Source organism: Coffea eugenioides, unplaced genomic scaffold (genome assembly GCF_003713205.1).
Source record: "Coffea eugenioides isolate CCC68of unplaced genomic scaffold, Ceug_1.0 ScVebR1_899;HRSCAF=1655, whole genome shotgun sequence".
Taxonomy (NCBI): Eukaryota; Viridiplantae; Streptophyta; class Magnoliopsida; order Gentianales; family Rubiaceae; genus Coffea; species Coffea eugenioides.
Genome location: NW_020864777.1, coordinates 1 through 51,991, shown reverse-complemented (window position 1 = coordinate 51,991; position 51,991 = coordinate 1). Strand labels below are relative to the sequence as shown.

General features: G+C 35.9%; 2 protein-coding genes and 1 long non-coding RNA gene across 4 annotated transcripts; 2 read left to right on the top strand and 1 right to left on the bottom strand.

The window, feature by feature from the left end:
- Positions 1-10,564: 10,564 nt before the first annotated feature.
- LOC113759075 lies at positions 10,565-15,111 on the bottom strand. Of its 2 annotated transcripts, none has more exons than XR_003466968.1 (6): positions 14,982-15,111; positions 14,579-14,617; positions 14,281-14,350; positions 12,518-12,667; positions 12,121-12,168; positions 10,565-10,802 (listed from the first exon to the last, which is right to left on the bottom strand). It is a non-coding gene; the product is annotated as an uncharacterized LOC113759075 (long non-coding RNA). The 2 variants fall into 2 exon arrangements; XR_003466969.1 differs by lacking the exon at positions 14,982-15,111 and adding an exon at positions 14,787-14,932.
- Positions 15,112-23,983: 8,872 nt separating this feature from the next.
- Positions 23,984-26,462, top strand: LOC113759076 (stearoyl-[acyl-carrier-protein] 9-desaturase 6, chloroplastic-like). Its single transcript, XM_027301682.1, has 3 exons — positions 23,984-24,481; positions 24,959-25,527; positions 26,136-26,462. Exons 1-2 carry the CDS (start codon positions 24,035-24,037, stop codon positions 25,523-25,525), a joined length of 1,014 nt encoding a protein of 337 aa, XP_027157483.1. The 5' UTR covers positions 23,984-24,034; the 3' UTR covers positions 25,526-25,527; positions 26,136-26,462.
- An 8,445-nt stretch (positions 26,463-34,907) lies between these two features.
- Positions 34,908-36,685, top strand: LOC113759074. The gene is made up of 2 exons (XM_027301681.1): positions 34,908-35,086; positions 36,276-36,685. Exons 1-2 carry the CDS (start codon positions 35,047-35,049, stop codon positions 36,683-36,685), a joined length of 450 nt encoding a protein of 149 aa, XP_027157482.1. The 5' UTR covers positions 34,908-35,046.
- Positions 36,686-51,991: the final 15,306 nt, after the last annotated feature.

Sequence of the window (51,991 nt, the reverse complement as noted above, 5' to 3'; positions counted from 1 at the left end):
GACTCATTTTTCACCCCTCTTGAGGAGTGCATTGAAAGTATAGGTTCTAAGGGTATTGCTGCCCAAGATACTCTCATGGCATTCCCGTTGGTAAGTTCTCAAGTGGTGTATTTTCAAGGTAATATTTATGAAACACTTGAAATAGGTAAGTCACTTCCATTTCTCACATCATTAGAACATGTGGCTTTCGCGATAAAGCCACCTTTTAATGATCCACCACGGCCTAAAATGGTGGATTATTCGCTAACAAAGCCTCCTTGAAAAAATGAGGTGAAATAGTCAAGCTATTGACTATAAAGAAGCGCTTATTGGGAGGCAACCCAATGTTTGTTTAAGTTTATGTTATTTTGGGGTGATTTTATGTTTAAAGTATATGTTTGAGTTATTTTGTTATTTTTCATTTGTAGGTATTGGAAATGGAAGCAAAAGTGACCAAATGAGGTGAAAAAGGCGAAATTTGATCAAGGAACTCAACCCCTCAATTTGAGTAATTGTTGTTTTTGATTTGTTAGAAGGGGATAAAATGCATATTTTGATCATTTTACATGTGCATGCATTGAGAATTTTAGCAAACAAATGATCTATGATGCATTTTGAGTGATTGGGGTACAAATAGTAATTTTTCAAAATTGGCTTTCTGCAAAAATTTCGCAGAAGAAAACGCACTTGGGCTGAAAACGCGCCTTAGAATCGCGTTTTCCATAATCGCGTTTTCAATTCTGCGCCTATACTGAAGAAAACGCGCCTTAAAAACGCGACAGGAAGTCGCGTTTTATACCAAGTCGCGTTTTCCAGCCTGTTCAGAAACCAAAAACGCGACTTCAAATACGCGACTCTAAGTCGCGTTTTATAACACAGTCGCGTTTTCGATCCTGCAAGATATGTGAAGAAACGCGACTTCACAAAACGCGGCTTGGTGCCGCGTTTTGATGAGTCGCGTTTTCGGAGGAAAAAAAAAATTTGCAGATTCCTTGATTCTCTTTTTTCTTCTTTTCGTCATATATATTTTCTTGTACCTTGAGTTGCTTATTGTATTTTTTTTATAGGTACATCACTAAAACAAGGGCTTGAAGTTACGGATCGCCGTTTTGATGTCTTAAGCCTTTTTTATCACTTTTGTTTCTCATTTTCCATTTTTAGGTTTACATCACTAATGGTTATCCAATGGAACTCATGAAGCGTTGGAGATAAACGGACAATGGATTTTGAAGCTTCATATTCAATCACATCATAGGGGAGTATTACTTTCTTTATCTTGATTTTCCTTTTTACACATTGAGGACAATGTGTATGTTAAGTGTGGGGGGAGAATTGAGATTATATATATTGTATGTGATTGAATTATTAGTTGCAAATATTGGACTTGTGTTAAAATTCAAAATTTTTCTAAAATCTTGTCCAAAATTGCAAACTTGCCCCAAAAAAATTTCATAACAAGTTTCATACCATTAGTAGTTCAAATTCCTTCTACATTTGAGATAAATATATGTGATTTGGAAACTTCTTTTCTCATTTAACTTGGAAATGACTATTATGTGATTATAATTTTTGCATTTGTAGGAAAGTATATCTTTTAAAGTGGAGAAAATTATGCCTATATTTTTTTTTGCATATTTGATGAAATTTCTTCTCTTTATTGGATTTTATAAGTTAAGTGATAAATATGGTCAATAAGTGCAATACTCTTCTCATGATTATTTTTTAGAAACTTATTATTCTCTTTGCTATAAAAAAAAAAAGAAAAAAAAATGATGAAAAAATGAAAAAAATGAAGAAAAAGAGAAAAACAAAAAACAAAAGAAAAAAGAAAATAAATAAAAATTCTTCTACTCCAATGATTCTTGTACTTAGTAACCGGGAGTCTTCATCTACAAATGTCGACTTTCGCGTAAAACGGTACTTGAATTAAGAGTATGCAAAGCAACTTGAGTATGTGAAGTGTTGAGTAACCGGTGATCTTCATCTAAAAATGTCGATTCTCGCGTCAAAAGGCATTCTCACGTCTTAAGTAATATTTAGATATGTAATATTAATAAATATCTTTTTAAACAGAATTAAAAGATGATCATGAGTTTAGGAAGCATTATTATTGACCATATGAGTTGCTTGCTTGTGAAATCAGGTAAGGATGAAAAATCGATTTGAATTTGTTATAATGATGGTATAATTGGCTCTCCTTTACTTGATATTAAGAGTCTTGATTTAATTGAATTGCATAATGTTATCTTACTTTCTGTTTTGGGAAATGAAGTTGAAAATGCTAACATATATTTTTTTCAAATTTTGGATGCATTGTTGGTTTGTATTTTTATTTGCTTGAGGACAAGCAATGGTTTCCAAGTGTTGGGGGTATTTTGGAAGTGGAAGGTTTATTTTTCGTATTTTTAGTGTGTTTTATTAGTTAATTTTGGTTTGATTATTTAGTTTTATAACTAAAATAACTAAGGTTTTGGTAAAAATCTACATTTTATGTTAAATTGGCTAAATATTGCATTTGTTGGATTTTTATGGGAAAAACTTCATATTTTGTAGGTTTAATGATTCAATCATCAAATGAAGTGCATTGAGAAGATATTTGAATGATTGAAGATGGATTAAAGTGGGGAAAATAAAATATGAAGTGTAAAAGGAAGAAATGCAATTTGAGGACAAAAAATCAAGAAAAGTCAGCTTTGACAACTCAGACATATTTTCGTATTTTGACTATATCAGGAGCTACAATGATCGGATCAAGGTGATCTTGGTACCATTTTGAAGCGAAGAGATATATCTGCATTTGGTATGAAGACATCAAAGTCCAATTCAGCCGTTTTCCTGGTCAAAAGGTCGAAACACAGAAACTTATCTGGATGGTCGAAAGCTGAAACCCAGAATTGACCAGTCTATGGTATTTTGACCATATCTCCGTCCACCGATCTCCAAATTAGATGATTCTTGAAGCATTGGAACTCTAATTCAAAGGGCTACAACTTTTGTGTTTTACACAAAAGCCAGTTCGGCCTTCATCATGGAGAAAAATGCAGTTGAAGTGAGGTCAAAAGTAAAAACGTGTCTGGCAGCCGAATTTCTGTAATTTGCTCAGCCATTTTTCTCATCTTCACACTACTTTCCCAGCTAGAGTTGGAGAGAAAACGTAGGCTGCACATGCTTCAGAAGACATAAGGAAGAGATATAGCCAAGGTTCCAAGTCAAAGGCCATTATTTTTGACTCCCTTAACAAATTCAGATTTGGAGAATCATAGCAGAAATTTTTGACTGGTAAGGGAAGGACTTTTCATCAGCTTATATGCAGGACATTCAGAATCATACGGGAGAAGCTTGGAGTCTGCAAAAATGTAGCTTTTCCATTCTCTTATTGTTAGATTAGTTTAGTATAGAGTAGTAGCTCATCCTTCTTGTTTATTAGCTAGGCAAAGATGAAGAAGGAGATGAAGAAGGCAAGGAAAGAGCTCATGTGACAAGGGTTATTTTTCCTTTCCAACTCTTTATCTTTTGTATTTGATTCCAAGTTTAGCTAATATATAAGTTCTGGATTTTGTGTTTAATATGTTTAGTTAAAGTTTATGCCTAGAGTTATGGTTGAACTTGTTATATTTGTTAATGATGTTTTATTTGGTTATTTTTGGTCATATTATTTGAGTCAAGCCTATTTTATCACTTTTGGTTATCTAATCATCGATTAACTGGCCATTAATTATGATAATCTTAAGGTGTTAAGTTTGCAATGAAAATTGGAATTTAACACTAGTTCAAAGAAGTGATAAGCCTAGGGAGTACACTCACGAAAGTAGAGGTGCACCTATGCGGCTTAAGTGACTTGTTTCATGTAATTTCATAGAAGAAATGAACTTGTAGTTAATTTCATAACCACGAGAGTAGGTATGACTTAATTACAAGTATAGTTGATTCACTACGAAAGTAGGTTTCACATACATTAGGAAATTACGCCATAACTAATCAAGATAATAGCATTCACTTAACCGATAATCTCAATTGCAAGAGTAGTAAGGAATTCCATATCTCTAGGAGCTTTCTGGTGTTATTTTCTTAAATTTTATATTTGTGGTAGTCTAAATAATAAAGGAGTTTGAAAACATCGGTAATTGCATTCTTCCCTGTGGGATCGACCCGATATATACCCTAAACTACTAGTTGATCTGTATACTTGCAGTGAACGGGTGTAATTCGGTATTTTTTAGCTTGCACGTATGTAAAATACCCGTCATGTTTAATTAGGTAGGAGAAGGTTTAAGAAATTGATTAATGCAGTTCTATCTGGCAACATGAGCTCATCCATGGACTGATCACAGTCATACTTTGTAAATTTAGAATCTTTCAGGTACACAAAGTTGTACATTGATCACAATCAGTACAAGATTATCGATATGAGACTTTCTTCTTGCATTCTTCGGTAACTTCTACATGGTCCTTATGATACTTAGTTAATATATCATTGAGCAATATAGAAACGCAATATGTTTCGGAATTGGTGAAATACCTAGTTCTTCATTAGCAAAGACATCATTAGGAGACGTAGATGTTGGAAAATTTGAGATTGAATTATCATGTTTGATTGAAGCATTAGGATCAATCTTTGGAATAGTTTGATACCAATCTATTTCTTCATTTGAAAATAGAATAGGATATCGAAGTGCATCATAGCAACCATAATATTGCCTAACTCTGTGTCTAGTACCAGCATGAGAATGTGCTACCATTTCTCTCTCAAATGGTATGTTTGCATTATTTCCTTCAACCCACATTGCATTAACTTGATCAGCAGGCCGGCAATTATAATCGTGTTAATATAAATTGACATCTTTCATGACACGGACTTGAATATCAGATATTGAAAGAAAGTCTTGTAATCTTTTGAAAAAATTTAGGTATGGTTTTTCTTCCCAAATGTTCATTAACTTCTTCACTCTTCATTTAACTTTCCATTTGGTATTATGCACATTCTATTTTTAAACTCATGTGCAATATCATGAAAGTATAATTGAAAAATATTCAGGACTATTCTCCTTAGGTGTTAGATCAGGAAAATCATGATAGACTTGTCCTTGCATTTGGGCATGCAAATGGGTAGAATTTGGATTAAATCCCTTTGATCTAGTTCCAAACTTATTAAATTTAGTTAGATCCAGACCGAAACCTTTATGGATCTGAAAAAGTAAACTCAGACTCAGGCTCTCATGGATCTAGAAATCCAATAGGTATCCGTGAGTATTTTTCTGAATATACAGTGAATAACTAAAGTAAAAATATTTTAAAAATATATAAAATTAAAAAATAACATAAATACCATTCAATTTTTGTTTTCAAATAATAAAATTAACATTCAAGAATTTGAATACAATATTATGAACTCAAAGGAAGAATTATTATCAACTAGTCTATCCATTTTCAAAGTTTCATATGCATCTATATCCAATTTACTTACACACACACACATACATGGATTTAGATAGGGTTTGATTTTTTATTATTCGTATCTAATTTCAGATCTAAACTAAATCCTACCTGGATCCATGTATAAATAATATATATATATAATTATGTATACTTATATAATTTATTTATTTGAATCACAATTGCGTTGTAACATGTGCCCCATTTGGCTAAATAAGGGGTAATATGCTTGGTGAAATAGTAATATGAATATATATATATATCTATATATATATAGCAAAGTATTAGAAAGAAAAACAAAGTGGAATTAAACAATCAAAAGAGTTGAGGGGTAGCAAACTAATGTTCCAAAAAGAAAGGAGGAATAGTAGCATATGTTTGTAATTTTAATTAAACTTCTTGACTAATGTGATTAAGCCCGGACACTCTATTTAAAGATTGGAATTAGCGAGCTAGTTTCATGAACAACCATACGTACGTGCATGAAAATATCTTGTCAAAACAAAATTGATTGGAATTAGCTGGCCAGTTTCATGAACAACCATACATACGTGCACGAAATATCTTGTCAAACCGAAAGTGATTGAAACCATACATAGATTTGGCCATAGCTCGCTACAATAGTTGCATTTAAGTTGGCTACAATCTCCATCTTTACCCACCTAGTCTATTGACTACCACCTAATCCCTTACATCTTTTTAATTTCAAGTAATTACGCTATTGCTTAAGTGGTATTAGTAAGATTTGAAGACGATATTTTTTTTTGTATGTTTGCTAGAACTTTTTAGATTTAACTAAATTGTGTTATGCAATTAACTTGGAATGAACTTACTATATCATGTTATCAATTTTATTTGCTAAATGTTGAGGCCTTAACTATTATTACCTTCTTTGTACCTTAGTGTTTTTCTAACTGAATTTTATGTTTAGAATTTTTGAGCAAGTACTAACACAAAATTTAGCTTAACAACGACAAATGCATAAATGTAGTGAGATAATAGAGAAATCAATATCACATGGCCATTTATAGGCACATTGATCATTGGCAGTACTGATCTATTGACTAATTGCATGAGCATTATAACCAATGTTTTTAAACTCGGACCGGTCAGTGAACCGGAGAGGTGGCCGGTTCGCGGTTCGACCGGTCCGACCGGTCCAACCGGCCGGTTCAAAGGTTCACTGTTTTTTTTTTTTTTTTTTTTTAGTGTTAAGTACTAAGCAGGTTTCATTCTACACTTGAACTTTACCAACATAACTTAATTTAAGTTATGATAATAATAAATTTTCTAAAAGTTATACACAAAACATGGAATGATAAATATAATTAAAATATCATAATTCACCACAAATTTTCATAAATTCATTATAAACATAAAGAGATACAATCCAAATGTGCACCAATTATCACAAATAAAAACACAAAAAATAAATAAATTAAATATTGAAATTCTTTTACAACCCTTAAAAAAATCCATAAAAGAGTTCAAGTTAAGACAAACTATTTGAATAGCAAACTTTTATCAGTGGCATGATAAGCAACTACACCACCTTCACAATTTCATCAACTTAAGCTGAAAAAGTTAAAATTTTATTATAAAAATATAAATCTAATTGCTCAAACTAAAAAAAACTAAAAAATTTTGAAAAACAAATATACAGTTAAACACATAAAAAATTAATTGCTACTAAACATTACTAATTAACATGTTATATTAAATTCAATGATCCTATACCATTAATTATTTTAAATTCAATTATCAATAGCTTCGATTATGTGCCAACTACCATATTTTTGACCAACCCAATGTTATTATTTGTAATTCCTACCCAATTCCTACACGGATGTGCACTACTTTTGCAAAAATTTCATCCTTAATTAATCGAATAAAAATAAAACAAAAATGAGGGAAACATATGAAAATTGAGGGGAAAAAGAAGAAAATGCAAAAAATCAACTAAAGATAATAATATAGAAAAAAACCTTGAAAAGAAAAAAATTAAACTTACTAAAATGTTGGAAAACAAGAAAAGTTGAAATTTTCAACTTGTTTACAATCTGCTAAAGATAATAACCTGATAATAATGGTGAAGACTTGAGAAAATCTTGTTGTGGATATTTGGGTTAAAAATGGTTAAGAAGAAAAAATTGAAAAAAAAAATAAGAGAAAAACTTGATGTTTTAATATATTTTTTAGTCAAGTAGAATTCTCAACAAATTTAAGTACAGTCTAGCGGTAAGATTGTCATATTTAAACTTGGAGACCCAGGTTCGAATCTTAGCTACACCATTCTTGATATTTTGTTGAAGAATTTAAAAAACCGCCGGTTCACGGTTCTTAACGGTTCCCACGGTTCGTCCGGTTCGTCCGAGTTTCAACGGTTCTCCATGAACTTCCGGCTTTAACATTAGACCGGACCGGTGACATGGCCGGTTCGCGGTCCAACCGGTCGAACCGGCCGGTCCGGTCCGGTTCTGAAAACATTGATTATAACTAACACTCCAAGCTGGAAATGGACCTATAGTAATTTTTTTTTTTTTTACATTGTATACTGCTACTGCACAAATCGTTTTACACTAATAAGATGTGCAAATTAGGGTCCATTTACACTAATAAGATATCCTCTTTTTTTATGGAACTTATTCATTATAACAAAATAGTAATTAACATCAAATCATTAACAAAATAGACTCCATTGATCTCACACTAATAAGCACACACAGACTAATACCTCCAAAATATCTCTCTCGTACATCCTTCACTAAAAGAATCATTAGACTTCCGTCTTATCATGTTCTAAATTTAACATCCCAAATTTATTTTCATTAAAAGTTTCCTCTCTTTGTGGTAAAATGGGACTAAAATTGTTACAAAAAAAAAAAAGAAATAATTCTTTAGTATAGTAAAATGGGACCTAAAATTGTCACAACAAAAACGAAATAATTCTTTAGAATTCATCTATTAAAATTTGACGTATCTAAATGAATAACACTATAGATTGCCAATATAATCATCATTAGGAAATTTTAAAAAAATCTGCTTCAGAGGAAAATTCTGATCTTTACTGAATCATTATCATCAAGTAACACAACACAATTAATCAAAACAAAAAAGGGAGAAAAACCCAAAACAAAATATGAAAAAAGTCAAAAAAAATAATCATTAAAGAATTAAAATAAATAGAAATTAAGGTAAAAACCATAGAAATGGATAAGGAGCTCATTTGAAGGGGATCGGAGCCTAACAATTGTCGAGATGAAGATGTTGGCAACTGGACCTTGATTTTTCCCAATTACAATATTTTTTGAAAACAAAGAGAAAAAGAAAATATATTATGTATGAAGAGTACATAATATATTTTAATCATTCCAAGCACTTTAATAAATGGTATAGAAATCATTCAAGGCACTTTTACATATGATAGATAGTAAAGTCTTTTATAACGGTCCGACTTTAGTGCATCTAGTATATGTTTAACTTACCATTTTATTGCATATACTTATATTTGTTGACTCTATTTTGCTTTTGTTTTGGTAAATGTTTAACTTACCATTTTACTGCATATACTTATATTTGTTGACTCTATTTTGCTTTTACATACTTGATTCAATTTCACTTTTCTAAACAACTAATGCAGTAATACTAAAAATCTATCTTATCAAAGATAATTTGCAAGTGAAAAAATACATGGCGACGTGGCATGAATAGACTGAATCTGCATAATTTGGATTTATGCTTCTGAGAATTAACAAATTATGCCAGCCGTTTAATCTTCTTTATTTTTTCATAACGATGTTTAGGCAGCTGCATTAAGTGTTATGGAGTGTCGCTGTGGCATATCAGCTGTCTTCGGAAAGATTGCTCCTTGGCTTTTGTTGTACTGTCCCATCCTTCTCGTTCCCCACTCGTTACGAACGGTTCCCTGCGGTTTTGTGCATTTTGCATACGGTGTAATTTTATTTGCACAACGTGTAATTTTAAAACAAATTTTTATGAGTTTCACATATATTATTAAAAACGAGGTATAAGAAGTGATTTAGACTATACAATTTTTTTGAACCAAATCCTAATCGTGAACTGTTCAGAAACAATCCTTTTGATGACCGTCCCTACCCCGTCTCCGTTACCATACTCCCTGCGATTGAGGGGTCGATCTTTCATCAACCTAAGGTAGACTAAGTGCTTAGGAACTTGTCCGAAGGTGTGTGTTTTTGCTGACATGTCAATTGGTGATTTGCTGAAAAGTTGTCGTCCTTCATGCGCCGTTCACGTGACCTGCTGCTTGCAATTGGGCTGTGAATTGCGTTTGTGAGCCACCGACTGTGTTTGCTTCCATGCAACCCACTAAAGAGAGTAATGATAACTAGGAGGTTATCGGCTGTGCTAAGCACAGCCTAGGCCCCCTATAATCTATTGTCATATAAAATAAGATTAACAGTAATGTTTGCGAAATAGCATTCTTAAAATTATAAATTACCAATCAAGTATGCAGCTAACAATATGAGACTAAACAAAACAAAAAAATCATTAGCATTGCAAAAGAGAAGAGAAGATGACAAAAGATTGGCAAGTAGTTTGACAAATAGCTTAACATCTTCAAGTGCAAGTTAGTCTTAGAGAGACAAGAGATGACTTGCTAAATACTTAATATAAAGTGCAATCATAGGCTGCAATTACAAAAGATCACATATTGAGATCCACTAGGAGGAGAACACCGCATCGCGGTGTAATTTTCAAGCTTGCCCAGAAACATTCAGTTATTCAAATTAAAAAATTAATTATAAAAAGTTACATAAAGGTGTATCAAAATCTTTGCAATAGTTACAAAAAGGACATCAAATATACCCATTTTATTTTGTAACAAAACAATGGCTTCAGAGTTCAACTACTATTTTACCAAATGAAATAAAAAAAATAAAGTTCATGACATTGACAAAATATTCATCCAATCCAATAAGAAAACTTCACGAAGAAATGCCATTGAAGTTTGCAATATAAAACTACATCCTCTAATAAACCATCAAAAAGTCAAGAAATTTGATTTATTGATATCCTTTAAGGATCATCATCATTACAAAGAATTAAAAAATAGCTTCATTACCAGTGGCACTGGTAACTGGCTAGGTTGACATTGCCAACCAAAATAAAGTTCCAATAAAAGGCAAACTACAAATTACCTAAGAAAACAAATTAGTTTACTCTCCTTGCCACTATTGAGTTGATAAAAAAAAGAAAAGAAAAGTAAATATTGCAACCCATCAATAAGGTTGACAAATAACCAAAAGCTGAAAAAACAAAAATAAGACTAACATCTCTAGAAAAAGGAAGCAAGCAAAACTACAGGCCGAACAGCAAGTGTACAAGCAATAATATGTCCGAGTTGAATTCTGCAAAAAAGAAATTAGGTTGTATGATTCTCAAACAGAGAACTCAAAACAATAAAAACGGAGTAGGTAAAACAAGTAAAAGAAAATAACTTTGGATCTCGAGGAAATAGGTTGCCGTCTCAAATTTTCACGCTTCACTTTTTTAAAGACCAATAACAGGATAAAGAAAGCAGAAAGTTACAGCAAGTTACAACGAAAAAAATCTGTTCACACAAAAAAAAGGACATTAAAACATATCATCAAGGCTTACTGAAAAAAAGTAGCCTCCTTTATCTTTTCTTCCTTCATCTAACAAAGACTTAGAATAAAAAATGCTGGCAATAGCAAATTTATTGGGGGGGGGGAAATGAAGACGACAAAACCTTGGATCTACACTAAACAGATTAACATTAAAAAAAAAGGGCCTAAATAAAATTCACATTGAGAAAACAATTTCCAAAATCCTTTGTACTATGCTATAAATCTTAATATCTCAACCCATAATAAACATCTGGGATTTAGTAGAAAATAAATATAGTTAAAATTCTTATGCTACACCATCAAATCTAGCATAGCATATGTTAAATTGCAAAAAAGAAGTAAAACAATAGGAATTAAGCACTAAACACCTAAGTGAACAATTAAGGACCAAAAATACTTTTTTTGTTGCATCATAGGTGAATACATGAAAGGGTTTGGATCACCTTAAGCAAATGGATCCAAATGCAATCTACTACATAAAAGGACACGTAGAATTACATAAGAATTCTGGTAATATCTGATAAGTCAAAAAGGAAAATATTTACAAGAATAAATCAGCATTTTCTGAAAACTTTTCGTACTTCTTATAACAACACAAGAAAGTTTCCAAACAATGTGATATGATAATTTTACCACATCTCCAAAAAACGTAGTAGATTTAGTAGAATTATGTTATTGAAAAAAAGCCTTTCTAAATCTAAAACCTGATTCTTCTATAATCGTTATAAAACAACCAATAGTTGGCCACAATCTAAAATGCGAGAGAAACACTAACATGGAGTCACCAATTCTCAAAAGGGATAAATCACAAAAATTGAGGTCATTAGGTATGAGCGCCTTGATTACTAACTCATACTGCTACTCAGATAGTATTTGAATATCCAGTGTTCTTTTTTGACGAGTCTATTTACTCAAAAAAATTTTCTTTTTTTTTCAGACAGTGATAAATTCCTCTTGCTTCTTACAAAAATAATGGTAAGACAAAAAAAATTCAAAAGATTTGAGACTTGAGAAACAGAAATCAAAAGAACATTCTTATCAGCCAAAAAGAGTTAAAAAAAACTTCAAAAGAATATACCTCTACAGAACAGAAAAGAATGAAAGGTAGGTGTTGTCATCTTTCTTCCTACAAAGGCAATAACATAAAAATACAAATCAGATAAAAAAATATCAGTGACACAAAATACTTTTCTAAGAGGCAAAAGATCAGAAGAACAAAGGTCTTGTTAATGAAAAAAAGAAACCATGCGTCATTAAATCTAATAAACATAATCCACCAGATCAATTAAACATAATCTACCAGTTGAAGGATGAGGGACAAATCACAAAAGGGACTATAACTTCAAGCTAAACCTACCCAAATAGTACCTCAAACATAAGCCAAATATTCCAAAAACAGAAAGCATAAAATGAGCTTATTTACTTGGAATTGAAATGTGCTAAAATACAATTAAGTACATGATAGAGCAACAGACCTTCTATACATTCTTGTGCTCAGGTACAAAAAAATCAGAATTGAAAATGTTTCCACCTCTTGAAGTGATACATTCTGATAGCTTGTAACTATTCCACCTCATCGTGCAAGAAAAATATGGAAGAAAGGGTAAAGAGTTCACAAAGATAACCTGAAAACAAATAAGTAAAATAGATGGTTATTAAACAATTACCCAAAAACAATGAGAAATGTAGTCGCTGAAAGTAAACCAGCAAATTACACAAATCATAAGTTTGTATAAGGAGAAGAATCTACTGAGAGAGTATAAAAGCGAGTCTTACCAACAAAAATCAATCAATAAAAATAATGTCACTGATGTAATTTCCCCATAGGGAACAAAACACTGTACATATATGTGGAAGCAAATTCTAAAGAAGTTCCTATGCATTATTTTCCAATTTTTCTTTTTTCTAAAAATGCAAAATTGGGTCCAACATCAAAGGTCAATGGTGTGAAGCACAGGGATACTACTATTTCCTGAACATATTTTTTCCAGTCAAAGATTGAGCTAGGTTTTTTTAGTAATATAAAAGGGGAAAGATGGTATCTTCATAATAGATTACATGGATTTTGCTTTTGAAACTACATTTACCTAATTCATATAACTATGTATCTCATGAATCATGAACTGATCAAAACATCTTCAAGGAAGTTAGGCATAATAATGATTTCACTTTGCACATTAAAACCACAAAACCAGAAAAATCAACTATGAAATAAAGATTTCATCATACAGCTTCCCAAATCTTGACATTACGAAGAATACCATGTAGTTTAATAACAGATTCATTATGTTTTGGATGATTCTTTGGAACATGGGCCAAAAGACCAACCTGGAAATGGCAGTCAAAGTCCCCTTGCAATGGCAGAGACATGAACAAGAACCAAGAAAATTGACGATTTCAGTTATTTTGAAAAACCGAAACAACAACTAAACAAGAGTTGGGAAATTTGAACATAGAACATCAGCTGCTCTATCCGCTAAATTTAAGACATTTCAGCTGCTAAGAAATAATAACTGCAATCAATAGAGATAGATAGAACCCCGCTAAATTTCAAGGCAGTAAAGATAGGTAGTATGGCAAATACACGAGTACCCAGAATCATAACTGGAGAACGCCCTCAAACTGAATTAACTCTTGCAATGCCCCTCCCAATTTCGTCATATTCCGAAGCAACCAATTTAACAAGCACCATTCATTTTTATTTAACTCTAAAAGTGCCTTTACTTTTTAAACCCCTATAGGCACACACAAAAGCCTATTTCTACTTTTTCGGGTTAAAAGAAAACATTTAGACAAAAAATTCTGAAACATAGGAGACAAAAAAATTGGGGGAATGAAGAAAAAAAGTGTAAAAGTAGGTGCATTCTAGTCCAGTGAAAGCAAAAAAATTTCTCATTCGTAAAAGGTTTATGGTCAAATGTATCACCATTTCCAATGTGATTTTTAACATCAAAACTTCAACTTTCTCACCCATTCACTTATCATATCTCAAGTGATAAGTCTTGCTTCAGAAAACTTCCTGTATCACCAAAAAAATACACTACCTCATTTTTCAAATCAAACAAAAGAACTGGAGTAATTTTCTACATGCATACAATTGATTGTTCAAAGCATATTTCCAAAGCCATTCCCTATCAATCCTTTGGCAAAATGTTGTGAAATATAACATATTTCAATCCAAAAAAGTACAATTATAATGTTCTTGATTATTTAGAAAAGGGTATGAAAAAAAGCAAACCTTTTTTGACTTGCTAAACCGTCCAGAACATTATCATCCCCTCCTTCACTGCTCTCCATAAAAAAAATCCCTAAATTACAGCAACAGCAAAAAACCCAAAACAAAAACAAAAAAATTGTTTCACCAAAACATCATAAAGAGCACAATACATTATACGGAAGTCAAATTATTCCTTCTTAAAGCAATACAAAAAAACAGAAAAAAAAAAAACCTTAGAGATAAGAGTAAAAGCATATGAGAAAAAGAATTTGCTTGAATCTGGGTTTAAAGATAAGGAAAAGTCATGGAAGACACTTACCTTGAATCTGTAGTCCATGTAAATATTCAACCGTTCCACCTACAACACCATAGAAAGTACAATCGAGTATTAGGAAAAAAAACCCACAAAAATCACCGATAAAGATGACAATTTCTGAGAAGGAGATGAAGAAGAGTTTAAAAGGGAAAAATGATCTCCATATATATATATATATTTTGCTTTTATAATGGTGGATGATCCAGCGTACTCATGATTCAACTGATGAGAGGAAGAAAGATTTGGGTAGATGGCGGTGTAGAAAAAGACTGGAGAGATGAAGAGAAACTAAGAGGAGGAAAAACATTTTGACATCTCTGGGAGAGAAAATCCCGAATCTTATTTTCTTCCCAAAGAAAGGAACAAAGAAAAGAAAAATGGAAGGGGAGAGAAGCTCTGGAGATACCCTTTAACTTGTAAGAAAAATCCCAACGTGTGACCTTTGTTTTGTCTTGCACTGTTATTTAATGTTCAATTAAAGAAGAAAGAGAAGAAGTGAAAGACAAAGAAAAGAGAAAGGGAGAAAGAATCGGAGAAGAACGGAAGAAAGACGGAGCAGAAGCAAGACACACAATGTGCAGCGCAAGTGAAGACTCTCAGGAACCCTACCTATTCAGCAAGGCGTGAAATCTCGATTTTGTCCTCAATTCAATTCATCAGCTCACTCAACGGAGGACTACCATCAATCGGCCAATCACAGCGTGCCACGTCAGCAATTGGGTTCAATTGGGGGGATTGGCATTCACACATTTACTATATATGTTAATTACTATATATGTTAATAAGGTGCACAAAAGAACAAGTGGTTAATTGATCACAGCCAATGCCCATTGAGATTAATTGATTGCTGTCAAGAAGTAACCCTACGCACAAAAAAAAAAACACAAAAGGGACATCCTCATGAAATACACAAAAATGAGTCCAACATCTAGTGAGGATTTATAAATTTTCAATATAAAAGGTTCAAGAAAACATGTCAGAAAACTAAACTTTCCAAGACACAACTAAGAGGATAAACACTTCATGATAACCAAAATTGAAACTTACATCTAATAGGCCATAAAAACAGATAAATAAATGAAAAAAATCCAAAGCAGAGTATAAACTGTAATAATACACCTTCCCTAGCACACACATGTAGTCTTATTGCAAAAAATGTGCCATCAATTAAATCATCTCTTATCCAATCTCTATGTATTATGAAAAATTTATCAATTTTTCATATCTCTTCCTGTCACTAATCCAAGGAATAAGGAGAGTGTTTATAAAATTAAATAAAGACGATGCACTTATATATGCTTTGTAAATAATTAACCTAGCATTTAAACCCCTTCTCATTATGTTTATACTCTCATTAGACAAAAAATATCAATTTTGGTATTTATTTTCCCTTAAAGTATAAATAATTTTAAAAATTTATAAAAAGAATAAATAAGGTTGCATTCTAAATATTAACCTTGCATTTTAACGCTCAGGTAAGGACAAAAATATTAACCTTGCATTTGAATGCTCGGGTAAGGACAAAGTGTCTAGGTAGAGAATCTAATGACTTAGAACTTAGAATAATAATCATTTCCATAGAATAATAATCATTTCCCAACTTTATTTTCACAAGAAAATGCTCAGTTTTTCAGTAGATTAAATTTGCTCATATTTAGCATTGTCATTATTTAAAAATTATTGGCAACTTAAGCATGCTAATTTCAAAACTCTAGCTTCAAAGTAGAGTTTTAACATCTACAGGAGTACAAGGAAGAAAAGAGCAGGGACAAAAAATTATTAGAAGTACCGAGAATTTTTTGTCAGTATCATAGAGTAGGCAATTAAATAGCAAGAAAAATAGTAAAATAGTCAAAGCTACAGAAATAAAGCTAAAATTGAATCACAAGCTCAAGACATACAAATTATTAAATATAATTCAACAATTGAATTTGACAATCAAAATTAAGGCTCAGATTATTAGTTAATAAAAGCTTTGCTAAAAGAAGAGCACAAGCATTTGAACTCAACAAATAGCCCTATAGATTCCAAATAAGAAAAATTACTCTTCTGTGACTCACTTATTTCTCCAATTAGCAGCAAGAATAAAACAAAACATTTTTGAATAACCTAACAGCTAAAAAGAAGCAAGAAATACCTATTACTCAATTGATGGTAGCAAGATTTGTTTTAATTTGTTGCCTCCTACAATAACAACAAAAATTCATTCAGATACTCACCAAATAAATGAAAAAGCATTCTTCTTTTGCATCGTTTATAGTTTAACGTAACCCATAGGCAGTAGTGGAGTTGTGGAAGCATGCACATTTTACGTGAGCAACAAGTGCCCATTTCCCATATGGCCTGCCACTGCCCCGAACCAAGGCTTTCCAGTCGTAGCAAACGGTGGCTTCTATCTTCCATCCGGGAGACTCCGGAAATTCCAGGCACCAGGAGATTCGAGTGGCCGCATCTGGGCCAGAACAGGTTGCAATTTCGACTACTCCAACGACGGACGAGCCTGTGAAACAGGCGACTGCAACGGGCGACTCGAATGCGCCGGGGTGATCGGCGTTCCTCCTGTGACGCTAGTAGAGTTTACGTTGCAGGTTGACAAGAGGCAGCCGAGTTTCTACGACGTAAGTATAGTGGATGGCTACAACCTCCCTGTTTCAGTGACCCCATATCCTACAGCACCAAAATGCTACATCGGAGGGTGCTTCTCAGATATAAAAAAGGAGTGCCCTGGGGAGCTGGCGGTCCTGAATGAGCTCGGAACTTTTTCTTAAGAGTTTGATATTATCAAGCCACCAAAAAAGAAGCAAAAAACAATCATGTTACGCTACACTCAGTTTTCAAAAAATAGGAAAAAATTGGAAAAGACCTTTAAGTTAACATAAGTTTTGAAACTTACCAGTGAATTCAATGCAGAGAAGAAGAAGAATCTGGACAGCAAGTTGAGTGACAATGTTGAACCACTTAGATTACTCTAAAATCCATCAAATGGCCAACATTTGATTCAAAATAAAGCTAATTTATTAGTTTTAGATATCAATAGAAACACAAATGAAGCAATTCTTTTGTTTAAAGAACCTTCTCAAGAGATCCAAAAAACACCATCTAGATTTATTGTTGCATTTGCAATCAACCTAAGAACCAATTATCCCAAGTTTCAGACAGACATTTCATCAAACATTTGATAGCCATGCCTATGAGATTTCACATATTCACTTGAAGGCAGTGTCATACTAAAACCATGTTTTGAGTTAATGAAGCAAATATAACATAAGCAATCATTGTAAGGGATCATAACATACCTGAGATAAGTGATAAGAAAGCATCAAAACAGGGAGTAATAATACTTGAAGTAGAACTGAATTTGTACGAGAATTTCGGAAGAACAAACTAAGCTACCGTTGGACTAATAAATGAAAAAAACAATGAACTTTGACAATTAAAAGTAAAGCTCCAATTTGTTTGTCAATGGCAGGCGAAGAAGAAGAGCACAACCATGGCTGCAAACTCAGTTGCAGTTCTGGAATAATATATACTCCAAAATGCCATCTGAGTTGCCTCGCCAAGATACAGCTTAAATCCAGTTAGTATCAAGCCTGAAACACAACTCACGGCAACAATATTGTATCATCACAGCCGAAAATGAGAACAAAATAAATTCACCTATTTCTGATCTTCATCTGTTGTGAAAATCCAACAAAAAAATCAACACTATATTCGAACAAAATTTAGATTCATTAAACCCTGGTAAGGAAATAAAAAGAAGAAAAAACAAATGTTCAAACCAAAAAGGAAATAACAAAAAATTGTACTTCCATATGAAATAGCACATACCGAATCAAGAGGGAAAAAAGCCAAAACCAGAGTGAACGAAGGTTAGAATGAGAGTGTGATTAGAGAAAGAGACGTGCAAATACAGATAAAAGGTACAGGCTAAGTGAATAGGAATCCTACTTCTCAGCAGAACTGGAATAAGGGAAAAATCACATCCAAGCAGATATTTGTAATCGTAATCATACGGATGATGAATGTTGAATAGAAAGCATAATTTGGGTGGAAAATTGAATACCAAAGCTGATCAGAATAGAATGGCATACCTAAAAAAAAATTCCCCATTTCACTCCTTTGAAGTACAACTATCATGTGAGGCTCCAACAATTCGGCAACATGAGACGAAATCGATACAGAAACGGGTTAATTGGATATCAGAGAAAGAGGGAAAAACGGCTAGTGTAAGCAAAGTAGTTCACCTGCACCCAATTCTCCTGCTCTGAAGTACAAAGGCCATGTGAATGATCAGCAAATCAAGCGGCTGCAGGAGTAGCAGCTGACCTGTTGGCTTAAAGAAGGAAGTCACAAAGAGATGAGATGGTGGGTTTGGTAGCATAGCCGGTTGGGATGGGACTTGCTCAGAATAGGTGTGCTGAATTTTGCTCAGAATAGGCGCGTGGTAGAGAGAGCAGGAAAAGGCTTCAATGCAATTTGAGGGGAAGACGGTGGAATGGCAAAAGAAGGAAAAGAAATAGAAGACTTCGGTCGGTCAAGAGAAGCTTTGTAAGAAACACTTTACTTGCCACTTGTCAGATAATTAAGGAACCACGTGGCAAGAGGAAAGGAAAGCATTAAATCTGGCTGGATTCTTATATACAAGGTATATATACAAGGTAAAGGTAGAAGATAGTAATTGTCCTTTTCCTTCAACCCACTTTCGCACCTTTATTTTCTTTTTCCGTTCTTTGCTTCCTAAAGAAACCCATGTGGGTTTGGTAAGAATTGACTATTCTATGCTTCAGAATTCTGAACCGTCCTTTCCTCTCCTCTCAGTCCATGGTCCCTCACTCTTCAGCATCACCGAGACGCCCCTCACTCTTCAGCATCACCGTTGACATCCATATCGTCCCGCGTGTGCTTCCATTTGGTTCTGCATTGGCGTTGAGGCCCTTCAAAGCTCAGACCCTTCACTGGAAATCAGGAACTGCTCCACCCACTCTTACCAACTCTTACCCACTCCAATCTCCAGAGTCCAGACGTACTCCTCTCCCCTTTCTTTGTTTCCCATTTTCCATTTCTCAATCAACCAATCTTCTTCCTCTGCTCTTTTGTCCCTCTCCTCTTTTCTTCAACACAAGTCAATATTCTTCTTTCCATCTCTCTGTTTTTTGTTTGTCTCTCAAGTCCACTGCTTTCTCCATTTTAATTTTGTGCATGCTGTTCCTACCCCTTGATTAAATTTTCTTTTATTCTCTAATAAATTTTATTTGCTGTTCCAGACTTCCAGTTCATCTCAATCGGACTCTCAGGCAGACAGACACCCAAAAAGACTCCAAGTTTCACTAATGCCGACTCTCCGGATGATTGGCAATTAACCCTTTTTTGTATTTGTCTTGAATAAGACACCGAATCATTTTAATCATGTTTAATGATATAGTGTTTGTGGAGTTTTAACTTGAACAGAAACAGCAGTCAATCTCACTGGTATGTCAAATCTTAAATCTTTCTAAAACACTTTTTGTGGAACATAGTTTTTCGAGTAAATCTACTTTTAATGCATAAATGATTCTCAATTACAGATGGTATGTTCAGATGAATATACAATGGCAAGAAATACCATGTGGCAGATATTGTTGCAGTACTCAGCAGGACTGGGAGTGCCGGTGTTGATCGAATTATTGTAAGTCTATATCCCTGAACAAAACTTTGGTCTATTTCATACGGATATGTCTCGTGCGACTATTTTTCTGGTTGGTATTATTATTAGCTCGTTGCAGAGGATAAGTTTGCAGCCCATTAGCTCGTTGCAAAGGATATGTCTCTTACATGGACTATATGAATTGTTGTATGATGGCTTCATTGTGAGTCATATTGTACTGGATGTGGTAAATATGCTAAAATGAGTGGTTATGAGGCTATAAAAGTTATTTCCTGATCAATGTGAAATCTTTGCTGTTAACCAAGTCCAAATGAACCAGATAATATTAACCAACAACTTCTCTCATTAAAGCTTGCATGCCATTTTTCTCTTATTTTCCATGCATTAAAATGTTTCGAGTTGTTTCACCTGTTTGTTTCATTGTTCTCCCCTTGTGACCTTGAATCAATTTGGTGAAGGCTCAACCTTGCAGTGAGCTTGACATGGAAATGAAGTGCATACTGATTTCAGAGTATATGACAAAGGTTACTTTTTTGTGTTGTATGATAACTTGCCTAAGCTTCTTTGCGTGATCTAAGGTTAGAGTAAATGGAATGCAAGAACTCTGCTTATGCTTGTGATTATCTTTTTGACAGATTTCAACTTTATTTTTGAACGAAGCACTGCAATGTATTGGGGAAGAAGGTAAAGTTTTCCAGTTCGACACTTAACATATTTTGTTTGTAGACTATCTTCTTATGGATTGTGCCTTCAGCTTCATTACATAGTGGAGCTGAGTTTAGGCCATATATGACTTAAATGAATCTGAAAAAATGAGGTCACTTGCTCGTTTGTATCAATTGTCTGAAACTTCTGCAAAATGTCACTTTAAAATAAAAAATTAACTTCTGCAAAATGTCACTTGAGCTAAACTACTTCTTGGAAGGGATATAGGGTATATCTCACTTGATCTAAACTACTTCTTGGAAGGGATATAGGGTATATCTTGTAGGTTTATTAATTCTTTCTGCAAATTATTTAGCTGACTGTTCTGTTTTACTTTGTAGGTAATGAACGTATTGAAAATATTGTGCCAGTACATTGTGATGATGAGCAAAAGGTTGATCGATCATGAGACAACTTCCAAGGAGCTGCTACAATTGGGCTGGACTCCATGCTTTGAGCAAATTCTACATTGGAAGATTTTGTGAGCAATATTGTTCTTTGTTATAACCAAACCATGCAATCTTTAACAAAAGTCCTTTTTTTTATGGTACTATAGGAGTCTTTTCTTTTGCCTACAAAATTGGGTTTAAAATTTTTTCGAGCTGGTTTTACTTTTTATTATAGGAGGATATTCTTGTTCTCGCAATGGCAAGACTTTTCCTTTGGGATTGTCCTCAACATTGTTGGAATGACGGTACTGAAGAACAGTGCAGGTCATATTTTATCTTTTATAAGATGGATGTTCACCAGCTGCAGTTAATATTCAAATACTTACCAATACTTTCATTTACAGAGAGTTACATTTATCAGGTAAACAAAATGCAACTCTCTCTCTCTCTTCCCTTACTATATGTGGCTTATATTCTGCATTTTGGTGTGTACATTAACTTGCGAATCCATACATTGTTGGTCCATTTACCTGTACAATAGATGCTCAGTGACTTCCTCATGTGTCCTAAATAAAATGTCAAGCTTCCTTGCATAGTCCACTACCCCTTTTCAGAATGGAATATAGTAATACCAACAAATCATTATGATATGAAAAAAATTGCATTACTTTTTCCAGTATATGTTAATGTGCCTACTGCTTGGTACCTATAAATGTGAAAGGTTGTGACAGTAATTGTTCCAATTTTTTGCTACTATAAGTAATGTGTCAATTATGTACCTGAATAGCATAGTGAGAGCTGGCATTAACTTGAAAGTACGGGGAAGAAATCTTCTTTAGGGATGATAATAAGCACATAGGTATAATCATGCGTTGTGTAAATCAGCAAGTCAAACTTGACTGAGAAGTTTCTACACAGGATGATTACTATTTTATATGTTAACACAGGATGGGGAGAATAGCATTTTCCAGAGAGTTGACTGGTACAGAGTGGTTTTGGATGAATCTCATACCATCAAGTCCTCTAAAACTCTAGGTGCCCAGGCTGCCTTCAAATTGTCATCCTATTGCAGGTGGTGTCTTACTGGTACCCCTCTTCAGGTATGGCAGCAGCAAAGAATTCTGGCATTAGTTGAACAAGTGCCCGAGTAATCTTTTGCCTGATTGTTATTAAACCACAGGCTATTGTCTAGCATGTATCAATTAAGGTCATTATCAATTGTTGCAGAACAAGTTGGAAGACCTTTATAACCTACTTTGCTTCTTGCATGTTGAACCATGGTGTAATTAGGCTTGGTGAGCTTAAATTTTTTTTTGTTGACAATTTTATGGCTGATGCTCGAGATGATTGAAAAACAAGCAGTTACTATTCAGTTTTTGCGTTACATTTCCTAGAAAAATTGTTCAACGAGTTAAAGATGGCCAAGTCTTTTTTTTTGTTTATTATTATTTTTTTAATCAACATTATAGTGCAAATGAGCTTGTTCCCTCGCTCTTCCCATTTGCTGAAATTTGTTTACTGCTTGTTATAGGTGGCAAAAACTGATTCAGAAGCCATATGAGAGTGGTGATTATAGAGGGATAAAGCTGATCAAGGCTATTTGGAGGCCACTAAAACTCACTATTTACAGACAGAAGTAATTATCATTTCTTTTTATGTAATAACTGCTTCCTTCTATTTCTTCAACAGCTTATGGTACTTTTTTTTTATCTCCACCAAAATGTAGATTTAACTCAACATCTCATGACTACTCTATGGGGAAATATGGTTATATGTTACATCAAGCCTTCTCCTTCTAGATTTAGACTGACCAGATATGTAGCTCATGAAATATAATCACTACCTATGGATGAAGCTCTCAATATTGACAACCTCAACATCAACAATCTCAATATGAACGATTGACAATCTACTTCTTGTGTTATTTTTACTTGTACCTTTGCTACACCGATAGTCAACGATCTACTTATTATCTGTTTTTAGTCATAACTTTACTACATCAATAGCCTATTATGTCCTTTATTATACTTTTCGTTTTCATTTTCTTCTATTTTCTAGATTCTTATTAGTTTATTGAGCAAAACTAGGCATGCCAGTCTTTGAATTCTACACCGCGCACATGCGCGGTGTACACCTCCTAGTTCGTCAAAAAATGAATAGCCAAACCAACCCACATGGCTGGTAAATCTAAGAGATTTTATCGGTCGGCAAATTGGAGATGGACAATCACGCCCCCAAAACTTATCAGCACTGGAGGTGACCAATTCCCCATAAATCGATGAGTCAGCGTCTGAACCTGATCCCGCAGGTTTTCCACCAGACTTTGACTGATGGTCATCATCAACGCATTAAAATTTGGTGGGATAGGAGGTCAAAGATTCAAACCTTGACTTCCATCAATTGCCACATTAAAATGATTTGCTTAATAAAAAATTTAAACTGGTACATGATGCACTCGTGTGATTCGGTGATGGTTTCTATCCAACACTCACGTGCAAGGTCTTGCTGGCACAGAATAACTATTTATTGAGTTCATTAATAAACCCCGTCCCAAAATTACCTCTAGCCATGCAGACCTTGGGACCCTTCCACAGCATCACCGCCAACACCGCCGCATGGACTCCAATTGGCACCGCCCTCGCCACCACATTCAAGCAACCACCGGTCCGTGCCAGGGCAGCCCCACCAAAACCCGCAAAGCATTTTCAGGCTAGCCGTTACATGCCACCAGAAAAAGCAGAAATCTTCAAGTCACTAGAACATTGGGCCACCCAAAGACTCCTCCCACTCATCAAGCCAGTGAACCAATGCTGGCAACCCATTGAATTCCTCCCGGACCCGGCAAAGCTTTCTGCCGACGAATTCTCCGATCGGGTCCGGGCCCTACAAGAAAGAACAGCTGGACTTCCAGATGAGTATTTTGTGGTGCTGGTTGGTGACATGATCACTGAGGATGCACTACCAACATACCAGTCGTGGATGAATACTCATGAAGGGGTTCGTGATGAGACTGGTGCGAGCTCAAGTCCATGGGCTGTTTGGACTCGGGCATGGACGGCTGAAGAACATAGGCATGGTGATTTGCTCAAGACTTACTTGTACCTCTCTGGTAGAGTTGACATGCTGATGATTGACAGGACTGTGCAATACTTAATCGGTGCTGGAGCGGTGAGTTCTTCATTTGGATTTTTGCATGTTGAAAATCGGATTTTTTTTTTTCCAAATATTCTGTTGGTGGTTCTTAAAAAAAAAATTCTGCTGGTGGTATTGTTTACATGCATCCTGCAAAGTTAAGGGGCAAAGTGTTATTAACCCTTTGTTTAAAACAAAACTTGTGTAAGTTTTGTCCTACAAATATTTTAACTGTCCAACAAATTTTTTCTTATCAAAATTTAAATGTGCCCCTTAAATATACATCTTCATAAATCTTGTCCCCACCCTCTTAAACTTCCACCAGTACACACACTCATATATCATGTTTATTGCCCTCCTGCATTTAAATATTTTTATAAAATTTTTTCATCATTGTCAAAAAAATTAAAACTTGAATCTATCTCCGAAAACTTTCTTTTTTCTCTTCCACATCCTAGCATCACGCATTAGCAATTCTGCATTTCATTTCTAACATTTGTTGTGAATTCACAGGATGTTGGAACAGACCGTAACCCGTATTTAGGATTTGTATACACATCTTTTCAAGAAAGAGCCACATTCGTGACACACGGCAACACAGCTAGGCTAGCCAAGGAAGGAGGTGATCCGGTGCTTGCGCGCATTTGCGGGACCATTGCCGCCGATGAGAAGCGCCATGAGATTGCCTACGCTAGGATTGTTGAAAAGCTACTGGAAATCGACCCCAATGGGGCCATGCTGGCCATATCAGAGATGATGAAGAAGAAAATCACAATGCCAGCTCATTTGATGCATGATGGGCAGGACCCTCATCTGTTCGAACACTTTGCAGCCGTGGCACAGCGGATTGGAGTTTATACGGCCGATGATTATGCAAACATTCTCGAGTTCTTCATTGGACAGTGGAATTTGGAGAAGATCCAAGGACTGGAGGGTGAGGCGAGGCGTGCACAGGACCTTGTTTGTGGACTACCGCATAGGATTAGGAAGTTTCAAGAACGAGCTGATGAGCGAGCCAAGAAATTGCAGCCCCGAGGAGTGAATTTCAGCTGGATTTTCAACAAGGAGTTGACCCTGTAATGGTAATACTTTCAAGGGTTTAAATGGAATGTTTTAGTCGCTAAATATAATATTTGTCCCACTTAATTAAAATTCTTGGCGAAAATGAGACAAATTTGATATTTAAGTAGGACATATTTTATATTTTAGAGAATAACATACAAAAATTTAATACTTAATTAGAACTGAAGCGGGACACGTATTATACTTTAGAGACCAAAGTGAGATAGTCATTATACTTTAGAGATTAAAGTGTTTCATTTAAAAATTTAGGGACCAAAATGAAAATTCGAGTATAATTGAATGATTCAAAATGAATCAAAATTTTTAAAATTTTTTGGGAAGTCAAACATTTCTGTTATCATTATTTTTACCATTAAAAGTAAATTGTTCTTTTGAAAACGCCCAACAAGATCACATTCAAACAGAGCCCTAGGCCGTCACAAATATGCTATGCAACATTGATGTCGAGTGGATTTATTTTTCCTCTTTGCATCCTGTCGTCCATTTTTTTTTAGGTCATTGATTTGATAATATTTGCACAGTTCTTTTGGCATCCTAGGATTCTCACGAAAGATTTTCATTAGCTTCAAGCCAACAGACTCACTAGTTTACTTTTGTAGTTTTCCAGTATAAAGTTACTCAAGGCGCTGCGGTCCAAGTAGATATTGATGGTTATGACGATTGCGATATAAGTAGCGGAAAAGTGCTGGCGGTTCAATTACAAAAACTGGTCGTTTCTATTACATATCATACCATAACGATTGCATTGACGGGGATGAAGGTCCGTATTGGTGTTTCTGGAAGGCAAGAGTCCTCGATTTCAGTGCTCTCTGTATCATCCAAGAAGGATTAGATGAGAAACAAGAATAAGAAACACAATTTGGAGGTTTCTTTGGATCAGAAGGAGCAGTTGTATTGAGTGTGACTTATGTTCTTCAGTAATTATTTGTCATGTGTTGCATGCGTGTACTTGTTTTTGTCGTTTTGAAGATCAACCACATTTATGGAGGTTGCGTCCTGTTCTATATTAATGAAATTGAAGGTTATTTTTTCCCCTAGTGCTAACCATAAAAAAATTTAGCATATCTTTTCCAAAAGGTCAAAAAAAAAAGGGCAAATTTCACTTTACCCCCTGTGATTTAGCCTTTTTTTTGGATAACCTCCCCATGGTTTCAAAAGCTATACATAATCCCCTCTTGATTTGGATTAAAATGTCAAAGTGACGGGAATGATCATTCATAACGGAGTCATCTAAAATGTCAAAAATACCCTTGTGTAAAGTTGAAATTATTTATTAACCAAGGGGATTATGTGTATATTTTGAAAATCATAAGGGGGTTATATGGTAAAATATAAAAATCATACGAGGTTTTTGTGTCATGTATTTATAAGGGTAATTTTGACTTTTTAGAAGTTCCGTGACAAATGACTATTTCCGTCACTTTGACACTTTAATCCAAACCATGAGGAGGTTATGTATAGCTTTTGAAACTATAGGGGGTTATGTAAAAAAAGGCTAAACCACAGGGGGTAAAATATAATTTGCCCAAAAAAAAGGACCAATAAAAGAATAAAGAAAACAAAAATTCCATGACATTATTGAATTTCGAAATATTCTTGTGATGATTCCATTTTTGGGGATCATATGCATACAATATTTATTCTCAAGATATGCAACTAGTTAGGCGCAAATGATCCAAATTCAATCTTGTTATTCAAGAGGTTGCTCAATTAAAACTCGAAATCTATAGTTTGAGCTGAAGTCCAGTTCAAACTTGATTTTGTATAGCAACCGGTTTATAATTCTATGTGTAATTTGGTCTTTACTACACGTTTTCAGGGTGTTTAGGGCTTTGTTTACCTATGCCTCCAAGCCAATAAATCTTAGCAATGTTCCATAAGCCCATTGCATCTCATTTCAGTTTCAAGCGCTCCCTCAATGCCAAGTTCCATGCGATAGGGTGTTAAAAGACTAAATATCTCACGTTGATTTTCAAAATTTTTTAAAATTATATTAATAAGATGTTGGATAATTTCACTCATTGTCAACTAATTTTGAAAGAAAACCGTACACAGCATACCTGCGTTTGGTTTTAAAGCTAACGTAACATTCAAGATACGATAATAATTTCACCTGGGGCCCAAAATAAAGGGACAAAAAAAATAGAGTTTCGGTCGGAGGCAAGTGCCATTATATAGTAAGAATTAAAAGTTGGTCCGTACAATAATGCCTCAGGCAGTTAGGTAAGTGAGATTAAAATTTACTCCCTCCCTTTTTTTATAACTGACGTTTAAGAAATTTACTCTAGTGTACTTTTATCTGTCGTTTTATTATCCCCATACAGTATTAATTATTTTTTTACAATTTTACCCTTTTATCTCTCTTTTCCAATACAGGATTCTTAATTACTACTCCTAGTTTGGTGGGAGTTAGTTTGCATTGCTTTTGGCCTAGTAAAACAGCACCATTTAGTACTCTAGTGAGAGAAAACATGGGTGAATTGGATAATTAATGAGGGTACAAAAGGAAAGTAGTGTATAGATTTAAGCAATGAAAAACTTTTCTTAATTGGTGTGTAAAACCTTAAACGTCAGTTATAAAAAAAAGGGAGGGAGTATTAACCAATTAAGCTAGTTCACTAAAATCCATCGTCCTTCTTGGGCGTAGGTAACGGGTTTGAAACTTCTTGTTTGTCTGTATTTTCCATTCAGGAATTTTTGAAATATTTTTGAAAATAGTTTAATTCCCTTCAAATTTTTAATAGTTTAGTCGGTCCATTCTCATCCCCTTTCCCTCCTACAGGACCACCAGGTGTAAAAATGTTATACTAAAAAAAAATAGGGATAATTGCAGAAACCTCCCCTGAGTTTTATGGTAATAGCATTGACCTCCCCTATGAAGTTTAAAATAGCAATCACCTCCCTAAAAAAAGACTGACACAATTTAATACATTCTTCATTGTCAATTTACTAAAATACCCTCACTAAAATTTAATTTTACCAAAGAATGTGATGACTTAAACCTAGTAAAACATTTGTCATTTTGATAATTGTAGTTTACACTAAATTAACTATTTATGCATAGTTTAACTAAATAACTAAATAACTAATAATCTAATTAATTAATTAACTAATTATCTGTTGACATAAATAACTAATTAACTTTAGATGCTTAACTAATTATCTAATACACTAAATTTTTTTTTTTTAAGTAATTTGTTAAATAGCCTGCCTGAAACCCGCTTGCGGGTTTCCCCTTTATGTAAAATGACTAAAAGCTGCGTTTCTGTTCTATTTATATCAAACACATACTCTCAAACCCTCACCTGAAGGGTGAGGATGAGAGGGGAGGTTTTGCTGGGCATCCTAGGGCCCTCCGATGGGCATGTGCAACTCAACGCAGCTTGCATGTAAAAAATTTTTTTTTTTTTAAAGTAATTTGTTAAATAGCCTGAAACCCGCTTGCGGGTTTCCCTCTATTTTTTTTTTTTAAATAAATTCTATGCTAAAATGACTTAAAACAAAAATAAAAGACTAAAAGTAAATAAAAACTAGCATGAAAAATAAAAATAACAGTAAATAAAAATACACTAAAAATTTGGTGTCTACAGTAGTTAATGAATAATCTGGAAACAGATTGAATGAAGACTCAGAAGAAACGGAAGCTGGTCTCTTATTATTAAAGAGTGAAGGCTAAAATAGGCATATCAGGTGAAAGTTTGTGGTGGAAATCTGTTTTTCGCATATGCACGCGCCTTTGCAGTTCGTTTAAGACACACGCCGAATATTTGACGATTTCCGTCCACTTTTCAGGTTAATTCAAACCACGGGGTATCGACTGGTATGATATGAAACCACAAGGGGTTTTTATGTATGATTGCCTAACCACAGGGGGCTTTTTTGTTGTTTACCCAAAAAAGTATAATTTGTTGGGGTTGTTTTCAGACTCAGAAATCTTCAATGTTGCCTTTCTATTGCACCAGCAATATTTGTTTTGTATTGTGAAGGATGTAGGAGAGTTCCATGATGTTCTCCTGTGGCTGGAAGAAGCCATTTTCTGATTTCTGCAATATGACTTGAAACTGCCAAACTGAGTATCAAGCAAGCTGTGTTTTGAGCTGGAAAATTGCTGCTGCATACATGAGTCCAGATTCTGGTATTCATTTTGCTACTGACCATCGTTTATAAGCTAGTGCCTTAGTTACATCAATTAGCCGTTAAGTAGCCGTTGGTTTCTCAGCAAATGAAGTTGTTGCAGGTCATCATCTGGAAGCATGTTGTTGCATTTATACCCCCTGAACTTCCTTGTGCTTAATGAAAAAGCCCCTCCCTTGTTAATACTACTTGTCAACCAACATCAGGGCAAATTTGGAACAAATTTTTTATCTCACTTGTACAGCTAATTTTTTAATGGGAATTGAAGCTGCCTGGACTGATTTTGCAACTTAATGTTCCTGTTGAGGGGTGCTATCTGCCATTTCAGAACTTAGAGGGGAGCTCAGTGCAACTGTCAGTAGTTTCAGGGGAGGTTTCTGCAATTTTCCCAAAAAAATAAAGTAAATTTATTGAGTTGGGGCCAATTGAGCATCGGAACTTGCAATTAGCAAGTCCGTACAATAATGCCTCAGGCTGGTCAGTAAGCGGGATTAAAATTTATTGAGCTGGGACCAAATGCCTTGTTAAGTCGGTGCTGGCATTAAAAATTTTGTCTGCACGTCAGAAAGTGGAAAAGATCTAAAAATATCTTCTTGTTCACAGTGTTAAGTTAGTGTAATGGTCCCATATAGGTTCTTGTGGTAGTAAGTTTAACATGCATAATGAGATATTCTATCTCTTGTACAAACTTACCTGCCACGCAGTGGCGGATTTAAGGTGGTACACTGGGGCACGGCTCCCATTGCTCCCTCTTAATTTTTTACGGTACTTACAAAATTTTGATGTAATTTTAAGTGTGTTTTCGGAGTTTTCTTGCGAAGGAATGAAATGAAAGAATTATGTAGTCTTTTAAGTTGGTTCATGAACTAATATTCTAAAAGAATATGTGGGTTACAAAGTTTCATTTGAAATAAGCTAAAAAAACATTTTCATTTGTACTTGTTGGTAAATATTTTTTTGCTTAAAAAACTAGAAAAAGAATAGGTAAAAAATTTTAGTATTATTTTTGTCCCTACTGATAATTTTTTCTGACTCCGCCACTCCTGTCACATATCAATAAAAGTTACAATTTTTCCTAAAAAAGTAAAAAAAAAAAAAGTGGAAAGGAAAAACAAAGTTCCTGTTTTACGTAAAACTAGTCAGTATCCATACCTACTGAGTGCACAATTTCCAGCAGAAACACACATTATCCCGGGCGTGAAGTGTGTATATTATCAAGTATACAAAACGATCGAGGGTTCGAATAGACACTGCTTCAATACAATAGACACAGCTGCTGTACTGTGCTTTATCCCAGACAGATCGAGAACAGCTACGCACAGAAAATATGTCTGCTAGCGTTTCATTCTGCTCATCACGCAGGACAAATAGGGAAGTCATTAGGGCCCCCCCACTTCATAAGACAATGTTTAAATATTAATTTTTGTTGAATTAGCATCCAAAGTACAAAAGCATACTTGGGAATATAGTTTTTGCCCCTCCCGAGTGATGGAGCTTCTTCACAGCCGATTGAGTAGAAAACTCAGTAGCAGCCCAATAGATATGATCACCAATATGCAAGTGTTGAAGTAGTAAACTACTGGGGCCGGGTAGTTTCCTGAAACTCCTTAACCACCCAAGTGTTTCTTCTTCCCCGAGGCCAGTTTCAATCATCGCTTTTAATCAAATCCACCACTCTTAATAGTTTGTTGAGTCCCAAATTCTTTCGCAAGGATTCAGGAAATTTTAGATATTGTGGTCCAACAGAATTCCAGTTATCAAACCTAAAGGAAGTGTCCAGGAAATTTTGTTGTTCAAATTAGATACTATTTGGCTTCTTTATTATGAAATTTAATTTAACGGACATGACTCGATGTGACTGAATTCTATCAATAATTGAATTTTTTTTGTTCAAATGTTCTAAATCTGATTTAAATTTGATACATTGGAGACCAGATTTGCACTTGTCAAAAATTTGAGAACTAAAACTACAAGTGCTAAACATTGAGGACTAGATTTGCTTTTGCAAAAATTTCCAGGTCTAAAACTGCACAGGAGTTAAAGCTTGGGGATTAGAATCGCATTTTTTCTAATTACAAAAGTGCGACATATAGAAAAATGCATGAGAGGTAAATTAAAGGAAACTAACATTTACGAATTAGAAAGAAATAAGTTGTTGCATAATGAAGGATTACGGGGGTTAAGTTTGCAGAACGTTATGTTACTATAATAAATCGAAAGCAGGTAGAGAAAGTTCTTAAATTGGTATAGTTATGCATCCAAAGGTACTCAAGTTGATCCATGAACTTGTTTTGCTACCTAATTAAGAGAAGAAAGAACATTAAAGTTTCATCTTAGATTTTATTTTATTTTTGGGCAATCTTAGAATTTATTATAGTTCAATATAGCTTTAGTCAAGAATTTCTACTCCTCCGTGCTCTTCAATTCACGGTTGTTACATACCTTGTAAGTGCTCAAGGTCTGCATTTAGACATGCTTCTTAACCATAATCTGTTGCTAAATCACAATGATATGGCAGTGTTCTATCAATTGAATTCTCTGTCCATGTAATTATGGATTTTTTTAGCATCTAATTAGATTAATTAAAAAAACCCTAAATATGGATCTTTGACAGCCAAGCGATATTAGATAAAGTTGATTTTAATGTATATCCATGGTTAGATTACTATTCCCTTTTCTCTATCCATTTTTCCCAACCTGTTACGAATTACAACTGTATTTTGCTCTTTTCTATTAACAAATTTTGCTTCAAGTTGAATAGCTGACTTCGCAACAAAAATCTTCCAATTTGCTAATGTCATTTAGCTCCTTATCTTCAAATGCTCGAAAAAATCTTGGCTGTGATGCTGTACAGCAAAAACTAGATTAAAATTCAGTCGAAAAGAATAAACAATTGTGTTCTTGTTTGCATATGTTTACAATTGTGAGCTTGCATGCCTGCTAGAGTGAATAATGGAGACAAGCATAAATGCGCATAGATTAGATATACCGCAAAGTGTAATTTAGAAAAACTTCTATCAACCAAAATTTAGTCTCAAATCATGCTTCAGTTTTGTTCTTATTTTGATCAAACTGCAGTAGATTTTTCATCGCTTTAGCGATTGACAAGTGAACAGGCCCTTAGTAATCGCTGCTGTCCAGTTTTGAAGTATTTAAGATAAGAGATTCAAATTGGACGAAGTGCCATTAGCAAGTGTTATTTTTTCGGACCATTGCAACTTACAAGCTGCTAGCCGACGAATTAATTTCTCAAGCTTTTTAGGCAAGCGGTTGAGTTGGGGCCAGTTAGCCGTTTATAAATGTATTGACATCTAAATATTGATCAGAAGGGCTTAATGAGATTGCATGGGACTATTGGAGTACGGTGAGTCGGCTCCAACATATTCCACACGTAAACAATGTTAAAGTCGGATCACTCCTGCTCAACTTCATTTTTTTTGGGACTTATTCCACACATTTGCGGTTAGGTTCATGAGTAAAAGGATTATACCCCACATTGATCCGAAAGATAGAGAAAGAGCGGTTAATATGTAAGTAAGGGTTCGAGATATAATGGTTTAAGTTTTTGAGTCAGAGTTGGATTCTTAACTTACATATTGATCTCTTTGATGGGTTCTCTCGAGATGTTTCTCTCTATCATCAGCAAATAACAATTGTATTAGTTTAGTGATCAAGAGAAAAATATGTGACAAATATAGATTTACACTTAGCAATACACGGGCTTTGCTAGCAAAGACAAGGACTTGATTCCCGTTCAGTGTATCCCTTCTTCTTTTTCATAACGCACATCTAAATACTTAACACACGTCTTCTTTTATCAATAAGTATTATAATTAGTTAAAGTTAAAATGATCAACTTCTATACTAGTAAATGTAGATGTATGTCATACATTCAAATATATACTGCGGGAAATGGAGAGAAAACCCACTAGAGAAGAGCCAAATCTGCTAAGACGAGTTATTCCCACAAATCCATGTATACAAGATTTAGGAAATCCTCACGTATGCTGAATATTTTTTATTTTTATTTCTTTTTCGCTTTCAATTGCCAGTTGTATTTTTAAACTTCTTACAGTTGGTTTACCAAAAAACAGTTTGTGGTCATATACAATAGATAAATTTTTAGAGTAAAACTACAGAACACAACAATTGTGTCAACGGCACTTGCCTGGTTTCTTTAAAATGATTAAGCGCATTCAAAGGTACAAAATGTCAATAGACATTTTGCTTTTGTTAACAAAAACTGCAATTTTTGTGCATCAAGTGGCCATGCAAGTTGACCTGCGTGGCCCTTTGACCCAATAAAGTCCTACTCCCTTCTCAGGATGGAAGGCTCATAGTCCATTTGGATTGCAAACGATCAAGGGTATTGTGATTTTGTCAGACGATCGAGAATCGACGCAAACGTTAAAGAAAGGGGCTCCATCAAGCTTGAGCCAGCAAGAAGCTTAGCAAATATTACAAAAAAGCACAGAACAAAATTACAATCTCAGACATATGAAAACGAAAAGAAGAAAAATATTTTATTATCTCAGCTCTAAATAGAGAAACAACTAAAGAAGCCAGCCAAGATACTCATTTCCTGCTTTTGTCTCTACCTATATAAAGATTGGCCCTCGTCCTTCACAATAAAAGCGTAGCTTGTCGTCTTTCTCATCCAACTTATCTCCTTTCAATTCGCATCGTGTTAAGTAAAGAAAGAATGGGGAGCTCGGCAGCAATAGAGACTAGTTGCTTCTTGATCGTCTTTTGATTTGTAGTTTCCAGTTTAATTGTAACCTACATAGTTGACTGGAGAAAAGGTGTTGACCTGACAACGTATATATGGCGTTTGGAAGGGGCTTTACGTTTATGATGTCCTGATAATGTAGTATCACAATTTTATGGCATAACTTTGAAGAAAGAATGCTATCCCAAATAACGCAACGGATCTTCTGTACCACACTCTGTCTCACATCCTATCCCACTCCTTAGAATCTCGCCAAGTGTCCCTTAATAAACCAACCTCTCAAACAACCCAACTCAGATCATATTAAGTTAATTAATCGATTAACCGGATAAAAAAACTTAATCTCTTTAACCAATATAACCAAAATCAAGAAAAATAAAAACTCTTTAACCAAAATTACAATTTATCAACGGGAAAAACCCTATAACTCAAACAAATAACCTCTGTCCTCTTCATCATCTCTTCTCATGAGAAACAACTTTTTTACGAGGATTAGATAAAAACATAATTACGGTTGTTTCAGCCTCTGCTTCACTGACTCTTCTTCTTCTTCCTCCTTCGGATTCCTCAAAACCCTTTTCCCTTTTCCCCCCTCCAACCCATTGATGGAATTCCAACGGCTTTTTCAAAATTGTCACCTGCGCTGCTCCGAAGCATGGCATTCACTCCATTGAAGCAATTGAAACTAGTATCGGGTATCAAGCTGCTATCTTTATCTTTTGCCTTTCTAGAAAATCCAGATTGCTTTTTAGTGCACCTTGGACGAGTTTATTGCGGTTTCATTTTTTGTTCTCTCGGTTGCGGTTTTTTTTTTATTTGTTTTGCCATTTGTAGTGATTTTTTTATTGTTTGAGGTTTTTGATGGATGGCGTTAGGTGGGTTTTGTTTCTGGTTAAAGTGGAGGGATATTTGGGCGGTTGATTGTTGAATGTACTGAGTGAAGCTGCTGATTGGTTGCATCGTGGATACTTTACTAAATGTTCTGAAATTTCATCCTTTGATCTGTGATAGGGACTGTGAATTCAATTGGCAACCTAGGCTGGCTTATGGATTGGATTTCCGTTCATGCCTTTCTGTTTAACCTTTACTTGTTTGAGTGTAGTTCCTTGTTTTGCAGTGTGGAAAGCATATTCCAATAATAGGTTTAGGCGAGCCTATTCCTATCTTCTGTAGTGCTCTTCTTCTGTTAGATTTTGGGGTCCTTTTTTTTTATTATTTCTCTAATAACAATTATAGCTTTAATTTTTTGCCCTTTCATTATTCTGAATTTATACTTGTAAAGCTCACTCAGAGCAGAAGGATGATAAATTAGTCTTTAGTTTGTTTATCCAATCACCTCATTTACTTTTTTGTCTTTTTTTTGGGACAAACTAGTTATCGGTTGTACAGTGTTCTCCAAAGCTTTATTAAATGGTGAGCTCAAAAAAGAAGCTAGAATCTACATAACAATTTTTATCCTGTGTCTGAAAAATGATGAATTTCCTTGTTTTAATCACCATGCTCTTCGAATTCTTTCTGGGGTGCTGTGCAACTAACAGAGAAATGCTTTCTCTCTCTCTCTTTCCCCCAAAGTTCTTTTGTTACGTTTAGTTTTTCTAAATTTTAAAGGATAACTTTACCGATAATTTTAAAGTTACATTTGCTGCAGCAAATTGTAATGGTTTTCTGGTTTTGGTCTATATGGATAGAGGTGCCATCTTGACTTGCATTGGTGTGACTAGTTGCAGGGTTTATGTATTCATTCACTTCATTGTTGCTGTTTACAAAGTTCAATGTTTATGAAAATTATGAAACTTAGATAATTGAAATCTCTTATTTGCAGAATGTTATGCATAATGAAGCTTCAATCATATAGAGCTTGTAACTTTTTCCCTAATACTGCAGGGGTATCTGATATGATGATAGGTTTTTTCAGTCAACTGGAACTGATTCGTGTTAATGCATCTGAGACTATGGAAGCCTATATCATTCTGCGCAACCTTGATGATGGACAAGAAGAGCAGGAGAGGAAAGGTTCTTGCGTGGAGGAGGAGGAGGAGTGGGGTAAGGCAAAGCCATCAACTCTCAAGAACAAACTAAGGGAGGCTCTTGAGGAGGCTTCTGAAGATGGGTCATTGTCTGATAGGACATTTTGCACTGAAGAATCCATTCCTGGCTTTAATGAAGCCTTCAATAAGTTCTTGACTTTGTACCCAAAGTTCCAATGTTCAGAAACAATTGACCAATTGAGACTTGACTTTGTACGGGTTGTTTTCTTATTTTCAAATGCTACAGTATTGGGACATTTAGCTTAAAGGAAATTATTGCAAATTTGAGCAATCATGTACTTCATGGGGGTGCAGAGAAAGGTACTGTGGAGCATGATATTGAAACCAAAATTATGAATTACTTGAACATTCCTGAGAATGAGTTTGTACTTGTTTAAATTGTTGCTGAATCTTATCCTTCCCATTCGAACAAGAGGCTATTGAATAAGTTTGACCATGAGAGCCAGTCTGTGAGTTGGATGGCTCAATGTGCTAAAGCATCGGCAGCGGGAGCCGACCTTTTCATATCTTCTTTTGAATTTCAAGTTTCTTTCAAACGTTATGGGAAAAAGTCCAAAGGCTCGCTTACTTTGTTGGCACAAATCAAATACAGCAACTGTAGTCACGGAATCCAAGAATATATGAACTCCTCGCCCTCAAGTATTATCTCCATATAATACAGAGCATCGCTGGCATAGTCCCCACAAAACTCTTAATTCTGCAAGACTGAAAAGGCCACAGGAAAACAGGAAATCAAAAACACATAACCTTTGTAATTTTTGAGAATAATGCAGCCACAGGAAAACAGGAAATCAAAAACACAAAAGTAAAAAAAAATGTTCAGAATTGAGAAAAAATTACTCAACATGTTGAGATATATTGCTGCTTATTACTTCCACAAAATATATGGAAACCTAGGAGTACAGATTGGTAAATACCTCTTCATAAATATTAAATACCATGAATAGTGCGTGAAACATGTGGAAACTTAGGAGTGCTATTAAGCTAAGCTGTAGGGAGGAAAAGATTGTCTTTACTCTCTATCCAGTTTCCTCCTCTGGGCAAAAACGTAGTGCTTGCTCACATATAAACTAACAAATGTACCCCCGAAAAGCTGCCTTAGATCCTGCAAATCTACCACTAAAAACAACCAAACAACGAAACAATCCAATTTCTAGAACTTTGAAGAATAGAAGATCTAGCAACTAGCATGCCAACCCCTTTAAAAAAATAAAAAAATAAAAGCTTCTCTTTTTGTAGAAAGAACTAATTTTTAGAACTTTTGAATCTACCAGGGAATTTTGTCAGCTCACAAGAGATAACAGGAGGACAACATCAATTTTTAGAAGAAGAGATAAATGATAAACAACGAAAAAAATTCTTTCCAGTAAGAACTGAATTTTAGAACCTTTGAAAAAAAATTAGAAGTTTTCAATCCTATTACAACCTATTGTGTATCTAAGAACCGGAAGGGTCACTTGCAATCTTACTCAGTACCAATAATACACTTTAATAAACATGAACGATTCAGCAAAAGATTCCAAAAATATGCAAGCACGTAAAACAGAACAAACTGTGGCAATATATCCAATGAAACCAATCGGTGTAATAAAGCCCCATAACTAGTGATTAATTGAAAAAGTTTCAAACTTTCACAAGTCCTAAATATGTCTGAAAGTCGGGGATAAGGGGAAGATAAGAAGAAGGAGAGAGCCTAGAAAGTGAGGGTGAGAGGAAGTGAAGGTGACAACAACAGCAATAGAAGGAGCGGCAGAGGCACATGTGGAGGCGGAGTATAAAAAATTTGTTTGGGTAGGTCTCGTGATAGGTGAGGTGATGGGTGGAAGGGTAGCGGGAGAGACGAAGAGTGGAGGAAGTGGCCGGAGGGGCGGAGGGTGAAGGTGGAGGCGGTGGTAGGAGAGGCAAAATGTTGGGGAGGAGGATGACCTGCGCGGCTCTGAGGAAAAGCTGTAAGTTAGCGATCAGGATAGGGAGAGAGGAGGGACGCCTGTGTTTTTCATTTTGTTGTAACTTTATACTTACCCAATTTTGATTTTTTACCTTCATTGGTTTGGGGTGTAGACCCGTTTATGTGGATTTAGTTGTGGAATTGAATTTAGAATTCTTTTGGTTCAATAAAGAATTCAACTTATGGAATTGGAGCGCTATAGAATTTAGATTCAATTCTAGTTTCTTGATTGAGACACGATTGAAACAGTAGAATTGCTCCAATCCCAATTCTATGATCTCAATTCTAAGGAAGCAAACACACCCTGACATTAAAACACATTACACTCGACTTCAGTTGTAACAGCCTCAAATTGAGGTTTATTTAAATATGTGTTTTCTCTCCTAAATTTTCCCTCCATTCTTAGTATATAATTAGTTTTATTATGTAACTTTTAAATATCAACTAAGGAATCTCTTTAATTTCTCTTTGTAATAATATCTTACAGCAATCCAACTCTTAGTTTTCTTATAGTAATAAGTATAAGAACACTATCACATTAATATTTGTATTCAATTTGTAGTCAATCAAGAAGGTTTTGGTTTAATAGCTAAAATAAAGATTCTATGAGTTAGAGGTTCTAAATTCAAAACTCCTTCCTTATTTGTTTTTTTCAAAAAAATACGATTAGTAGTCATCACTATAACTCTGAGTTTTTTTGATGTGATTCTTTTTTTTTTTTTACTTTGGAATGGCTACTGTTACATTTAAATCTTAGTTATGCTCTAAGTTTGTAATTTAAAATTTCATCATAAATATTAATTTGTAATGTGTTTGAGTGTTCTGCCCTTTTCTCAAAAACCAAAATTCTTATTCAATTACTTGCCAAAAAGTGCCCATGTCTCAGGATGATCACTAGCTAAAGTACTACTTTTGGATTAGTGTTTTGGATGTGATAAGAAAGAGTAGCCTGGAAAAAATACTAATACCCGAATTTGAAGCAATGCATATTAATCAAAGCCATATTTTGAAAATTTTGGTGAATTCATCTCCTTAAAAGTAATTATTGTAAAATAGTGTGGTTATGTTAAACTGTGTAGATATAGCTTGTCCCTATTTTTGTGCATAAGATACTGAGGAAACCTTAATGGAGAATTAGGAATATAGTAATAGGGAGATTGCAAATTAATTTGTAATGGGATATAACTTTTGATAAATTTAAGGTTGGGGAATTTGCTACAATTAATAGTCAGTATTACAACTCTTTGAGTTTTTAAAGGCATTTTTGTAACTTTAGAATTGCTTCTGTTATATTTAAGTCTTAGTTGCTGATTATTTAAATAATTATTCTTACTCTAAGTTTGTAATTTAAAATTTCGTGATAAATATTAATTTGTAATTCACCGTTCGCCCCCGTTTCTCAAAACCAAAATCCTGATTCCATCACTTGCCAAAAGGTGCCCAACTCTTTGGATAATCACTAGCTAAAGTACTACATTTAGCTTAGGGTTTTGGATGGTGATAGGGAAGAGTAGCTTGGACCAATTACTAATACCAGAATTTACAGCAATGCAGATTAATCAAAGCCATATTTTGAAAATTTTGGTGATCAGCTCATCACATTAAAAGGTATTAATTGTAAAATAGGGCGGTTTCATTATACTGCGTAGACATAGCTCATCCCTATTCTCGAGCCTAAGATAGTGAGGAAACCTTAATGGAGAATTAGGAATATAGTAATAGGAAGACTGCAAATTTGTAATTGGATATAACTTTTGACAAATTTAAGATGGGTAGTTAGTAGTATAACTCTGAGTTTTTTAAGGCAAATTTTTTTTTTTTTTTACTTTAGAATTGCTTCTGTTATATATAGGTCGTAGTTATTGATTATTTAATTAATTATTCTCACTCTAAGTTTGTAATTTAAAATTTTATGATAAGTATTAATTCGTAATCCGATTAAGTATTAACCCCCTTTCCCAAAACAAAAATCCTGATTCCATCACTTTGCAAAAAGTGCCCAAGTCCTAGGATAATCACTAGCAAAAGTACGTACTACTTTTAGCTTAGGGTATTGGATGGTAATAAGGAAGAGTAGGTTGGACAAAATACTAATACCAGAATTTAAAGCAATGCAAATTAATCAAAGCCATATTTTGAAAATTTTGGTGATTTCATCACCTTAATTAGAAGTAATTAATTGTAAAATAGGGTGGTTACATTAAACTGTGTAGCTATAGCTTGTCCTATGTTCGTACATGACATAGTGAGGAAACCTTAATGGAGAATAGGATTATAGGAACATAGTAATAGGGAGATTGCAAATTTGTAAGTGGGGTTATAATTTTTGATAGGGTGTTAATTGTTAGTAATTTTATTGTTAATTTTCCTTTTTATCCTTGCCAAATATTGCTTTAATTTGCTTTAATTGTCAATATATATTTATATTTGGTATTTGGATATAATTTCAGAAATTGGAGCAGAAACCTCTTGAGAAGATTATTGTGAAGCTTTACACAATTTTGGTGCAAACCAACGAAGAAGAATGGAATTGCATTTGGGAATTCAATTTGGCTAGACAACATGTCAAAGTTGGTGGGGACGGCAAATAAGTTGTATTGTCTAAAGTGTGCTTTCTTTGCACATTTGTGGTTTTGCTTTCTTGTTGGTGAACGTGTGCACTTGGTCAAAAAGAAAACCGACAATTGCTTTTGTTTTGAGTGGAATGGAATTGATTGTGTAGAGAAATGATGACCTCTTTGGAGGACGTGGGGTGATGTCTCCATTTTGGCTGGTTTTTTATATATGAAGAAATGGGACGAGCTTCATAAGACATTAGACTAGTTTTAGTTTTCTCTCCAAGAAGCTCCGTAGGTAGAATAGGTAGTTGATTGGTTTGTTGGATTTTGGGTGTGAAGTTTTCTCCAGAAGTTTGTTTTATGTTTCTTCGGTCTCTTTCATTCAACTAGTTTCTTCCATGAAACTAGTTTTATTGCATTAGACTACGGAGAATCAAATTTTCATTTTCAGTTACTAGCAAGAGTTATTTATGCCTTCGAATTCAATTAAATTGCGTGGGAATTTTCTTATGAGGCGTGGCTAATTTTCTCCTCTAGTCAAGGATCAATGCGAAGACGCAGTCCTAAATATCTGTGAGATCTAATTAATTTTACGTGTTCCTTAATTTATTAATATTTGCATGTTTTCTATTTTAATTTGACAAGAGATTAATAAGTCAAATTGCACATCGGACCCTTGATATCCAATTAACAAAATAATCCCATGGAAATTAAAATAGAAAACATGCAAATATTAATAAATTAAGGAACACGTAAAATTAATTAGATCTCACAGATATTTAGGACTGCGTCTTCGCATTGATCCTTGACTAGAGGAGAAAATTAGCCACGCCTCATAAGAAAATTCCCATGCAATTTAATTGAATTCGAAGGCATAAATAACTCTTGCTAGTAACTGAAAATGAAAATTTGATTCTCCGTAGTCTAATGCAATAAAACTAGTTTCATGGAAGAAACTAGTTGAATGAAAGAGACCGAAGAAACATAAAACAAACTTCTGGAGAAAACTTCACACCCAAAATCCAACAAACCAATCAACTACCTATTCTACCTACGGAGCTTCTTGGAGAGAAAACTAAAACTAGTCTAATGTCTTATGAAGCTCGTCCCATTTCTTCATACATAAAAAACCAGCCAAAATGGAGACATCACCCCACGTCCTCCAAAGAGGTCATCATTTCTCTACACAATCAATTCCATTCCACTCAAAACAAAAGCAATTGTCGGTTTTCTTTTTGACCAAGTGCACACGTTCACCAATAAGAAAGCAAAACCACAAATGTGCAAAGAAAGCACACTTTAGACAATACAACTTATTTGCGGTCCCCACCAACTTTGACATGTTGTCTAGCCAAATTGAATTCCCAAATGCAATTCCATTCTTCTTCGTTGGTTTGCACTAAAATTGTGTAAAGCTTCACAATAATCTTCTCAAGAGGTTTCTGCTCCAATTTCTGAAATTATATCCAAATACCAAATATAAATATATATTGACAATTAAAGCAAATTAAAGCAATATTTGGCAAGGATAAAAAGGAAAATTAACAATAAAATTACTAACAATTAACACCCTATCAATTCCCCCCACACTTAAATCATGCTTGTCCTCAAGCATGGGAACAACTAAATTCAACAATGGCTAACTCTCATTTCATTTATTGCCAAGCTGCGTTTATCCCAAAATCAAGTTTTAGTAGCTAAGTGTCAAAACATATTTCTCCCGGTTAGCTCTTGAAATCATAGACTCGTCCAATTCATGGCTAAGTCGTCTAAGAAATCAAAATATTAAACTAGCAAAAGTTAGCAATTGGGTCAACTGAAAATCAAATCTCAACATTGAAGAACAAGGATCGGCAGGCCAACATGATCATAAGCTTACTTATTATTTCTTTTCTCTTATTTTCTTTTTTTTTTTATAATTAATTTTTTTTTCAATAAATGCTCAATCCCAAAGCTATTCAAGTCTTTTGACGTAAACTCTGACATTTTTAGATGAAAGAGCCCAGTTACTCAACTTTTTCACAGCTTCAGGACTAACTACTCATAGATATCGCCACTTTTTGACGCGAAAGTCGACACTTGTGGTGAAGACTCCCGGTTACTGGGTGACGGCACTAGCGGAGTAGAGTCATTTATTAATCACAATTAAAGCACCAGAAAACCAAATATTTAAAGATCATGGCCCACGTCATCTCCTAATATGGAGAACTAAGATCAACAATTGCCCAATCCACACAACAATTGCTAGTAAAATATTTATATTGCCTAAACAATTTAACCACAATTTGCACCAAGTCATTAAACTCATGATATTCACCAAGGTAATATGCTTTTACTTGCCATCTAAACAAAATTCATAGGATAAATCACAACCAGCAATAGAAGAGTGAGTTGCCACATTTATTCATCAAGACAACAATAAGAAAAGCAACAATTTAAAGAAACTCCAATCAAATCCAAATCTCCCCCCACACTTAAAGCACACATTGCCCTCAATGTGATAATTAAACAGTAAAAGTAAGAAGAAGGGCAACGAAACTCCCCTGAAGTTGTCAAAACAGCGGCGGGTTAGGCGGAAGTTGAGGTTCAACACCCACGTGGTGCATAAACGCCGCCAAATTCTGTGCCATGCTATGCACATTAACATCAATATTTGATACTTGAGCTTCCAATTTCTGAACTCGCATCTGGAGTTGATGCCAGTCATCAGCCCCTGGGATTGGAGGAGGCGGAGCGGAGGTCGAAAGGCCAGGGTCACTGCTAGTAGTGGAGGAACGGGCAAAAGATGAACGAGGGGGAATACGAGATGGTCCCGGTGGTGGAACCTCCCACCCATTGTCACCCTCCCTAGCCAAGCCCATTTTCTCTACACAAGGGATGTCTAAGGGCTCCATTTGACATGCTACATGTAAATCATGGTTAGAGAGATCAAGCACATGTAAATTAACAGCCAAATGGGTAATGTATGATCCAAGAATCAAGGGGCGCTTCTTTTTAGTCAAAACAGACTTGAATTGAGAAGCTAGCCAGCACCCCAAATTAACTTTAATGTTATTATGCATGCACCAAATAAAGAAAAACTCCGACTTAGACAAAATGCCCGAGCTATCTCGTCTGCCTGAGAAACTATAAGCCCAGAAACGTTGGATGTAGCGAGAAGCCGGGTCCTTGAGATAAGAGCTCTTGGACTTTCGGGGGTCGTAAGGATCACAGTCTACGGACATTTCTTTCCAAATAGAGCTATAGCGGGAGAAGAAGCGTTTTACGTAGTCACAAGCACTCTCGGCATACTCACGAGAGTCGGCGTAGGCCCTATCAATAAAACCAAAGGCTATATTGAAATCAGTAATAGAGTGGTGGAACTCTTGACCCATTAATCGAAAACGAATAACATTGGGGGTAGAGACTGTGTAACCAGTGGAAATATTGAACTCAAATGTGGCATAGAACTCCCTGACTAACTCAACAAATGCCGGATGGTCAACAATATATGTGTAGGGACGCCACCCGATGGCATTAATCAAGTGGTCAAAGTCAACTGGTATATTCAAAAGACATAAGGTGGCGGCGTCCTGATAGCGGCAAGGAATAATCCGCCGTTCACAACAAATAGCATATCGCTGTTTGTCGGCGGCTCTGGTGAAATTCAAATTACCACCAAAATGTGAAGGGTCAGAAATATGGACGCCTCTCTGTCTTCCAAGGCGAACCCTTCTCCCAGAGGAAGAGGGATCGTGCGAGGGGTCAGAGGCGAGAATGGTGGGTTGAGGTGGGGGAGGCCGAGAGGTCTTAGGTGTCCTAGGCTTAGAAGAGGATCTGGGTTTCACCATTTTTTTTTTTTTAAATCACTCCAATTAACAACAGACAACAATTTTCAACAAAATTTAGAACCAACAAATTCAAAGCACTAACAATTGTAATAACCACTGTGGCCTCTCTATTAGTCAATTTGAGACCCAATTAATGCCCACCAATTCAATTAATGCCCGAAAACAATCCCAAACAATGCAACAATTAAACTAAAAAGTGCAAAGAACATCCACCCAATTTCACTCGAACAAACTATGAGCATTGTTAATGTCTAAATAAATCATCAAATTTCAGCAATTAGACACAATACCACTCAAAATCTCAATAACTGTTTCCAATTGGACAGTTAATTACACACTCAACCAATCCCAATAACCATTCAAATCAACAAACAACTGCAAGAAGGAGCTACCTACATTTAAGAAACAACTCAAATCACCAACTCAAAGCGCTAATAAATCCATACACACCAATCAAAACCACAAAATAACAAAAATTAGAATGGGACCCAAGTAACAAGTAACTCTCAAATCACCCCTAACAATTTTCAAACAAATGAACTGGCACAAGAGACGTCAAATTTAACCCCCACAGATGAAATAAACGCCTCAAGTAGTTAAAACCCAAACACTATTCAGCAATGTAATGAACACCAGAAAATATCCACAAATGGAGTAGCAAATAAAATTAATTCCACCCAAAATTAACCCCAGAAAATGCCCAAGTTAAATGAACTGACAGATGTGCCCCAAAACCCAAGGACCAAAAACGCAACAGAGACTCCTAAGCAATTCAACGGGAAAGGGAAAATCAAGCAAATCACTTCCTATTTTCATCCATAAAGGAACCCAAGAAAATGGCCCAAAACTTAAACAAAATCACCTCCCAAGCGATCTGGTTGAGTTTGGACAGTGAGATCGAAGTGTGAGGGAGAGGGAGAGGCGGCGTGCGTCGCTTGTTCGTTGCGTGGTGGGTGAGCTGAGTGGACAGCAGCAGCGGCTTGGAGCTAGCAGGTGGAGACGTGCGAGCTAGCTCGAGCTGGCGGACAGTGGAGCTAGTGTCGTTGCAGGTGAAGTGCAGCGCACTTCGTGGGGAGAGCCAAGGCAGCGAAGGCTGTCCGTGGGGGATCGAGATAGAGAAAGAAAACTGAGCTGGACTGCCGTGAGCTTCAGGCGGCAGTCGATGGCGGTGGACAGGGAGGAGGAGCTGCGCACAGCTCTGGGTTGGCGGCGATGGAAAGAGAGCTGGTGGTGGCGTGGGCTTCTTAGGCTGCGCTGGAGTGGATATCGCGGCAGGGAGAGAAGAGAGATAGAAGCAGAGACAGTGACGGCTGCATGCAGAGGTGGACACGGATTGGTGGAGCTAGCTCAAGGAAGGGGAAGAGCTCTGGTTGGTGGAGGGAGAAAGAGAGGAAAGCAGCGGCTTAGCAGGGGAGCTGTGCGTCGTGTGTATGCGAGCTGGTGGTTGGTCAGATGAGCTTCAGGGAGAGAGAGAAGCAGGCTGGTGGAGTTGGACTAGCTGGGGTGCAGGTGCGGCGTGGTGTGGCTGTGCGAGCTGGCGGGAGCGAGAGAGTTGGCGGCTATGGCTGTGAGGTAGGCGCGCGGCTGCTTGTTGGTGATGAGCTGGGCAGCCGTGCGCTTCAGGCGGAAGTCGGCGGCAGCTATGGACAGGGAGGAGGAGCTGCGCACAGGTCTGGGTTGCGGTGATGGAAGAAGCAGCAGGCAGAGGCGGTGTTGCTCTGGGTTGCGCGCGGCTGGCGGAGCTTACAATGAAGAAGAAGAAGCGAGCAGCGGGGAAGAAGAAGAAAGAAAAGAAGAAGAAAGAAAGAAAGGAAAGAAAGAAAAGAAAAAGAAGGAAAGAAAAAGAAAAGAAAGAAAAGAGAAAAAGAAAGGGAAAAAAATAGTTTTTTTTTTTTTTTTTTTCAAATTCAGAATTGAATTGCTGAAAAACTAAAATGAATGTTAAGAAGGAAAAAAATATATATACAAAAATTAAAAAATTTGATTTTTGAATCTTTCTTTTTTTTTTATTACAAAAATTTGAATTTTTGAAAACAAAATTAAAGGCTAGAAAGAAAAATATTTTTATTTTTCATTTTTCATAATTTTTAATTAATTAATTTTTTTTTTACAATTCTTTTACTCTTTTTTTTTCTTTTTCAAATTAAAATTCAAAAATTTAATTGCTGAATTAATTTTATTGTAAAGAAAAAAATTTTTTTTTTCAAAATTATTAATAAAATAAATAATTTTTTTTTTTTAAGTTCGTCAAACATGGCGTGGGCATGCCAAGATTAGAAAACATTCTCTGACCTTGAGAATCAGTTTTGAACATTAATGCGTGCCCTCTCCGCGCGGGCACGCCAAGATTCCACTTCGTAATGTTGAGATTTTACGAACATGGCGTGGGCATGCCATGTTTTAGAAACATCCTCTGACCTTGAAGTTGGAACTTGTGAGATTAATGCGTGCCTTCTTCGTACGGGCACGCCATGATCACCTGTTCTGATCATAGTAGGGAAAATATCAAATTTAAGCAATACCCAGATGAGAAACGACATATTTAACGAATCGCACAACAAAAACCAACAAAATCAAAAATTGGGTTGCCTCCCAAAAGCGCCTTTCTTTAACGTCTTTGGCTAGACGGAGTCCAGAATTTGCTTAAACTAAGCAAATCGGGTCTTCCAGTTGCATCATCTCCACCCGTTCAATTGGAAATCCTTCATAATACGGCTTGAGACGATGACCATTCACCACAAATTTCTTCTCTGTTTTCAAACTTTGGATCTCTACTGCACCATAATGAAAGACATTAGTCACAACAAAAGGGCCAATCCAACGAGAACGTAATTTACCTGGAAATAGTTTCAATTTGGAGTGGTATAGTAAAACTTTTTGCCCACAGACGAATGTCTTCCTAGAGATCTGTTGGTCATGAAAGATCTGATTCTTCTCCTTATAGATCACTGCATTCTCGTATGCTTCATTTCGAATTTCTTCCAACTCTAGTAATTGTAACTTTCTTTGAATTCCGCCTTCCTCGATATCCATGTTGCATTGTTTGACCGCCCAAAATGCTCTATGCTCAAACTCGACCGGGAGATGACATGGCTTTCCAAATACCAATCGGTAAGGGGACATGCCAATGGGTGTCTTGTATGCTGTCCTATATGCCCATAGTGCATCATCTAGTCTCACACTCCAATCCTTCCTATCGGGTCGGACCATCTTTTCTAGAATTGATTTGATCTCTCGGTTCGATGTTTCCGCCTGACCATTTGTCTGAGGATGGTATGATGTAGAGACTTTGTGCAAGACACCATATCTCCTAAAAATTGCAGCGATCTTTTTGTTGCAGAAATGAGTACCCCGATCACTTACAATTGCTCGCGGCATCCCAAAGCGAACAAAAATATTAGACTTAACGAATTCTGCAACCACTTTGGAATCATTAGTGCGGGTGGCCTTTGCTTCTACCCATTTCGAAACATAATTTACAGCAAGCAATATATACAAAAAACCAAAGGAAGAAGGAAAAGGACCCATAAAATCAATGCCCCAAACGTCAAAAATTTCAACAAAATCATTGGGGTTTGAGTCATTTGATCCCTACGAGAGATATTACCCACTCTTTGACACTTATCACATGACTTACAAAATGAGTAGGCATCCTTGAATAGAGTTGGCCAATAGAATCCACTCTCTAGCACCTTACGAGCCGTTCTCTTTGGTCCAAAGTGACCTCCACATGCAAAAGAGTGACAATAGGCTAGAATAGATTGAAATTCAACTTCACTTACACATCTACGGATGATTTGATCAGCACCCCGCTTCCAGAGGTAAGGATCATCCCAAATGTAGAACTTTGCATCGCTCCTCAACTTGTCTCTCTTTGCCTTAGGCCATCCTGTAGGAAATTTGTCAGTGACTAGAAAATTAACAATATCTGCATACCAAGGCAAAGATGAGTTAATAGAAAATAAATGCTCCTCGGGGAATGCTTCTCTCAATGGGATGTCATCTTCGACGACTTGTACTCGACTCAAGTGATCTGCTACCAGATTCTCCGCCCCTTTCTTATCTCGGATCTCCAGGTTGAACTCCTGTAGCAACAATATCCACCGTATCAATCGCGGTTTTGCCTCTTTTTTGGTCAACAGATACCGCAAAGCTGCATGATCAGAAAAAATAATAACTTTAGCACCAAGTAAATAAGACCGAAATTTTTCTAAGGCAAAAACAACTGCTAAAAGCTCCTTTTCGGTGGTTGAATAGTTCAATTGAGCTCCGTTCAAGGCTCGAGATGCGTAGTAAATAGCATGAGCTGCTTTTCCTACTCTTTGACCCAATACCGCACCAACTGCATAGTCACTGGCGTCGCACATGATCTCGAATGGGAGGTTCCAGTCAAGGGGTTGGATAATAGGTGAGGTGATCAATAACTCCTTTAACTTATTAAATGCCCCCTTACATGTTTCATCAAATTCGAAGGATACATCTTTTTGCAAAAGTTGGAACAAGGGTGCTCCAATTTTCGAGAAATCCTTGATGAACCTTCTATAGAAACCTGCGTGACCCAAGAAGGAACGAACTTCCCGCACACTCGCGGGGTAAGGTAAAGTAGATATAACATCTATTTTTGCCTTATCAACCTCAATACCTGTAGATGATACTACATGACCCAAAACTATCCCGTGTTCAACCATAAAATGACATTTTTCCCAATTAAGCACGAGATTAGTTTCTATACACCTTACTAAGATCAATTTCAGGTTATCTAGACAGTTTTCAAAACTTTCACCATATACACTGAAATCGTCCATGAAAACCTCAATAATTTTCTCAACATATTCTGAAAAAATACTTACCATGCATCTTTGGAAGGTAGCAGGTGCATTACACAATCCAAATGGCATCCTTCGGTATGCAAATGTTCCAAATGGGCAGGTGAAAGTAGTCTTCTCTTGGTCCTCGGGTGCGATGGCAATTTGAAAATAACCTGAAAATCCATCCAAGAAACAATAGTAAGCTCGACATGCTAATCGCTCCACCATCTGGTCAATGAAAGGGAGGGGGAAATGGTCCTTTTTCGTGACGGCATTTAGCTTTCGGTAATCGATACACTGTCGCCATCCGGTGGGCTTTCGAATTGGTACGAGCTCACCCTCTTGGTTTGATTCCACTGTCACCCCTGCCTTCTTCGGGACCACCTGTACTGGACTTACCCACGGGCTATCTGATATTGCAAATATAATTCCAACGTCCAGCAGTTTTAAAATCTCTTTCTTTACGACCTCCATCATGAGAGGATTTAATCTCCGTTGAGCTTGCCGTACGGGTTTAGCATTCTCCTCGAGTCGAATTCGGTGCATACACACCGCGGGGCTAATTCCCTTGATGTCGGCGATGGTCCATCCTATCGCCTGCTTATGTTCCCTAAGAACTCGAAGTAGTTTCTCTTCTTGAACCTTTGATAAACCCGCGGAGATGATCACTGGAAGTGTCTCCCCTTCACCTAAGTATACATACTTTAGGTGTTTCGGCAGTGGTTTTAGTTCCAAGACAGGTGCCTGCACCACAGATGGAAGTAACCTTTGGTGAGGTTCGGGTATGAAAATCGGTGCAAGATCATACCTTGTCTTCGTGGTTGGTAACGTTTGCAACGATCCAATCACGCATTTAAGCTCTTCACTCAACTCTACCCTAGAGGTTGTTTCGGACTCAAAGTGCCTGGTCAGGACGACCTCTAGTTCATCCCTGCCTTCAATTTCAAAAACCTCCTGTATAGCAGGGTCAATAACATTTATCGAGAAAACAGAGCCAATATTTGAATCGGATGGATATTTCATGGTCTCAAAGATGTTAAAGTGAACAATCTCACCATCAAATTCCATAGACAAAGTACCCTTATTAACATCAATTTTGGTTCGGGCTGTACTCAAAAAGGGTCTACCTAACAACACAGGTGACGGATCACGGGAGTGTTCATCCTCCATGTCGAGCACATAAAAATCAGCTGGAAAAACCAATTCATTAATTTTTACCAAAACATCTTCAATCAACCCGTCAGGGTATGCATTGGTCCTGTCAGCTAATTGAATTATTATCCCAGTCTCTTTCAAAGGGCCTAAGTTTAAGGAAGCATAAATGGACTTTGGCATGACATTAATTGAGGCTCCCAGGTCTAACATGGCCTTCCCAATCAAAGTATTACCTATCCTACAAGGAATAGTAAACATACCTGGATCTCCGCATTTCGGTGGAAGCTTTCTTTGTAGAATTGCTGAAACATTCTCCCCAACTATAACTCGTTCATCCCCCTTCAACCGCTTGCGGTTGGCACACAGGTCCCTCAAAAATTTTGCGTACCTGGGTACTTGTTTAATCGCATCCAGTAGGGGTATGTTGATCTCCACCTTGCGAAAAATCTCTAAGACCTCTTTTTCCTTGTCTTGCTTCTTTGGTTTCTCTAACCTGCTAGGAAAGGGAGGTGGATTAGTTTTAGTTGTAGGAATTGGGTTCGAGGTTACCTTTGCATTTTTGTTGTCTGTGCCCTCCTCTTCCAATTCTTTCTCAATCCGTTCCTCGTCCTTATCTTTAGGAATCACGGGTTCGGGTCCTTGAACTTCCTTCCCACTCCTTAAGGTCATTGCGCTTACATTCTTTGGATTCGCCTCAGGTTGAGATGGCAACTTTCCTTGAACTTGAGACTCCAAACGGTTGATTGTTATAGCCATTTGATTCATTTGATTTTGCAATGATTGCACCTGTCCCAGTTGATTTCTCATGCTTTGCAGGTCTGAATCCGTCTTTTGTTGATTAGCAAGTAATTGCTTCATCATCTCTTCCATGGACGGACTTGAGTTTGAAGGGAGTGGTGGTGGTGGTAGGCGAGGATGATACTGCTGTTGGTGCCCTTGCTGTCTATTTGGCACAAAGTTAGACTGCCTATTTCCTCCATAGCTAAGGTTGGGGTGATCCCTCCAACCAGGATTGTAGGTGTTTGAGTACGGGTCGTACTGCTTTCTTGGCGCGGGCGCGTGGCCAGCCATGTTCACCTGTTCTGCAGTTTCTTCTTGAACCAGTGGACACATTTCCGTAGGATGACCTACGGCAGTGCACACCCCACACACTTTGACTTGTGAAGCACTCCCCACAGCTAATTGTCTTACGAAAGATGTTAATTCGGAGATCTGCTGTTGGATAGAGGACGTTTCCACCTCATTCACCCTAC

Excerpts from the sequence above, each read along its gene's own strand:
- LOC113759074 (XM_027301681.1), top strand. The coding sequence starts at position 35,047 with ATGGCATTCACTCCATTGAAGCAATTGAAACTAGTATCGG. Across the intron at positions 35,087-36,275 it reads GCAATTGAAACTAGTATCGG|GGGTATCTGATATGATGATA; the intron begins GTATCAAGCTGC and ends CTAATACTGCAG.
- LOC113759076 (XM_027301682.1), top strand. The coding sequence starts at position 24,035 with ATGCCACCAGAAAAAGCAGAAATCTTCAAGTCACTAGAACATTGGGCC. Across the intron at positions 24,482-24,958 it reads ACTTAATCGGTGCTGGAGCG|GATGTTGGAACAGACCGTAA; the intron begins GTGAGTTCTTCA and ends GTGAATTCACAG.